Source organism: Hydra vulgaris, chromosome 05 (assembly GCF_038396675.1).
Source record: "Hydra vulgaris chromosome 05, alternate assembly HydraT2T_AEP".
In the NCBI taxonomy this organism is placed as follows: Eukaryota; Metazoa; Cnidaria; class Hydrozoa; order Anthoathecata; family Hydridae; genus Hydra; species Hydra vulgaris.
In genome coordinates, this window is record NC_088924.1 from 30336926 (window position 1) to 30409014 (window position 72089).

The 72089-nt window shown below is 25.9% G+C and overlaps 2 protein-coding genes across 2 annotated transcripts in view; one reads left to right on the plus strand and one right to left on the minus strand.

Annotated features, from left to right (window-relative positions):
- Positions 1 to 8764: 8764 nt before the first annotated feature.
- LOC136071950 (peptidyl-prolyl cis-trans isomerase FKBP14-like) lies at positions 8765 to 45661 on the minus strand. Its single transcript, XM_065797892.1, has 5 exons — positions 45483 to 45661; positions 30313 to 30515; positions 9993 to 10253; positions 9581 to 9678; positions 8765 to 9349 (listed from the first exon to the last, which is right to left on the minus strand). Exons 1-5 carry the CDS (start codon positions 45599 to 45601, stop codon positions 9194 to 9196), a joined length of 837 nt encoding a protein of 278 aa, XP_065653964.1. The 5' UTR covers positions 45602 to 45661; the 3' UTR covers positions 8765 to 9193.
- A 22681-nt stretch (positions 45662 to 68342) lies between these two features.
- The window catches only part of LOC136071951 (serine/threonine-protein kinase PLK1-like), a 49818-nt gene continuing 46071 nt past the window's right edge, over positions 68343 to 72089 (plus strand). The window contains exon 1 of the mRNA XM_065797893.1: positions 68343 to 68728. Coding sequence (XP_065653965.1) covers positions 68564 to 68728 — 165 coding nt within the window. The 5' untranslated portion in view covers positions 68343 to 68563. The remainder of the gene's footprint in view (positions 68729 to 72089) is intronic.

The window sequence follows — 72089 nt, forward strand, 5'->3', positions numbered from 1 at the left end:
AATCCTGAAAAAGATAAAGTAGGAAAAATTTCTACCAAAAATCATGATCTTAGAAAAAAGTAGTCCATCATTCAATGGCAAAACTCACAGAAAGTTATAGATATCTATAACATTCTAACCAATCTAGATTGGTTTCAAAGTATTAAAGAAAAACATTTTTACAAATTCTTGATTTTCGGTATAACTGATTTTTATCCTTCAATTTACTGAACAACGCCTCAGCCTTTGCTCAAAAATATTTATTTATAAACCTGAAATCATTAACAATGGTGAAGCCTGAATTCCAGTATTTATTTGTGAAAATTTAAGATTGATTTGATATCACCATGGGGGTCTTTGATGGCGCAGAAGTTTGTGAGTTTATTGGAATACTCATCTTGTTTCAATTATCGCAGTCTTACAACAAAAACGAATTAGGATTGTATAGAGATGATGGTCTTTTTATACAAAAAGCATAAATTGAACTTTAAGAACAGACATCCAAGCAACCAGTGGTGATGTTTGATTAAGAGCCTGCATGGGAATAGATTTACTCTGCAACAAACTAAGGGCGCAACCTCAGTACGGCATCAGTGCATCGATAAAGTAAATGCGTCAAAGTATTTAGTACCTTGAATGTCGACATGGTGTAAAATGGTTTGCATGGTAAACCAGCAACCATTTCACACACATCAAACTAGCTTCAGCCATGCAATTGCGCCTCATATAAGCTACTGAAAGATTATTATTGCTCTATAGCAACAAGATCTTATGAGTCAGTTTCTACAAGTTATTACTTGTTCAATTTTCGTAGGTATATTTGCTTCAGCATGGGAAAATATTTTTGTATTTTGTATTGTCTCTTAAAAAAAAAGAGTCCTCGGTTTTTAAGATATTTTAGGACCTTTAGATTCTGGTGGAGAGGGAGGGATGCTTACCCCCATTTTTCCTCCCTGGATCCGTCACTGAACAGCATGTTCGTAAATATATCTGAACATTAAAATCAAGCGTTGGTAAAGAAAACGGAAACTGCTGAAGTCAATTGTTCTACTGTTCTAATTTTTCTAGGTATTAGCCTATTGTGTTTCTGCTAATAATAAATTAAAAATTTTAACTTAAATTTTAAGTAACACTCATATAATTTATTTTTTGATATTAAATTCTGAATGAAGCATAAACATTACCAACTTGTATTTAAATAATTGTTTCTTACATTAATCTCTTTTTACTCTTTCTTTATTCATCAATTTTTCAAAAAATAAGCTGTTTAGAAATCGATATCAAATCAAAAGATGAAAGTTTCTTTGCATTTGATACAGACTTTAATGCTTCTCTGGATTCTGGAATGATTGCTAATCTTTTAGAACATTTACAAAAAAGCATTAAAAAAGATGGTGCAAATCACACTTTGTGACCTAGTAATACTTTTATTTTAGAAACAGAAATTATTGCTACAGATAATCAGTCTGCACCAATGGCCAAGGATTCAGTTGCAAAAGAAGATGACGATGTTGAGGTGAATAATTATACTAATTTTACTAAGCTAAAAGCAAATGAGATCGTAGATTGACTCATAACACCAAAATTGAATTCTATTGCAAATTCAAGTTTTTCGTTTGCAAACTATTCCTACCCTAACAGTGGCGTAGCCACTGTTAGGGTAGGAATAGTTTATTGAAATTTTCATGTTTATTGAAATTTTGGAAAAAAAAGTCAAAAGAAAAGTCATTGAACATGTATTAGAAATTATTTTTCAGTTGCGTTTGAAAGTACCCCTAATACTTCTCATAAGGATCAAATTAGCCAGGTTTTACGCTACGTTAGGATGAAAATGAAGTATATTAAGTGGTTCCTTATTTTATCTAATTGACACAAAAGAGAAAAATGTCAAGTTTATTTTAACCATGATATTGGAAAAATTAGAAAGTGTTGGAATATACATTCAAATTGTTGGTCCTTCGGGAAATAAATAATCTACCTCTAAACAAAAGGATTGAACATACAACAATGTGATGACAAACTAAAAGCTATACATTTTTTTTACAAAATAAAGATCAACTAGTTAATAAAGCAGTGGTTTATGCAAAAAAATTTTGTGATAATCTGGACATAATCATGAATCGTCAATGTAGAAAAAAGAAACAGATAGCAGGGGAAAAACCACATTATGCTGCATAGTGACATGTAAATGAGCTGAGAAAGGAAATGTTTCTTGACAAAAAAATCCAATAAATCTATTGAATGATAAATACAATTTCAATTTCATGACATCAATAGAGAAGAGTTTCTCATTGAAAAGAAAAGACGCACGAGTTTTACTTCTGTTGTCGCATCACAAGACAAAACAAAAACATGAATGAATGGTGGTTCACTTAAATTTTGCAGTTTATTGTAAATTACAGTCTTGAACTCAGTTCCTATTATAGTTATACTGGTAGGAGTTTTTCTTACAATTACTATTAGTGTGGCTAGTTGTGAGAGAAGTTTTTCAAGACTAAAATTGATAAAAAATTACCTTAGATCTACAACGAGGACCCGCGTTTAAAAAAACTTGCCATACTATCAAATGAACAAAAACTGAGTAATAAAAATGACTTTGAAATTAACTTTGAAAGCCTCGTTGATGACTTTGATAACAGAAAAACTAAACTATTAGATAAAAAAATTAAACTTTTAAAAAGTTATAACAAAGTTGATTTTTTGCGATTAAAAATCAAGTTATAAATATGTATCTGTATAATCCTTTTGATAAATACAATTGTTCTTTTAAGTTCTTTTATGGGGAGGGGGGGGGGGAGGGTTCTTTTATTTTTACTAGATTCTGATTCTTTCTAATTGTTTTGATTGTTTTGATTTGATTTGAATACTATTTAAATTATTAATACAATTTAAAAATTGTTCTTTAAGGGAAGAGGGGGGGGATGTAAATAATACCTTAAAAACATAAAACCTTGCTACGCCACAGCCTAGTAAGTTAACCATTTCATAAGGCCATCATTAACTTCATAATAACTATGTAATCTTTAGCAAATTAAGAAATAATATTTTGAACTGTTTTGATTATTTGTACATTTATTGTATGCATTTTTTATTAAAATGCTGTATAGGCGATGGAGATAATGATGTTTTGACATATCCTGAGGCCACTGGATAAAAAAATGGTAGCAAGCAGAGCAGGTCAACATAAATTCTTTATTTTAACTGCTCAAGAAGCATATTTAACATCACTAGGGTAAAGTTCTGCGGCTTACCAATGCAGATAAGCGGCTCAAAGAAAAAGAGTAAAAAGCTATATTGGCTGAGAAAAGAAAACTGATTGTTCCAAAAAGATTAAAATAACAACAAAAAAGAAGTCAATTTCAGTATCCTCTGCATCCCAACCAATACTTGGTAACATAATTTTATTGGCGAAATTAAATAATGTTGACGTTTCAAATGTAGAAAAAGCCTCATCAAGCATTATTGAACCAGAAATAAAAAACTCAGCTGACAATCTTGAAAATAAGAAAAAATCAAAAATTGAAGTAGTAAGCTATATAATAAGTATAAGAAAAAAGGGAAAGTTGACAAAAAAAACTGCAAAAAAGATAGAACTGCTTGTGAGTCGTGCGAAGTAATTTTTTTGTGAAGATAGTGAAAGAAACAGGATTGAATGCCAGGAATGCTATAAATGCTACCACAATGAATGATGATGGAGTGCTTGACTTTTTCGGGTGACACAGATAAGTTTTTTCGATTTAGTTTAAAGTTTATCTTCAACCCTTATATGGATTTGGTTAAAGCATGTTTAAATATATATATATTTTTATATGGCAAAAAATGGAGAGAAAAAAAAAAAAAAATGCATGTCAGTTTAGAAGAGCTTCCACCAAACTTTTTTGTTTATATTACTTGTCAGAACGATTCTGAATAATACGTACTCAATCTTTGAAAACTCTTTTGATATCAGTCGCTATTTACTTCTATAGTTGGTGTATGTATTATTATAATATTATATTTTTAATTGTATTACTAAATATTACTTTTTATATGACATTTTTATAGATTATAATTTATTAGATACTATAGGGTCACCTTTGTTGAATACTATATAATATTAGATGTTCAAAATTTTATTTTGCTACCTCATAATATGTCATACTTTGCTACCTCATAATACGTCATATTTTGCTACCTCATAATATGTCATATTTTGAAGTTCTTGAATAAAGTAGTTTCAAAGTAATTAAAATTAACACAATGAATTGGGTTTAATTTCAGCATTGAGCAAGGAAATATTTTTTGTATTTGGCATTTGTGTGCTCCAAATGGAGCTTTTGGAGTCTATAAACCAACTAACGAAATTTAATCTTGCACACCTGTATATAATATCGCCCAGTGGGCGAGATTGAGTTCAAGTGGGCAAGATTCAGTGCTTTTGATAAGAGTTTTATTTTAATGTCAAATACTTATAAAAGTTAAAAAAACACTCATAAATAGTTTGCACAGTTTTGTAGCTGAAAGACTAAGCAATCTAATGATGCATAACACATCGATCTAAATCTATAAATCAGCCTGTAAGAAGCAGTTTTAGTGCGGATGTGGGCGAGATTTGATTAAATTACCCTAACCGTTTTTAAAAAAAACTCATTCTTTCATTGACGTATATAAATACCTTTTTTTCATTGATTAACCTATTTAAATACTTTTTTTTCATTGATCAATGAAAAAAAAGTATTTAAATACGTTATTAACGTATTTAAATACTTTTTTGAAAAAAAATCAATGAAAAAAATCAATTATTACCGTATTTAAATACTTTTTTTTCATTGATTAACGTATATAAATACTTTTTTTTCATTGATCAATAAAGAAAAAAGTATTTAAATACGTTAATCAATGAAAAAAAGGTATTTATATACGTCAATGAAAGAATGAGTTTTTTTTAAAAACGGTTAGGGTAATTTAATCAAATCTCGCCCACATCCGCACTAAAACTGCTTATTACAGGCTGGTTTATTAATTTAGATCGATGTATAGATTTAGATCGACGTATTTAAATACTTTTTTTTCATTGATTAACGTATTTAAATACTTTTTTTTCATTGATTAACGTATATAAATTTATGCATATCCGTATGCTACATTTGGAGGTAAATCATCCTTTAGCAGAGGTTTGGCATTTTTGTCGGCAGAGGCGTAAACACACGTTTGATAATCTGGCTTCACACACAGCGACATCGTTGTATGGCTCTTTAATTTCTTCTGCACAGCCTTATGGACAATCAGAAGTGTATTTGGATGTACACAAGTACAAACATACTTTTATATTCGAAAAATAAGTGATCATATTCGGCAAATTAGATTTCAATGATTATATCCGACAAATAAAAGTGGGCGCGAGACGTGGATTATGGTCATGATTATTCGCATTTAATTTTTAGACTATTGACATTTTATATGTGATATGTGATGATTTAGACCTTTGAAAAGATATCAATATTATTGAGACCTTTTTTAAAACGATATCAATAACGAGAAAAAGGAATTTTTGTTACTTTCTAGTGAACTATATTTTATTATTGCTTATTGGTATATTCATCTCGGAGTAGTTTTTTTAAGCTAAGCAGAAAATATTTGTATTGTTTATTCGTCGTAATGGGAAGATTGTTTGATTTACTATCGCCACTTTTTTATATAACCTACATTTCCTAGACATTAAAATTTAATGAGTTGGTTTTTTTTATGAGTTGATACAATTTATTGATTTTTTTTTATTAGAAGTTATGCAAAAAAGTGTTCTTAACAGGCTCTTGTTTAGCACTGGAATATTGAATGTCTAAGCAGTACCAATAATGGCTAAGCAAGCTGTTGATAGAAAAGCGTATAGTTGTATGTTACTAGCAGGTGATTTCAACTTTCCGGATATCAAATGGCACGATGGTGACAGGATCGAATTACTATGTGGTCAAAATAGTGCGGTAAGTGTTTTTCTTGATACTTTGACTAATCATAACCTAGAACCATAAGTTGATTTCTCAACATTCGAAGCATCTAATGGTAAAGCAAAAAACATTTTGGATTTAATTATTACAGACTTATCAACAAGAGTAATCAACTTATCTAGCTCTCTGCCGTTAGGTAATTCGTCGCAAGGTCATCGCATATTAAGATGGGATTATGTTGTTCTTTCTAAAAATGAGATTACTTTCTCAAACAAAAAATATGACTTTAATAAAGGTGACTATATAAATTTCGGTAAAAAGATTATGGAAACTAACTGGAAGCAATTATTTGGAAATAAAAACACTAATGAGTGCTATGAACTTTTCTGCAATAAATATAATAAACTCAGCAAGCAATTTATTCCGTTAAAAAAAGTCCATACTGCTCGTAATGCACCGTGGATGAATAAGGAGGTACTGGCTATGATAAAGCAAAAAAAAAAAACAACTGGGCCAATACTTATCTACGATTGTAGTATATACGTCGTGTTCGAGTGTTTAAAGCACAACTAGCATCAGATAAAAGTAATCCTAAAAAGGTGTACGCTTATGCTAAGGCGCAACAGAATATTCATGTATCTATTAGTGCTATATCTGATGGAAAAGGTGAAACATTAACAGAGGGAATACATATCGCAAACAGACTTAACGAACACTTCAAATCAGTTTTTGTTGATGATAGTAAAAGTAGTCAGTTACCTATTTTTAAGAGAAGGCATTATCAAGAAGGCTTAGGCGATATAATTATTAATTTTGAAGCGACGTTAGCTTATTTGAAAGGTTTGAACCCGAATAAATCTATTGGTGCTGATAACATTAGTCCAAAGGCACTTAAAGAATGCGCAGCTCAAATGACTTACCCTCTTACTTTACTTTACAATAAAGCACTGTCCGAAGGCTCAACAACTACAGCTTGGAAACACGTCACACCGTTGTTTAAAAAAGGAAGTCGTCTTAATGCCGCTAATTACAGACCAGTGTCGATCACATCAGCTTCATGTAAAATAATGGAAAAGATTATCAGGGAACAGATAACGAAATATCTTGAAAAACGAGCTGCATCTCACATAATCAACATGGATTTATGTCCAAAAAAGGATGCACGTCTAACTTATTGGAGAGTGTCGACTACATCACGAAAGCGTTAAGTAAAAGATTTTGTCGATATTGTATTTTTGGACTTCGCGAAAACGTTTGATAAAGTTTCTCACCGTAGACTACTTCATAAATTGAAAGCATATGGGATTAATGGCAATGTTCTAAAATGGATTGAGTCATTTTTGATTAGTAGAAAACAGCGAACTGTTTTAGGTGAACACTCTAGCGACTGGACCGATGTTCTAAGCGGAGTTCCTCTACTTGGTCCAACATTATTTATCATTTATATAAACGACTTAACGGATAAGTTAAAATCAGTTCGGATAAGTTAAAATAAGTTAAAATCTATGCTGACAACACTAAACTGTTACAAGAATGAAGACCTGAGTTTGATCGCCTGATCCTGCAAAATGATTTAAACATTGTCACAGAATGGTTAAAGGAATGGCTGATGGAGTTAAATGTTCCAAAATGTAAAGTTATGCACCTTGGTTATGGAAATAATAATCATGAATATGTAATGAATGATGGAAATACATCACTTACTCTTGAGGCAACGGATATTGAGATGGACCTGGGTATCTTCATATCTAATGATCTAAAATGGAATCAACACACACAGGTTGCAACACGTAAAGCGTATATGATACTTGGCCTATAAAAAAACATTTAGATCAAGAGATATGAAAGTTTGGAGTAAATTATACACTATGTATGTTAGGCCGCACCTGGAATTCGCTATTCCGGTATGGTGTCCTTACTTAAAAGGTGACATCAAAGAAATCGAAAAAATTCAGCACAAAGCAACAAAAATACCTCATGATTTAATAGGATTACCTTACGCTGAAAGGTGTCGTCGGCTGAATTTTATTACTTTGGAAACTGGAGACGTGGCGACTTAATCCAACAGTTTAAGCTAGAAAACGGTTTTGAGAGTATCAATTGGCATAATCCACCAATTCGCAGATCTATTTCCAACGTCCTAATGCGTGAATTTACATATAATAATGCTCGTCACAAATTTTTTACAAATCGTATTGTCAATGATTGGAGTAACTTGCTGTCAGCATGCAAAAAGGTTCCGTCAGTTAACGCATTTAAGAATAGAATTGACAAGTATTTTTTTTCTACAGCTGCAAACAGTACATCTTTTACTTAAGATGGTCTGCACGTTTATTAATTAATTCGTGCTTTAGCAGCTACAAATATTGGCTTTTTAGATACTATTTGTCATAGATGTAAACTTTAATTAAATGAAAGCAATCTTTTTTCCCTTTTTCCCAATTTTGGTATCAACTTACTTGCTATGAAATAACAATTACTTTTTTTTACTTAAAGTTTATATTTCACAAGCCATAAATTTTTGTATAATTTATTGGTTTTGTTTGTTTGTTTTTTAATTATGTGTCATTTTATCTACGAGGACTTTATTAAATATATTATTATATTTCTTGTTTTTTAACATCTCTTACTAATAGATGTTAAAAAACAAGAAGTATATTTTATTCCTAAAAGACGTTTTTTTTTTTAATTTGCATACTAATTATTTGATACAAACCTAGTAACAAGGTTAAAAAATTTAGTTACAAGGTTATATACAACTATGATCAACACAAGCATTACCTCATAGCAAATATTTTTATACCTGAAAAAAAAAAGTCTTTTTTTAAAACAACTTAAAAAAAATAAAAAAATAAACCATATTGTAATTAATAATAATGGGATCTATTTTAAAATGCAGAATTGTTACAACAAGTAAAAGACCTTTTTTTTTCTGATTGTAAATCCAATAAATTTAAAATTTACAATTAAAACTTAATTTAACAAACTTTTAACTTGAAACAGAAATCAAGATGATACAACTACAAATTTATTAATAATAATAATTGTTTAATAATAATTTAGTGAAATTTAAACTACAATATATTCAAAGATTATAATTTCGTTTTTATGTCATTAATGGGTTCTTAGGTTTATAATAAAAATTTGATGAAACCCATTTTAAAATAAAGTATTACAAAATATCAAATAATATATTTTTTTAGTTATTGTTAAAAGACGCAAAAAAAAAAAAAAAGAGAAAACAATTTTTAAATAAAAAACAATTGAAATAAACTATTGGTTTTAGATTTTTATAGCTCTTCTTTAGTATGATCTTCATTATAATCTTCATTTAACGATGCATGCATATATTCATCTTTTGATATTATTCCATCTTTATTTTTATCATCTTCTTGAAATATTTCGCTAACGATTGTTTCAATAGACTCATCACTACTGGGTATTGTCTAAAACGAATTTGTTGTTTCACTCAAATAATAAAAAGAAACTTATTATTTCACTCATATAATAAAAACTCACTTATTATTTCATTCACATAATAAATAAAAACAAATTTGTTGTTTCACTCATAAACTTAAAAAAAATAAAAAAATCTCTGTTTTAAATTCAGAAAAATTGAAAATAATCACGCAGAAAAGTTACAGATATGTTATAGGAATTTATTTTTAGTAACATACCTCTATATCGTCAAGATTTGATGCAGCTTCTTGAAACTTTCGAATATAAGTACTCATTTCTTCACTTGTTAAGCCTCCATCATTATTTAGGTCTAGTTCTAAAAAATGAAATTGGGCATGTTAAATAAAAATGTACTTTGACAATACCAAATTGCAAAATAAATGTTTAAATGTAAACTACTTTGACTATGGCTACAACTAATACTAAACTAGCACTACTTCTTACAACTGAATTGAATTTTAGCTTTTAATAATACTTGTACTTTTAAATAAAAGACATCATATAGTAAATGAAAACACAAGTTATGTAATTAGACAACATAAAAAGTAAGAGCTAAGTCATTAGATAATTAAATATGAACTTATGAAATAAATATGAATTTATTTCACTCTATTAACGTTTAAATCATACCTTCAAATGAGTTATGGTGATCATGGTGGTCATGATGACTATGATCATGGTCATGATCATGATCATGGTCATGATCATGGTGGTCGTGAACTTGAGATTCATCAATATAATTATCGAACTCTTCTTTTGTTAAGCTTTCATCTTCATCAACATCTGAGACAATGTTTCCATCAATATTGTCATTAATAGCCATTAGCTCAATTTCAAAAACCAGAGTAGAACGAGGAGGGATAATATCACCAAATCCTTGATCACCATAAGCTGTAAAAATTTTAAAATTTTGTATAAGATGAAAAAAGTACTTCATGAAATTATAAACTTACTGTACTATTATGCTTTAAAATTATCGCTTATAATATAAAAAAAAACTTTAATTTTATTATTTTTTGTAAAAAATGATGAAAAAATCGATTAAAATCTATTATATATATATATATATATATCTATATGAATATATCTATTGAAATGTTGAGTTTTATAACCAACGCGTTTAGTGTAAAAAAACTTTTAATTTATTATATTCTAAAAAAATGATGAATATTAAAATCTAAAATAATTTTTTTATTTCAAATTATTATTTTAAAGAATTTTATACATTATTATTATTAAGTTTGTAAAAAGATATAAACCTAACAAATTAATTTTAACCTAAACTCATAACCTTAATCATAACTTTAAAAATAATAAATTATAATGGTTGATGAAAAATTTAATTTTTGAAAAGGTTTAAAAGCAAAAGTTTAGAAAAATTTTTTCAATACTATATTGTGTTTCAGTTAAACTCAGAAAAAAAAAATGCCCACACACAGACAGATAACCTCTGTGTTTAAATGTATCTCTGTGTATTAAGTTTTTCATTTTTTTTAAATCTGTTTATTGACATTTTCTAAAAACTGTAAAAAATTTAAATAAACATCAAAGATGACTATGACTATTATAACAAAGAGATTCAAATATCAAAAGAGATTCAAATATCAAAGGAGATTCAAATATCATAAGAGATTCAAATATCAAAAGAGATTCAAATATCAAAAGAGATTCAAATATCAAAAGAGATTCAAATATCAAAATCAAAAGAAATCAAATATCAAAAGAGATTCAAAAATCAAAAGAGATTCAAATATCAAAATCAAAAGAGATTCAAAAATCAAAAGAGATTCAAATATCGAAAGAGATTCAAAAATCAAAAGAGATTCAAATAACAATAGAGACTCACATATCAAAAGAGATTCAAATATCAAAAGAGATTTAAATATCAAAAGAGATTCAAAAATCAAAAGAGATTCAAATATCAAAATCAAAAAAAATCAAAAATCAAAAGAGATTCAAAAATCAAAAGAGATTCAAATATCAAAAGAGATTCAAAAATCAAAAGAGATTCAAATATCAAAAGAGATTCAAAAATCAAAAGAGATTCAAATATCAAAATCAAAAGAAATCAAAAATCAAAAGAGATTCAAATATCAAAAGAGATTCAAAAATCAAAAGAGATTCAAATATCAATAGAGATTCAAAATCAAAAGAGATTCAAATAACAATAGAGACTCGCATATCAAAAGAGATTCAAATATCAATAGAGATTTAAATATTAAAAGAGATTCAAATATCAAAATCAAAAGGAATCAAATATCAAAAGAGATTCAAAAATCAAAAGAGATTCAAATATCAATAGAGATTCAAATATCAAAAGAGATACAAATATCAAAATCAAAAGAAATTAAATATCAAAAGAGATTCAAAAATCAAAAGAGATTCAAATATCAAAATCAAAACAAATCAAAAATCAAAAGAGATTCAAATATCAAAAGAGATTCAAAAATCAAAAGAGATTCAAATAACAATAGAGACTCACATATCAAAAGAGATTCAAATATCAAAAGAGATTTAAATATCAAAAGAGATTCAAAAATCAAAAGAGATTCAAATATCAAAATCGAAAGAAATCAAAAATCAAAAGAGATTCAAAAATCAAAAGAGATTCAAATATCAAAAGAGATTCAAAAATAAAAAGAGATTCAAATATCAATAGAGATTCAAAAATCAAAAGAGATTCAAATAACAATAGAGACTCGCATATCAAAAGAGATTCAAATATCAAAAGAGATTTAAATATTAAAAGAGATTCAAATATCAAAATCAAAAGGAATCAAATATCAAAAGAGATTCAAAAATCAAAAGAGATTCAAATATCAATAGAGATTCAAATATCAAAAGAAATTCAAATATCAAAAGAGATTTAAATATCAAAAGAGATTCAAAAATCAAAAGAGATTCAAATATCAAAATCAAAAGAAATCAAAAATCAAAAGAGATTCAAAAATCAGAAGAGATTCAAATATCAAAAGAGATTCAAAAATCAAAAGAGATTCAAATAACAATAGAGACTCACATATCAAAAGAGATTCAAATATCAAAAGAGATTTAAATATCAAAAGAGATTCAAAAATCAAAAGAGATTCAAATATCAAAATCAAAAGAAATCAAAAATCAAAAGAGATTCAAAAATCAAAAGAGATTCAAATATCAAAAGAGATTCAAAAATCAAAAGAGATTCAAATAACAATAGAGACTCACATATCAAAAGAGATTCAAATATCAAAAGAGATTTAAATATCAAAAGAGATTCAAAAATCAAAAGAGATTCAAATATCAAAATCAAAAGAAATCAAAAATCAAAAGAGATTCAAAAATCAAAAGAGATTCAAATATCAAAAGAGATTCAAAAATCAAAAGAGATTCAAATATCAATAGAGATTCAAAAATCAAAAGAGATTCAAATAACAATAGAGACTCACATATCAAAAGAGATTCAAATATCAAAAGAGATTTAAATATTAAAAGAGATTCAAATATCAAAATCAAAAGGAATCAAATATCAAAATAGATTCAAAAATCTAAAGAGATTCAAATATCAATTAGAGATTCAAATATCAAAAGAGATTCAAATATCAAAATCAAAAGAAATCAAATATCAAAAGAGATTCAAAAATCAAAAGAGATTCAAATATCAAAATCAAAAGAAATCAAAAATCAAAAGAGATTCAAATATCAAAAGAGATTCAAAAATCAAAAGAGATTCAAATAACAATAGAGACTCACATATCAAAAGAGATTCAAATATCAAAAGAGATTTAAATATCAAAAGAGATTCAAAAATCAAAAGAGATTCAAATATCAAAATCAAAAGAAATCAAAAATCAAAAGAGATTCAAATATCAAAAGAGATTCAAAAATCAAAAGAGATTCAAATATCAAAATCAAAAGAAATCAAAAATCAAAAGAGATTCAAATATCAAAAGAGATTCAAAAATCAAAAGAGATTCAAATATCAATAGAGATTCAAAAATCAAAAGAGATTCAAATAACAATAGAGACTCACATATCAAAAGAGATTCAAATATCAAAAGAGATTTAAATATTAAAAGAGATTCAAATATCAAAATCAAAAGAAATCAAATATCAAAAGAGATTCAAAAATCAAAAGAGATTCAAATATCAATAGAGATTCAAATATCAAAAGAGATTCAAATATCAAAATCAAAAGAAATCAAATATCAAAAGAGATTCAAAAATCAAAAGAGATTCAAATATCAAATCAAAAGAAATCAAAAATCAAAAGAGATTCAAATATCAAAAGAGATTCAAAAATCAAAAGAGATTCAAATAACAATAGAGACTCACATATCAAAAGAGATTCAAATATCAAAAGAGAATCAAATATCAAAAGAGATTCAAAAATCAAAAGAGATTCAAATATCAAAATCAAAAGAAATCAAAAATCAAAAGAGATTCAAAAATCAAAAGAGATTCAAATATCAAAAGAGATTCAAAAATCAAAAGAGATTCAAATATCAATAGAGATTCAAAAATCAAAAGAGATTCAAATAACAATAGAGACTCACATATCAAAAGAGATTCAAATATCAAAAGAGATTTAAATATTAAAAGAGATTCAAATATCAAAATCAAAACAAATCAAAAATCAAAAGAGATTCAAATATCAAAAGAGATTCAAAAATCAAAAGGGATTCAAATAACAATAAAGACTCACATATCAAAAGAGATTCAAAAATCAAAAGATATTCAAATATCAAAATCAAAAGAAATCAAAAATCAAAAGAGATTCAAATATCAAAAGAGATTCAAAAATCAAAAGAGATTCAAATAACAATAGAGACTCACATATCAAAAGAGATTCAAATATCAAAAGAGAATCAAATATCAAAAGAGATTCAAAAATCAAAAGAGATTCAAATATCAAAATCAAAAGAAATCAAAAATCAAAAGAGATTCAAAAATCAAAAGAGATTCAAATATCAAAAGAGATTCAAAAATCAAAAGAGATTCAAATATCAATAGAGATTCAAAAATCAAAAGAGATTCAAATAACAATAGAGACTCACATATCAAAAGAGATTCAAATATCAAAAGAGATTTAAATATTAAAAGAGATTCAAATATCAAAATCAAAACAAATCAAAAATCAAAAGAGATTCAAATATCAAAAGAGATTCAAAAATCAAAAGGGATTCAAATAACAATAGAGACTCACATATCAAAAGAGATTCAAAAATCAAAAGAGATTCAAATATCAAAATCAAAAGAAATCAAAAATCAAAAGAGATTCAAATATCAAAAGAGATTCAAAAATCAAAAGAGATTCAAATAACAATAGAGACTCACATATCAAAAGAGATTCAAATATCAAAAGAGATTTAAATATCAAAAGAGATTCAAAAATCAAAAGAGATTCAAATATCAAAATCAAAAGAAATCAAAAATCAAAAGAGATTCAAATATCAAAAGAGATTCAAAAATCAAAAGAGATTCAAATATCAAAATCAAAAGAAATCAAAAATCAAAAGAGATTCAAATATCAAAAGAGATTCAAAAATCAAAAGAGATTCAAATAACAATAGAGACTCACATATCAAAAGAGATTCAAATATCAAAAGAGAATCAAATATCAAAAGAGATTCAAAAATCAAAAGAGATTCAAATATCAAAATCAAAAGAAATCAAAAATCAAAAGAGATTCAAAAATCAAAAGAGATTCAAATATCAAAAGAGATTCAAAAATCAAAAGAGATTCAAATATCAATAGAGATTCAAAAATCAAAAGAGATTCAAATAACAATAGAGACTCACATATCAAAAGAGATTCAAATATCAAAAGAGATTTAAATATTAAAAGAGATTCAAATATCAAAATCAAAACAAATCAAAAATCAAAAGAGATTCAAATATCAAAAGAGATTCAAAAATCAAAAGGGATTCAAATAACAATAGAGACTCACATATCAAAAGAGATTCAAAAATCAAAAGAGATTCAAATATCAAAATCAAAAGAGATTCAAAAATCAAAAGAGATTCAAATATCAAAAGAGATTCAAAAATCAAAAGAGATTCAAATAACAATAGAGACTCACATATCAAAAGAGATTCAAATATCAAAAGAGATTTAAATATCAAAAGAGATTCAAAAATCAAAAGAGATTCAAATATCAAAATCAAAAGAAATCAAAAATCAAAAGAGATTCAAAAATCAAAAGAGATTCAAATATCAAAAGAGATTCAAAAATCAAAAGAGATTCAAATATCAATAGAGATTCAAAAATCAAAAGAGATTCAAATAACAATAGAGACTCACATATCAAAAGAGATTCAAATATCAAAAGAGATTTAAATATTAAAAGAGATTCAAATATCAAAATCAAAAGGAATCAAATATCAAAATAGATTCAAAAATCTAAAGAGATTCAAATATCAATTAGAGATTCAAATATCAAAAGAGATTCAAATATCAAAATCAAAAGAAATCAAATATCAAAAGAGATTCAAAAATCAAAAGAGATTCAAATATCAAAATCAAAAGAAATCAAAAATCAAAAGAGATTCAAATATCAAAAGAGATTCAAAAATCAAAAGAGATTCAAATAACAATAGAGACTCACATATCAAAAGAGATTCAAATATCAAAAGAGATTTAAATATCAAAAGAGATTCAAAAATCAAAAGAGATTCAAATATCAAAATCAAAAGAAATCAAAAATCAAAAGAGATTCAAATATCAAAAGAGATTCAAAAATCAAAAGAGATTCAAATATCAAAATCAAAAGAAATCAAAAATCAAAAGAGATTCAAATATCAAAAGAGATTCAAAAATCAAAAGAGATTCAAATATCAATAGAGATTCAAAAATCAAAAGAGATTCAAATAACAATAGAGACTCACATATCAAAAGAGATTCAAATATCAAAAGAGATTTAAATATTAAAAGAGATTCAAATATCAAAATCAAAAGAAATCAAATATCAAAAGAGATTCAAAAATCAAAAGAGATTCAAATATCAATAGAGATTCAAATATCAAAAGAGATTCAAATATCAAAATCAAAAGAAATCAAATATCAAAAGAGATTCAAAAATCAAAAGAGATTCAAATATCAAATCAAAAGAAATCAAAAATCAAAAGAGATTCAAATATCAAAAGAGATTCAAAAATCAAAAGAGATTCAAATAACAATAGAGACTCACATATCAAAAGAGATTCAAATATCAAAAGAGAATCAAATATCAAAAGAGATTCAAAAATCAAAAGAGATTCAAATATCAAAATCAAAAGAAATCAAAAATCAAAAGAGATTCAAAAATCAAAAGAGATTCAAAGATCAAAAGAGATTCAAAAATCAAAAGAGATTCAAATATCAATAGAGATTCAAAAATCAAAAGAGATTCAAATAACAATAGAGACTCACATATCAAAAGAGATTCAAAAATCAAAAGAGATTCAAATATCAATAGAGATTCAAAAATCAAAAGAGATTCAAATAACAATAGAGACTCACATATCAAAAGAGATTCAAATATCAAAAGAGATTTAAATATTAAAAGAGATTCAAATATCAAAATCAAAAGAAATCAAATATCAAAAGAGATTTAAAAATCAAAAGAGATTCAAATATCAATAGAGATTCAAATATCAAAAGAGATTCAAATATCAAAATCAAAAAAAATCAAATATCAAAAGAGATTCAAAAATCAAAAGAGATTCAAATATCAAAATCAAAAGAAATCAAAAATCAAAAGAGATTCAAATATTAAAAGAGATTCAAAAATCAAAAGAGATTCAAATAACAATAGAGACTCACATATCAAAAGAGATTCAAATATCAAAAGAGATTTAAATATCAAAAGAGATTCAAAAATCAAAAGAGATTCAAATATCAAAATCAAAAGAAATCAAATATCAAAAGAGATTCAAAAATCAAAAGAGATTCAAATATCAAAATCAAAAGAAATCAAAAATCAAAAGAGATTCAAATATCAAAATCAAAAGAAATCAAAAATCAAAAGAGATTCAAATATCAAAAGAGATTCAAAAATCAAAAGAGATTCAAATAACAATAGAGACTCACATATCAAAAGAGATTCAAAAATCAAAAGAGATTCAAATATCAAAATCAAAACAAATCAAAAATCAAAAGAGATTCAAATATCAAAAGAGATTCAAAAATCAAAAGAGATTCAAATAACAATAGAGACTCACATATCAAAAGAGATTCAAATATCAAGAGAGATTTAAATATCAAAAGAGATTCAAAAATCAAAAGAGATTCAAATATCAAAATCAAAAGAAATCAAAAATCAAAAGAGATTCAAAAATCAAAAGAGATTCAAATATCAAAAGAGATTCAAAAATCAAAAGAGATTCAAATATCAATAGAGATTCAAAAATCAAAAGAGATTCAAATAACAATAGAGACTCACATATCAAAAGAGATTCAAATATCAAAAGAGATTTAAATATTAAAAGAGATTCAAATATCAAAATCAAAACAAATCAAAAATCAAAAGAGATTCAAATATCAAAAGAGATTCAAAAATCAAAAGGGATTCAAATAACAATAGAGACTCACATATCAAAAGAGATTCAAAAATCAAAAGAGATTCAAATATCAAAATCAAAAGAAATCAAAAATCAAAAGAGATTCAAATATCAAAAGAGATTCAAAAATCAAAAGAGATTCAAATAACAATAGAGACTCACATATCAAAAGAGATTCAAATATCAAAAGAGATTTAAATATCAAAAGAGATTCAAAAATCAAAAGAGATTCAAATATCAAAATCAAAAGAAATCAAAAATCAAAAGAGATTCAAATATCAAAAGAGATTCAAAAATCAAAAGAGATTCAAATATCAAAATCAAAAGAAATCAAAAATCAAAAGAGACTCAAATATCAAAAGAGATTCAAAAATCAAAAGAGATTCAAATATCAATAGAGACTCACATATCAAAAGAGATTCAAATATCAAAAGAGATTTAAATATTAAAAGAGATTCAAATATCAAAATCAAAAGAAATCAAATATCAAAAGAGATTTAAAAATCAAAAGAGATTCAAATATCAATAGAGATTCAAATATCAAAAGAGATTCAAATATCAAAAGAGATTCAAATATCAAAATCAAAAGAAATCAAAAATCAAAAGAGACTCAAATATCAAAAGAGATTCAAAAATCAAAAGAGATTCAAATATCAATAGAGATTCAAAAATCAAAAGAGATTCAAATAACAATAGAGACTCACATATCAAAAGAGATTCAAATATCAAAAGAGATTTAAATATTAAAAGAGATTCAAATATCAAAATCAAAAGAAATCAAATATCAAAAGAGATTTAAAAATCAAAAGAGATTCAAATATCAATAGAGATTCAAATATCAAAAGAGATTCAAATATCAAAATCAAAAAAAATCAAATATCAAAAGAGATTCAAAAATCAAAAGAGATTCAAATATCAAAATCAAAAGAAATCAAAAATCAAAAGAGATTCAAATATTAAAAGAGATTCAAAAATCAAAAGAGATTCAAATAACAATAGAGACTCACATATCAAAAGAGATTCAAATATCAAAAGAGATTTAAATATCAAAAGAGATTCAAAAATCAAAAGAGATTCAAATATCAAAATCAAAAGAAATCAAATATCAAAAGAGATTCAAAAATCAAAAGAGATTCAAATATCAAAATCAAAAGAAATCAAAAATCAAAAGAGATTCAAATATCAAAATCAAAAGAAATCAAAAATCAAAAGAGATTCAAATATCAAAAGAGATTCAAAAATCAAAAGAGATTCAAATAACAATAGAGACTCACATATCAAAAGAGATTCAAAAATCAAAAGAGATTCAAATATCAAAATCAAAACAAATCAAAAATCAAAAGAGATTCAAATATCAAAAGAGATTCAAAAATCAAAAGAGATTCAAATAACAATAGAGACTCACATATCAAAAGAGATTCAAACATCAAGAGAGATTTAAATATCAAAAGAGATTCAAAAATCAAAAGAGATTCAAATATCAAAATCAAAAGAAATCAAAAATCAAAAGAGATTCAAAAATCAAAAGAGATTCAAATATCAAAAGAGATTCAAAAATCAAAAGAGATTCAAATATCAATAGAGATTCAAAAATCAAAAGAGATTCAAATAACAATAGAGACTCACATATCAAAAGAGATTCAAATATCAAAAGAGATTTAAATATTAAAAGAGATTCAAATATCAAAATCAAAAGAAATCAAATATCAAAAGAGATTCAAAAATCAAAAGAGATTCAAATATCAATAGAGATTCAAATATCAAAAGAGATTCAAATATCAAAATCAAAAGAAATCAAATATCAAAAGAGATTCAAAAATCAAAAGAGATTCAAATATCAAAATCAAAAGAAATCAAAAATCAAAAGAGATTCAAATATCAAAAGAGATTCAAAAATCAAAAGAGATTCAAATAACAATAGAGACTCACATATCAAAAGAGATTCAAATATCAAAAGAGATTTAAATATCAAAAGAGATTCAAAAATCAAAAGAGATTCAAATATCAAAATCTAAAGAAATCAAAAATCAAAAGAGATTCAAATATCAAAAGAGATTCAAATATCAATAGAGATTCAAATATCAAAAGAGATTCAAATATCAAAATCAAAAGAAATCAAAAATCGAAAGAGATTCAAATATCAAAAGAGATTCAAAAATCAAAAGAGATTCAAATATCAATAGAGATTCAAAAATCAAAAGAGATTCAAATAACAATAGAGACTCACATATCAAAAGAGATTCAAATATCAAAAGAGATTTAAATATAAAAAGAGATTCAAATATCAAAATCAAAAGAAATCAAATATCAAAAGAGATTCAAAAATCAAAAGAGATTCAAATATCAATAGAGATTCAAATATCAAAAGAGATTCAAATATCAAAATCAAAAGAAATCAAATATCAAAAGAGATTCAAAAATCAAAAGAGATTCAAATATCAAAATCAAAAGAAATCAAAAATCAAAAGAGATTCAAATATCAAAAGAGATTCAAAAATCAAAAGAGATTCAAATAACAATAGAGACTCACATATCAAAAGAGATTCAAATATCTAAAGAGATTTAAATATCAAAAGAGATTCAAAAATCAAAAGAGATTCAAATATCAAAATCAAAAGAAATCAAAAATCAAAAGAGATTCAAATATCAAAAGAGATTCAAATATCAATAGAGATTCAAATATCAAAAGAGATTCAAATATCAAAATCAAAAGAAATCAAAAATCAAAAGAGATTCAAATATCAAAAGAGATTCAAAAATCAAAAGAGATTCAAATATCAATAGAGATTCAAAAATCAAAAGAGATTCAAATAACAATAGAGACTCACATATCAAAAGAGATTCAAATATCAAAAGAGATTTAAATATTAAAAGAGATTCAAATATCAAAATTAAAAGGAATCAAATATCAAAAGAGATTCAAAAATCAAAAGAGATTCAAATATCAATAGAGATTCAAATATCAAAAGAGATTCAAAAATCAAAAGAGATTCAAATATCAATAGAGATTCAAAAATCAAAAGAGATTCAAACAACAATAGAGACTCACATATCAAAAGAGATTCAAATATCAAAAGAGATTTAAATATTAAAAGAGATTCAAATATCAAAATCAAAAGGAATCAAATATCAAAAGAGATTCAAAAATCAAAAGAGATTCAAATATCAATAGAGATTCAAATATCAAAAGAGATTCAAATATCAAAATCAAAAGAAATCAAATATCAAAAGAGATTCAAAAATCAAAAGAGATTCAAATATCAAAATCAAAAGAAATCAAAAATCAAAAGAGATTCAAATATCAAAAGAGATTCAAAAATCAAAAGAGATTCAAATAACAATAGAGACTCACATATCAAAAGAGATTCAAATATAAAAAGAGATTTAAATATCAAAAGAGATTCAAAAATCAAAAGAGATTCAAATATCAAAATCAAAAGAAATCAAAAATCAAAAGAGATTCAAATATCAAAAGAGATTCAAAAATCAAAAGAGATTCAAATATCAATAGAGATTCAAATATCAAAAGAGATTCAAATATCAAAATCAAAAGAAATCAAATATCAAAAGAGATTCAAAAATCAAAAGAGATTCAAATATCAAAATCAAAAGAAATCAAAAATCAAAAGAGATTCAAATATCAAAAGAGATTCAAAAATCAAAAGAGATTCAAATAACAATAGAGACTCACATATCAAAAGAGATTCAAATATCAAAAGAGATTTAAATATCAAAAGAGATTCAAAAATCAAAAGAGATTCAAATATCAAAATCAAAAGAAATCAAAAATCAAAAGAGATTCAAAAATCAAAAGAGATTCAAATATCAAAAGAGATTCAAAAAACAAAAGAGATTCAAATATCAATAGAGATTCAAAAATCAAAAGAGATTCAAATAACAATAGAGACTCACATATCAAAAGAGATTCAAATATCAAAAGAGATTTAAATATTAAAAGAGATTCAAATATTAAAATCAAAAGAAATCAAATATCAAAAGAGATTCAAAAATCAAAAGAGATTCAAATATCAATAGAGATTCAAATATCAAAAGAGATTCAAATATCAAAATCAAAAGAAATCAAATATCAAAAGAGATTCAAAAATCAAAAGAGATTCAAATATCAAAATCAAAAGAAATCAAAAATCAAAAGAGATTCAAATATCAAAAGAGATTCAAAAATCAAAAGAGATTCAAATAACAATAGAGACTCACATATCAAAAGAGATTCAAATATCAAAAGAGATTTAAATATCAAAAGAGATTCAAAAATCAAAAGAGATTCAAATATCAAAATCAAAAGAAATCAAAAATCAAAAGAGATTCAAATATCAAAAGAGATTCAAAAATCAAAAGAGATTCAAATATCAAAAGAGATTCAAATATCAAAATCAAAAGAAATCAAAAATCAAAAGAGATTCAAATATCAAAATCAAAAGAAATCAAAAATCAAAAGAGATTTAAATATCAAAAGAGATTCAAAAATCAAAAGAGATTCAAATAACAATAGAGACTCACATATCAAAAGAGATTCAAAAATCAAAAGAGATTCAAATATCAAAATCAAAAGAAATCAAAAATCAAAAGAGATTCAAATATCAAAAGAGATTCAAAAATCAAAAGAGATTCAAATAACAATAGAGACTCACATATCAAAAGAGATTCAAATATCAAAAGAGATTTAAATATCAAAAGAGATTCAAAAATCAAAAGAGATTCAAATATCAAAATCAAAAGAAATCAAAAATCAAAAGAGATTCAAAAATCAAAAGAGATTCAAATATCAAAAGAGATTCAAAAATCAAAAGAGATTCAAATATCAATAGAGATTCAAAAATCAAAAGAGATTCAAATAACAATAGAGACTCACATATCAAAAGAGATTCAAATATCAAAAGAGATTTAAATATTAAAAGAGATTCAAATATTAAAATCAAAAGAAATCAAATATCAAAAGAGATTCAAAAATCAAAAGAGATTCAAATATCAATAGAGATTCAAATATCAAAAGAGATTCAAATATCAAAATCAAAAGAAATCAAATATCAAAAGAGATTCAAAAATCAAAAGAGATTCAAATATCAAAATCAAAAGAAATCAAAAATCAAAAGAGATTCAAATATCAAAAGAGATTCAAAAATCAAAAGAGATTCAAATAACAATAGAGACTCACATATCAAAAGAGATTCAAATATCAAAAGAGATTTAAATATCAAAAGAGATTCAAAAATCAAAAGAGATTCAAATATCAAAATCAAAAGAAATCAAAAATCAAAAGAGATTCAAATATCAAAAGAGATTCAAAAATCAAAAGAGATTCAAATATCAAAAGAGATTCAAATATCAAAATCAAAAGAAATCAAAAATCAAAAGAGATTCAAATATCAAAATCAAAAGAAATCAAAAATCAAAAGAGATTTAAATATCAAAAGAGATTCAAAAATCAAAAGAGATTCAAATAACAATAGAGACTCACATATCAAAAGAGATTCAAAAATCAAAAGAGATTCAAATATCAAAATCAAAACAAATCAAAAATCAAAAGAGATTCAAAAATCAAAAGAGATTCAAATATCAAAATCAAAAGAAATCAAAAATCAAAAGAGATTCAAATATCAAAAGAGATTTAAAAATCAAAAGAGATTCAAATAACAATAGAGACTTACATATCAAAAGAGATTCAAATATCAAAAGAGATTTAAATATCAAAAGAGATTCAAAAATCAAAAGAGATTCAAATATCAAAATCAAAAGAAATCAAAAATCAAAAGAGATTCAAATATCAAAAGAGATTCAAAAATCAAAAGAGATTCAAATATCAAAATCAAAAGAAATCAAAAATCAAAAGAGATTCAAATATCAAAAGAGATTCAAAAATCAAAAGAGATTCCAATATCAATAGAGATTCAAAAATCAAAAGAGATTCAAATAACAATAGAGACTCACATATCAAAAGAGATTCAAATATCAAAAGAGATTTAAATATTAAAAGAGATTCAAATATCAAAATCAAAAGGAATCAAATATCAAAAGAGATTCAAAAATCAAAAGAGATTCAAATATCAATAGAGATTCAAATATCAAAAGAGATTCAAATATCAAAATCAAAAGAAATCAAATATCAAAAGAGATTCAAAAATCAAAAGAGATTCAAATATCAAAATCAAAAGAAATCAAAAATCAAAAGAGATTCAAATATCAAAAGAGATTCAAAAATCAAAAGAGATTCAAATAACAATAGAGACTCACATATCAAAAGAGATTCAAATATCAAAAGAGATTTAAATATCAAAAGAGATTCAAAAATCAAAAGAGATTCAAATATCAAAATCAAAAGAAATCAAATATCAAAAGAGATTCAAAAATCAAAAGAGATTCAAATATCAAAATCAAAAGAAATCAAAAATCAAAAGAGATTCAAATATCAAAATCAAAAGAAATCAAAAATCAAAAGAGATTCAAATATCAAAAGAGATTCAAAAATCAAAAGAGATTCAAATAACAATAGAGACTCACATATCAAAAGAGATTTAAAAATCAAAAGAGATTCAAATATCAAAATCAAAACAAATCAAAAATCAAAAGAGATTCAAATATCAAAAGAGATTCAAAAATCAAAAGAGATTCAAATAACAATAGAGACTCACATATCAAAAGAGATTCAAATATCAAAAGAGATTTAAATATCAAAAGAGATTCAAAAATCAAAAGAGATTCAAATATCAAAATCAAAAGAAATCAAAAATCAAAAGAGATTCAAAAATCAAAAGAGATTCAAATATCAAAAGAGATTCAAAAATCAAAAGAGATTCAAATATCAATAGAGATTCAAAAATCAAAAGAGATTCAAATAACAATAGAGACTCACATATCAAAAGAGATTCAAATATCAAAAGAGATTTAAATATTAAAAGAGATTCAAATATCAAAATCAAAAGAAATCAAATATCAAAAGAGATTCAAAAATCAAAAGAGATTCAAATATCAATAGAGATTCAAATATCAAAAGAGATTCAAATATCAAAATCAAAAGAAATCAAATATCAAAAGAGATTCAAAAATCAAAAGAGATTCAAATATCAAAATCAAAAGAAATCAAAAATCAAAAGAGATTCAAATATCAAAAGAGATTCAAAAATCAAAAGAGATTCAAATAACAATAGAGACTCACATATCAAAAGAGATTCAAATATCAAAAGAGATTTAAATATCAAAAGAGATTCAAAAATCAAAAGAGATTCAAATATCAAAATCAAAAGAAATCAAAAATCAAAAGAGATTCAAATATCAAAAGAGATTCAAAAATCAAAAGAGATTCAAATATCAAAAGAGATTCAAATATCAAAATCAAAAGAAATCAAAAATCAAAAGAGATTCAAATATCAAAAGAGATTCAAAAATCAAAAGAGATTCAAATATCAATAGAGATTCAAAAATCAAAAGAGATTCAAATAACAATAGAGACTCACATATCAAAAGAGATTCAAATATCAAAAGAGATTTAAATATTAAAAGAGATTCAAATATCAAAATCAAAAGGAATCAAATATCAAAAGAGATTCAAAAATCAAAAGAGATTCAAATATCAATAGAGATTCAAATATCAAAAGAGATTCAAATATCAAAATCAAAAGAAATCAAATATCAAAAGAGATTCAAAAATCAAAAGAGATTCAAATATCAAAATCAAAAGAAATCAAAAATCAAAAGAGATTCAAATATCAAAAGAGATTCAAAAATCAAAAGAGATTCAAATAACAATAGAGACTTACATATCAAAAGAGATTCAAATATCAAAAGAGATTTAAATATCAAAAGAGATTCAAAAATCAAAAGAGATTCAAATATCAAAATCAAAAGAAATCAAAAATCAAAAGAGATTCAAATATCAAAAGAGATTCAAAAATCAAAAGAGATTCAAATATCAAAATCAAAAGAAATCAAAAATCAAAAGAGATTCAAATATCAAAAGAGATTCAAAAATCAAAAGAGATTCAAATATCAATAGAGATTTAAAAATCAAAAGAGATTCAAACAACAATAGAGACTCACATATCAAAAGAGATTCAAATATCAAAAGAGATTTAAATATTAAAAGAGATTCAAATATCAAAATCAAAAGGAATCAAATATCAAAAGAGATTCAAAAATCAAAAGAGATTCAAATATCAATAGAGATTCAAATATCAAAAGAGATTCAAATATCAAAATCAAAAGAAATCAAATATCAAAAGAGATTCAAAAATCAAAAGAGATTCAAATATCAAAATCAAAAGAAATCAAAAATCAAAAGAGATTCAAATATCAAAAGAGATTCAAAAATCAAAAGAGATTCAAATAACAATAGAGACTCACATATCAAAAGAGATTCAAATATCAAAAGAGATTTAAATATCAAAAGAGATTCAAAAATCAAAAGAGATTCAAATATCAAAATCAAAAGAAATCAAAAATCAAAAGAGATTCAAATATCAAAAGAGATTCAAAAATCAAAAGAGATTCAAATAACAATAGAGACTTACATATCAAAAGAGATTCAAATATCAAAAGAGATTTAAATATCAAAAGAGATTCAAAAATCAAAAGAGATTCAAATATCAAAATCAAAAGAAATCAAAAATCAAAAGAGATTCAAATATCAAAAGAGATTCAAAAATCAAAAGAGATTTAAATATCAAAATCAAAAGAAATCAAAAATCAAAAGAGATTCAAATATCAAAAGAGATTCAAAAATCAAAAGAGATTCAAATATCAATAGAGATTCAAAAATCAAAAGAGATTCAAACAACAATAGAGACTCACATATCAAAAGAGATTCAAATATCAAAAGAGATTTAAATATTAAAAGAGATTCAAATATCAAAATCAAAAGGAATCAAATATCAAAAGAGATTCAAAAATCAAAAGAGATTCAAATATCAATAGAGATTCAAATATCAAAAGAGATTCAAATATCAAAATCAAAAGAAATCAAATATCAAAAGAGATTCAAAAATCAAAAGAGATTCAAATATCAAAATCAAAAGAAATCAAAAATCAAAAGAGATTCAAATATCAAAAGAGATTCAAAAATCAAAAGAGATTCAAATAACAATAGAGACTCACATATCAAAAGAGATTCAAATATCAAAAGAGATTTAAATATCAAAAGAGATTCAAAAATCAAAAGAGATTCAAATATCAAAATCAAAAGAAATCAAATATCAAAAGAGATTCAAAAATTAAAAGAGATTCAAATATCAAAATCAAAAGAAATCAAAAATCAAAAGAGATTCAAATATCAAAATCAAAAGAAATCAAAAATCAAAAGAGATTCAAATATCAAAAGAGATTCAAAAATCAAAAGAGATTCAAATAACAATAGAGACTCACATATCAAAAGAGATTCAAAAATCAAAAGAGATTCAAATATCAAAAGAGATTCAAAAATCAAAAGAGATTTAAATATCAAAATCAAAAGAAATCAAAAATCAAAAGAGATTCAAATATCAAAAGAGATTCAAAAATCAAAAGAGATTCAAATATCAATAGAGACTCACATATCAAAAGAGATTCAAATATCAAAAGAGATTTAAATATTAAAAGAGATTCAAATATCAAAATCAAAAGAAATCAAATATCAAAAGAGATTCAAAAATCAAAAGAGATTCAAATATCAAAATCAAAAGAAATCAAAAATCAAAAGAGATTCAAATATCAAAAGAGATTCAAAAATCAAAAGAGATTCAAATATCAATAGAGATTCAAATATCAAAAGAGATTTAAATATCAAAAGAGATTCAAATATCAAAAGAGATTCAAATATCAAAAGAGATTCAAATATCAAAAGAGACTCAAATATCAAAAGAAATTTAAAAATCAAAAGAGATTCAATTACCAAAAGAGATTCAATATTAAAAATTCTATTATGAAGATTTTTGTATGTAATAGTGCATAATTTTACCACATGGTTATTGTTTTAAAAATAAAAATGCATGTTATATTGATAAAAAAAATATTATTGACATTAAAATTGCTTTTAGTATTTTTTGAAAACTTTGCAAGAATAAATTAAAAAGTTATTCAGCAAATAAGATAGTGATTAATTTAAATCAGTTATTTTATATTCCCATGTACGTTGTAAAACAACAGCTTCTCTATAAAAAAATTATTTGTGAAATTGGTAATGGTAAATGACCTACAGAGAAATTGATAAGCAAACTGGAATCCCTTTTCAAACAGTTATTAACATTATGAAAAAGCAAAGTTTGATTACTACAACTGATATTGCTAGATGAAGCCATAAAAAAACAACATCTAATACCATTGATTGAAACATCATTTTACAAATCAAGCAAAAAAGATTTGAAACTGTTCATTAGATAGCTAACAAAGTTTAAAAGGTTTTAACAGGAAAATGACCCCAAACATATTACCAATCCAACATAGGAATATTTTTGAATAAATAATATTTATGTAAAGGAATGATCTGCCCAGTTTTACAACCTTAATCTCAGTCAGCACTTGTGGCACATTCTAGATGGAATATTGGAGATCAAAATTACATAGGACAAAATGATCTTAAAGCAGCAATGATCAAATCATAGGAGAAAATAACTCCAGAAGAAAGTAAAACTCTGGTAGAACTGATGCCTCATCATCTGCAAGATGCAGAAGCATTAATTCCATTCAAATAAAATAATGGCCCGGCTAAATATTAAAATTTAATTTTTTGCTTAAATTCTCAAATTTTTTTGTTTAAACTTATTTGTCCTATTAATTATTTGTGAGAAAGATTTTGATGAATCTTAGCACAACTGATTTTTCGATATCATATGAACTTATATTTAACAATTTTTGAATAAAATGATTCAATATTATGCTATTTTTAATTTCAAAATAATTCAATATTATGCTTTTTTCAAAAAATTGATAGTTTTTTCGTTTGTGCTAATAGTTCTACATTATCTTTGAGAAAGGTAAAAGATCACATCCATATAAAAGAAAATGTTAAATGAATAGAATATTATAAATAGTATGAATGAATGTATAATAAAAATAGTATAAACGGAATGTTAGACAAAATATATGGTATGACACTTTTTTTTAAACAACTTAAGTTATAGTTACTTATAGTTAATAAGAGAACCAGGAATGATAAATGGAAAATTGAATTTTATTGCTACTAAAAGAAACAATAACAACTTTTTTTATAAAGCTGCAAAAATAATTTAACAATTTTCAAAACTATTATTCTGTTGTCAACAGAATAATCCAAAACGAACTAAATGCATTTTGAGTCACAATATTTGTTTTGAATTGAGTTAAAGGATCAAAACATTTTTTTATTATAGCTGTTTTGAAGCAAGAAATAGTCTTTCATATAATAATTTTATACAAAATATTTTTTAGAACAAATAAAAATTTTTTTTATGTCAGTATAATCAAATTAAATATATTTCTGAATAAAAGTTCAAGGATATTTACAAATAGTAATGAGTACTAATATTAAGTAAACATCTGTCAAATTCAATAATAATAAAAATATTATATTATTATAATTATATTATTATAAAAAATTATACTATAAAAATATAACAATAATAAAATAACAACAACAATAATGACAGTAATAAAAATAATTATAACAGCAATACACTATAATAATAATAATAATTAGTATAATAATAATAATAATAATAACAATATTAATATTAATAATAATAGTTAAAAGTAGTTATTAATAGCAGGGCTCAATTTAATAGTCGGACATTGCCACCCCTTGGATCATTCTTGAGACCTGCTAGGGGAGGGCAACAAACCATTGTTGATTTTTTCAGTAAAAATGGTTGGTTGCCTCCATAAATCAGATATCAAAAACAGTCTGAGGGGAGCAATGTCTGACCGTTAAATTGAGCCCTGTAATAGTAATGTAAATATTAACATAATTAACATATAAATATTAATGTAAACATATTAACATGTAAATATTAATGTAAAAATAACAAAAAGCAATAGTAATGACAACAAAAACTATTATAAAAATTAGAAATATCAAACATGTTTTATTAATAACAGTAATAATAAACAATACTAAAGACAACAAAAATCAATTATAGAAATTATAAATATTAACTGTATTTTTTTAATAAAAAGTACAACAAACTGGTTTTAAAGGTTGAGAAGGAATTGAGAGCTTTTAGTTTGTAAGAAAAGTTGTTCCAATGTCAGTAATAATATATAAAATATAACTGAAAATGATATGAAAAATAAATACGCTGTTATTTGTTGCTAAATAAATCAAAAATAAATTTAGTAAAAACAATAATTTAATAAATTTTTATTTTTAACTATTATCCAAACTATATAAATTTTAATTTTTGAAACTTTAAGATTGAAAATTTCTTTTAAATTGGTTTTAATTTAAAATTCATGTGAATAAAAGACTACTAACCTAATGATGGTGGAAGAGTTAACCTTCTCTTTTCCCCCACACACATTCCTGGAATACCTTTCTCCCAACCAGGGATAACTTGGGCAGCTCCCAATACAAAAGTAAATGGTTCATTACGATCATAGCTTGCATCAAATTTTTTGCCATTTTTCTCTAATGTGCCAATATAGTGCATTGAAATTTGATCACCATTCGCAGCTTTTCTTTAAAAAAATTAGTTAAAAACATTAGTGTCTAATATACTCCAACTGTAAACACACACAAACACATACACAAAGACTTGATTTGGACTTGAGTGCAAAAACTGACAGTAACTTGTGACTCATAAAACAAAGACTATATAATTTAGGTACATGCGTATCTGGCTTTTACGGCACCAATTTATAATAAAAATCTGTGAACTAATTTTTCACAGCGTGCTTGGCATAGATATTTTAAGGATGTGTTTTGCTACCTTATTTTTAAAATCTTATATCAACTTAGATTTTATTTTAAAAGTTGAAGGTTTAAAGTTTGTTATATGGCTGTTGTTTTTTTTTGCAGTTACTAACATTTTCAATAATTTTATTAGAATTAAAGAAAGTGTATTGATATTGAAGGATGTTGATTTATTTTTGTAATATGTTCATTTAATTTTCTACATCTATTTTCTTCGTACCTGCCAAATTTCAAATAAAAATAATTGCACTCTCATACTCTATTATGGCACTCCCTAGAGGTACCCAATATTATGTTTTTTATTTATATTTTAAATGATAATTTGGTAAAAAAATTGAATTTTTTTACTAGAATTTATACCAATTTCCATCTATTTATAAAGTTACCTTATGATAAGTTAACTTTAAAATTAAGTGGAAATTGGTATAAACCATTTAATAATAATATGTATATTTATATCTATACTACAAGTAGAAAAGGCTTATAAACCAGTTAAGTGAAGATTATTAATAATAGACTTTTAATGTACATAAATTTAAAATATAATATTAAAATGTCCCCTTAATTGGTACATCTTTTTTTTATGAACCTATTACCACCTAAATTACTTTATGAATTTATCAAGTAGAAATTATTAATAACATACTTTTAATGCTGGGTGCGGATTCACAACACTTTCGTAAGTCCAAAATTTGCGTAAAGTTTGCGTAAGTTCAAAGTTACGCTAAGTGGTATTCACAAACCTTGCGTAAACAAAAACTTACGAAATTCCCAAGTTTTTACGTAAGTTATTACTTACGCAAAAAGTCTAAAAAACGGTATTCACAACATTTTCCTAAAAAGTGCTGAGCAAACTTTACGCAAGAAAAGTTACGTCTGCTATTTTCTGACTTAAGTTTGGCGTAACTTTAAATCATCTAATAATATTTAAAAATGGCGTTTTTATTATTATGAAAGATTTCAGATTTTGTTTATTGCCAATAAAATATAATTTTATCTTAATTTTATACTGCTATACGTTAAGTTATTTATTTAAATAATACAACAATAGTTTTTTTTTTAACAACAACAACAATAGCAGTATATTTACCAAAAGTTTAGATGTATTACATAAACTTGTTTTATAAAACTTGTTTCACCTTAAATTTAAAGTTAAAAAAATATACACTCAATCAAGATGGATAGTTCACTCTCTCATAGCCTAGCTAAAACAAGGAGAGCGACCATAGTACGGATATATCATATAGTTTTGCAGTATGCCAATAACTTATTAAATAAATTAACTTAATAACTAGTTATTGTCATACATCAATCATTGATGTATCATTATGATAAAGGATACATCATAATGATGTACCCATACTATATTAACTTATGGTTGTATCTATACTATACTATCTATACTATATTATACAAAAATATATACAATAATATTATTGAAGTATATACTTTAACTTGCATAACTAGCATAAAGAGAGAGAGAGAGAGACTCACTCTCTCTGTGTGAGAGAAAAATTATTTGTCCTAATATAGATACAATATTCACAAAAATATGTAATCAATTTATTAGTTTTTCAAATCTTTTTTTTTTCTTAAATTTATAAACGAGAACAAGACTATTTCAAAATACAATAATGCAAAAATTAACTCTGAGTAATCAGGCTATTAAAGTAAAAAAGGATTATAAACTAAATATTAAACTTACTTTGAATAATGATGGTATGTTTTTTCGATAATTTTAATTATTCAAAGGTATTAAAGGTATAACAATATTAAGATTATTTTGAATAATAATAATCTGTTTTTAATTATTTTAATTAACAGGAGATATTAATATCTATGGATAATTTAAATTATTAAAAACATTAGGCTTTAAAATTGTTTTTTAAAGCCTAATTTTTTTGATAAATAATATTTTTATTTGCAAATAATAAACATATTCTGTTATAGTTTGAATTGTTTTGGTAGATCTTTTTTTTTTTGTATATCTATATGAAATCTCATTGGTGTAGTTTGTTATTGTAAAGAGCAGAAATTCCATAAAAAGTTCCTTGATCCACCAGTTAGTCCGAATGGAGTGATAGTGCTTTTCACAATTCAGTAAAATTATTATCTATTGCTGTTGAAAATAGTATTACAACTCTTGAGATGAAAGCATATTGTTCACACTGGCTGTAGCTATTAGATTATACTGTATTTGGTGTCTTGAAAACCTACGACAATACTTGTTGTTATGATTTAATCAATACTTGCTCTGTTAAAGAGTCAAACTTTTTTATACTGCATGTACCTGATTCACAGAGTTAACTTTATGCTATCCATCAAATATAAAAATCATGTTTTTATTGCAAGTATGGTACCATAAATTCTCAATCTGAAATAACACTGAAAAAAAAATTACAAAAAACAAGTGGGTTTTAATTCAAACTCAACTTTTATTAATTAATACAATTGAAACATTTTCCATAACATGAAAAATACAATGTATTTTTCATAGTATGTTATGGAAAAGTTGTTGAACTTTTGCTTATGTTTTCAAAATGTTTCTTGTATTTCTGACAATAGAAATTTTGTTTATAAATAGTTTCAAATATACTAGAATGCAATCAAATGTATTTCTTGAATTTATTGAAGCAATTTCTTTATTTGATGAAACTGTCATTCCCTATTGCAAGTAAAAGTGTTTTGATTCAAGTCAATTATATGATAAAACAAGACCTCTGAAAAGAAAATTTAACAATTATCATGATGTTTTCTTATACCTTAGGGTATGGAGAAGTAAGAATGAAAACAAGAAGTTAAAAAAAACACTTTAGTCTAGCACTTCCATTATTTTATGAACGTGAAAGTTTATGCTTAACTAAAGTACTTTATTTTAACTTCCTGAAGCAATGCAAGATAAGTTGCATGATCTGATCAGGGGTGAACCCAGACCTTTTTTGGTACTATAGGACCGGTATGAGCGCCAAAAAAATGACTCAAAATATAAATTTCATGTTGTTTTTCTTTTTCTTTTTATATTAAAAATAGAAAAGATAGTTCTTTCAACTGGTACTTTTCTGCATATTTTAGCTAGTTTATTTAGCCAGTAATGTTTACAAATAAGGTTCGCTGCAAGTTTAGAGTTAGGGTTGAATAAAACTAATGGGCATTCACTGATGGCATCATACAGGAAGCCGAATAATTATCTTATATAAGCCAAGGATAATACAATTTATATTTCCCATTTGGATTTGAATAAATATGCCCGAATTATTTCTTAATGAGTGCTTGTAATATTTATATTTAAAATAATAGATGTGTAGCATTTTGTTAATAATCGATATCTCATTTAAAAAACCAACCGACTCCTATTTGTTCCATTTTTAATCCAATTATTAATTATTTTGATTATTTTGCTAATAGATATTTAAAACAGATTGAAAGAATGTTTAAGCTATGTATGCTATTACTTTTAAAAGTAATTGCATGTATATGCGTTATGGGGCATTTCAAATACAAAGAAACACTTTTTTGCTGTTTTTTGACTCCCTTCTTTGTATATGTAACATTTTAAACAATCTCTCCCCGCCCTATTTGAAACGTGACATTATTTTTCAACAAATATATCTTTGAGTTTGTACTTTTATGCTAAAGGCTTACTATTCCGCTGTGATTAGAATATAAATTTTAAATATTTTGTCATGTCACACTGTGGCTAACCATCCCATCTCCCATGTGATATTTGGTGACACTTTCAAACACCTCCACCCCATATAAGAATACGTATTATTTGAATAGCCCCTATATAGTTTTGCTACATTTTTAAATATAGCAACAACAAAAACAAAAAAAATTGTAAGTAAAATTAAGCCCTGTCATTAAAAAAGAAACATTCACTGTTTGGTCACATTGCCCTATGTGTCTTAATAAAAAAAAAATTATTTATACTAACTACTTTCTTTATACAAATAGTTATAAAAATTTGCCTTAAATTTTGGGTAAGTTTTTGCGTAAGTTTTTGCCTAAGTTTTGCGTAACTCATACGCAACCTTAACTTTACGCAAATGCTGTGAAAAAGTTGTGAATACCAAATAGCTACGCAAAAAATATTTTGCGTAAGTTTTTCGTAACTTTAGCTCAGCTGCGCAAGAGTTACGCAAAAGTTGTGAATCCGCACCCAGAGCCGTAACCGCCGGGGGGCAAGGGGAGGCAGGGGGCCATTTTAAAAAAAAATAATTTTTTAAAAAATATTTTTTTTAAGGCCATGCCTTAAAAAAAAAATTTTTTTCAATGGAAGAAACCCCAGCTCCCCCAATATCAAAATTGTGGTTACGGCTCTGTAATGTATGATATTAAATATTTCAAGTAGTTATTTTTCTTATGTGCATCAAGCAATTTTTTTTACATAGTGGTTGTGATTAGCAGCTAACCTAAGTGAATGATTATGGCTTTTATGATTTTATTTAGTGAATCATGGGCTCCAAAAAAAGTAGACGTTTATTTTATGGTGAAGCCAAAAGTTATTTAGTTTGTAACTTTGCATTGCTTAAGCCTACTATATTTCTATATTTCTATTTTTTATTAATTTTTATTTCAATTCACATCCCCAAGGCCATTAAAGCCACTGCAATCGAGGAGGCTACTTTAGTTATGGTTACAACCCTCTCTCAACTTTACAAATTGAGCGTGGTACTATCAGGGACGTGGTGGGGATTGAACATCACAAAATAAAATTATTCTAAAAACAACTTAATTATCTAAAAATAATTTAGATACCTAAAGAACATATGATTGTTGTTTAAGATATCAAAATTACTATTAAATTAATAAAGAATTCTAAGTAAACTGCTTATGATAGTACCATTTTCTTTTTAAAATTTAATTAAAAAGCATTTCTCTAAAATTGTATTTATTTTTTTGAAAATTTTCTTTTCATAGTAAAAAAAACTAAAAGATGAATATTTTTTGACTGTGTTTTTCTAATATCTTTTAAAATAATATAATAATAAATTTTAAAGTTTGGCTCTGATTTGAGTCCAAGTATTGGTTTACCATGAAAAAGATTACACGATTTAAAGTTGTATGGTTTTATATTTTCAAAATTTTAATAATTAGTTAATTCATCTGTATTGGCATTGGTATCGGCCTTTTCCCATCCATCGGTATCAGAATTGGCCAAAAAAGTGCTATTGGTACATCACTAATATATACTATGGCAGACTTCTTAGTGTTAAAAAGAAGAACAGTGCTATATATATAGTTTCTTATTGGAAACCAAATGAGATTGAGGATGATGATGTTGTAGAGTATGAGATAAGCAAATATAAACTATCTGCAGACATCATAAGTGGTAATATGATCATATCATAAAGAAAGTGTGTGAATTCATTTTAATAAGGAATAAGTTATTTTAAATAATAATGTAGTTTATTTAGTTTTATTAATAGATTTCATTTACAGTAAGAATTTATGGTAAGTTTCTTGTTTTTTTTGTGTGAGATGATAAAAAGATTTATAATTCTTTTACTCATTATTTGTTTATATCAGATCTTATTTCAGGTAGTCGAGTTTGTTACCGACAACCAGAGTTGACTTGGTTGCAACGTGCTATAGGAAACCAAAGCTCATTTACTATTTGACTTAAATTAATTACCATTATACTGTTTCTACTCAGAATAATAGACTTTTGCCTGCATGGATGCTGAGATGTTAGTGTTAAGTAATTTAAATCAATCAGTATACCCTGAAATATGTATTTATTTTTTCATTATTGTTTTTATATCACATCTATTCTATTTCAGATAACAAACATTGAATGATTCTTTTGGTTCGATTGGTGTTTCTGTTTTAAGGGCACAATCTGTTTCAGTAATTTTAAAAATCTAATACATTTATTTATCATTGCAAGGTTTTAACTCAGCATGAAAGCTGAAAGATAGACTTATGCTTCCATGAATGCTAATTTTTAACAAGTAAACATTAAAGCGGTAAGATTATACTTATAGATTAGATTATGCAGTAATAACAATTACATATTTATTTTCCAAGACATATGACTTCCCTATTTAAAATAATTATGCTATGATAATATGTATTTATTCATAGATCCATTTTTTTTTCAGATATTATGGCACTGTGCTAACTCTAACTTTGGATGTGTTTCAAAACAAGGCTGTTTTTATAGCCACTAATATGTTAAAAACATTACTAAGCAAATGGGAATACAATTCACTTAGTTTTAATTTTTTATTTACGAAGTATATTTTAAAAGAAGTTACTTTTCTTTTTTGACAGGGTGCGAGTCTTAATCGATTTAAATTAAGGCGGTATACAAAAGATGCACTAAAACACTTTTCTAATACATGTCTATATATCTTTCTGAATACTAAAATTAAATGGTACCACTTAATGTATGGTAAAATAATGAAAAACTTTTTATTAAAGTTCTTTTATTATTGGCTCTGAATAAAGAAGTTGTGTGACTTGCGTAATAATAGCACTTTGATGGAAAACAAACCTTGTTTTCCAAAAACTATTGCTATTACTTAAGTCACACGGTTTTCCGACTTGATCCATAAGTAATTAACAATGCAAATAATAAGTATAGATATAGAGACTAAAATTTTTAATAGTCTTTATATTTAAGTTCACTTTTTAGTTTATCGAAAGCTATATACTTATATAACACAGCAAATTAGAATACGCCTTTTAACATAAAAGCCTATATTTATAAAATAATGTTTATAATAAATACTGCATAAATATGCGCTAATTTTGTAAAATATATATAATTTATAAATTTTTGTTATAAAAATTTTTATTCGTCATTAAAAATAATTTTTTAATTTAAATAAACAATATTTATTTTTTGTTAAAGTCGAGTTGAATTAAAATTTAAACAAAACAAAATAATGTGCAGTTTAACAATTGAAGCTATTATTACAAAAGTACCGTTAGCCAGACGGAAATTTCTCATGTTGGTTGCAGTTTTTTAAGCAATCTTCTGATGAAATTTTGTTACTTAAATGAGCATAACTTTTTGTAGAATAATGTTTAAAAACGAAATAACAAATTTTTATTTTATTTTTAACAAATAAAACGTTTTTCATGAAATTTTCACTATTGGAATACTAATTTAAAGCTCTTTCTATATAATATTTATATATAAAAATAATTTGAAATTTTTACACACATACCTATATATATATATATATATATATATATATATATATATATATATATATATATATATATATATATATATATATATATATATATATATATATATATATATATATATATATATATATATATACATACACACACATATATACACATATATATATATACACACACACATGTATATACACACACATATATATATATATATATATATATATATATACACACACACATGTATATATAAAATACTGTTAATAAAAGTAAATTTTTTAGACATTATTGAATAAAAATTTAAGGAGAGAGCCAAAAATAGATCTTTGGGAGAATTTTAAGTTGATAGGTTAGGTTAATGGAATACTTTTATTAGAGTTACAAATTGGAACCTATTGCTATAAGCCAGTTAGGAGATCTCTATTATTATAATATTCTATTGATAGTATATGCAAGCAATCTGAGGAAAGGTATGCAATCAGACACCTTATCTGACAATGCATATAATATTTTATTTAGACATCTTGACCATGACACTTTGCAAGTTTTGATAGCTTGTGTGTTTTAAAAATGCTCTGAAAAAATTCACCTCTGAAAAAAGTCAACTGGAGAGAAAATAATAAAAATCAGCAAACCATAAACTTAAAAGAGAAACAAAATCTTAAGGAATGATAAAACAAACTGATAAATCAAGAAAATGTAAAAACCATTAAAATAATTGAGGAAACTAATAAGTTTTTTTTTTTTTTTTTCAAATTAATAAAAATGCAACTTAATAGATTAGAATGGTTTTTTTTTTAAATAATAGTAACACCACTGACCCTACTAGCACTAGAGCCCATAACTTCTGCATTTCTCAATTTTTAACTAAGATAGATAATCTTGATTTATGTCTTGTCTCTGACCCTAGCTTTTTTGTGATTTTTTTCATGACGGTTCTTGGGCTGATGTCCTTTCTCTCTGCTAATAAATGTACCATAACCTCCTAGATCAAGACAGGTATGGAAGATTTTATTCCTTCTTGTTGGCTCCAAGCAAAGCTTCATTATACTCCATGGTTTTTACCTTCTTGCACAGCTGCTATGTCTAATTATAATCATTTTTTTCAAAAGAACAACTCTCTTGAGAAAAAACACCTTTTAACTATTACAAGAAATCAATGTAAAAAAGATGTTTCTGGTGCTCCATTATTCCCTGTTTACTTACTCTCGATCTTATCTCAGAAGTTCTTAAGAAACTTTTGAAAAATCAGTGTCATAAATAAAGGTATGTCCAACTTTTCATCTCTCATTTATGGGACTGACCTTATTACCTCTTTTAAGGATATGGCTGAACTATTTGCATAAAATTCAAGAGTCAAATTAACTATAATTTGACTCTTGAATTTTATGAACATATTCTTCTTTCCACTCCAGTTAAACAGATTAACCCATTGTTCGGCATTCAAATTACTGCAGCTTCCATTGCTAAAGTCATATCTCAATTAAACTCCTTTATGGCTGGTGTTCCAGACAACATTCGTCATAGTTTTACAAAAGTGTTCTCCAGAAATCTCTTCACTTCTTTCTAAAAGATTTAATAACTGCTTGACTCCTGACCCCCGGATTAGCAAAGTCTTCAAGTCTTTGATCAACAAATTTCTAACATATTATCTTGAGTCAAATAACTTACTTTCAAACAATCAATACAGTCTTCTTCTTCCCCTACGGCTGACATACTAACTACTGTGACCAAAGCTTTTGATAAAGTTTGGCATGCTTCTCCATAAACTTTCTTCATATGGTATATCTGGGAAAGTTTTTGGTGCTAAAACATGCATCAAGTTTTGCAGTTTAACTTTTACTTGAAAATTCCATTGCAGCAATATTTTCTTAATTTTGATTTATATCATTTATTTGCTGCTTTATAAAGTTGTCATTCATAAAAATAATATGCATGTATATAAACATAGCAACAGTAATTTTTGTATATAAACATAGCAACAGTAATTTTTGCTATTATTATATAACTACATACTTTTTTTCAGACTATTATTTAATAATAATCTTGACTAATATTTCAAGTAGTGATAATAGAGCTTTTTATTTATTTATATCTAAAAAATTAAAACAAACAGCATTAACTCATAAATATACAATTTAGTTGTTGGTAAGTATGATGTCCTAAGGTTTTAAAGCAAAGTACAATAGTGAAGCTATTGTATTAAAACAATAACTTACTTTAAAAAAAGGATTGCTAAGACAGACGTCAAGGTGGTAGTAGAGCTATCTTCATTACTGATGTATTTATCTCTCATAAAGTTAATTAGTTCTATAAAACTTTTCTTAAACAAGTTTTGGTATTTGTAAAAGTTAACAATAAACACATACTTATCAAGGTTAAACATAGACCAAATGATGCTAATTGAATATAATATATCGCTGAATCCTTCAAATTTGCTCATAGCTTAATTAGGAAGCCCTATGGTGGCTGTTTCATTGTTGGTAATTTTAAAATATCACATTTCCTACGTCCAGACACACTATGGTTGCTCAAACAATATGTTGGACTTGTTATTTACCTACAGCAGTAATTTTATTTAAAAAATTTTTTCCTAACGCTATATTAAGTAATAATACTATAGGCCGCTTTAATATCAATTGAGGAACTTCAAAACTTTTTCCTGAAAGTGAATCCCAGTTGTTTAGTTACAGCAAAGGTGATTACGATTCAATATCAAACTTTATAGCATCAATCAACTGGAATACTTTATTTCTGCATAAAACCGCGAATCAAATGTTTAACTAATTAATTTATAACGATTGTACTATTTGCAAATATTTTATCCCCAAGGTTTATAAAACAAAGATAAAGTATGATCCTTGGGTTACTCCACATATTAAAAACCTAATCAGAGCAAAAAAATCCGCTTGGTTTATTAAATGCTCAACTAAATGAAAGAATTATAAACTTAAAATAAACTGATATCTTCTTAATTGTTCTGTAAAAGCTGAAATATTTAAAGCAAAAAAAAAAAAAAAACACATAAAATGAAATAATATTAACATCCTTCTAAATAATTTCCATCATTTAAAAAGTGATATTAACCTGAATGAACTTAAAATCACAACTTGGGTTTTTCTATTGCAGACATTATTAACTTACCAATCTAAACCCTTGTAAATATTTTTTCCATTTACAAAAATCTTTCATAAATTCTTCAATTCTGGTACACTACTCACTCCATAAAAGTTAGTCAATTTTAGTTCAGTCTATAAAAAACGGAAGGTAAATTACTTACTAAAAACTATTGACCTATTTCACTAAACTCTGTTGCCTGCAAAATAGTCAAAATACTTGTTAAGAACAAAATCTTTAAGGGCATTAAAAATAATAAACGACCACCGCAAATCAACATAGCTTTCTTTATTATAAATTATGCGTGAATAATTTAAACGAGACTTTTGATATTCTTTTATTTTCTATAAAATTTCACCAGTTTATTGATGTAATCTCGATTTCACGAAAGTGTTGATTCTCTACCTTCAAACAGACTATTATGTTAAAATTAATATATTTCGGAATAAATGGGAAACAAAATAAAAAGTTACAATAAATCAATCCCTAAAAAGTTCTATTAAAATGAATAATTTAGGGGTCATTATTTCATGTAACGCCAAGTGGAGCACACATTTTTGAACAGTTGTCTTAAAATCTTTCTAAATTCTGGGTATGCAAAAAGACATTCACTTTCATTGATGAAAATATGGCTCTCAAGTTATGTAAAGTGTTTATAAGACCATACCATAATATACAATAACCATTAATATACAGTGTCTTTTTGGGTTTCTTATTTAAAAATTGATAAAACCTTGGTTGAATCTATTCAACGCAAACCAACAAAATAGGCTTCCAGCATAGAACATCTTTAATACTGCAAAAGACTAAGAAGATTGAATCTACAATCATTGACTAAGGGTTTTGGTTGGGGCAGCAATAAGCTTAGGGTTAAGAGAAATTTTTAGCACTTTTTTCCTGCATTTTACTCATTGAAAATTTCTGCATTTTACCTGTGTCCACAATAAAAGATCATAATATAAGTTGCTTATTTAAAAATATAATAGCAACGCTTATGTATATTTGACATAACCCATTAACGCAGCAACTGCAAAAATATCCTTAAGCACATTAAAACACATTTAAGGACAACAATTGTACAAATCATTTTGTCTGCAATCTAATAGCTACTAAAGCAGAAATAGCAGTTCAATTAAATTTAAAGGGTGTTACATATAGACCAATTTACAGCTATAAAGATAAGAAAAAAACTTTTATTAGATTTTCTACTAACTAGACTTGCATAGTGTAACATACTAGTTTCTATTTAATTAAATCAAAATTGTATTTAAAAATAAGATTTTTGTTTTTAGTGTATAATTTTTGTCAAGAAAAGGGATGGTAGGGGAGGGAAGGGGGAGTAGCAGAGAAGTAATTTAGGGGCTCGGATTAAAGTTTGGCGGGTAGGCTTATTTTTTATCATTATGCTACTGATAATAGTGCCCTTTTGAGCGTGTTTGACACAGAACTCTTAGCAGCCATAGCAATTGAGGTAATGGTGAGAAAGAATCACAGCACTTTTTTTACAAGAAAATGTGACAAAAGTGTATGCAAGTAGTTAACTTATGTAAATTTCAAATTATGTAATATTAAAACATCAAGTTTTACAGTTTTACTTTCACTTTAAAATTGCATTGCAGCAACATCTTCTTAATTTAGATATACAACATTCATTTCCATTTTATATAGTCTTTTGTTTGTCGAATAGTTTTAAACTTATTCTCAGACAACTGTGTGGCTGAGTGGTTAACTGGCAGAGTTTCAGTAGCAAAGCGCCGTGGTTCGAATCCAACAAACATAAAATTTCTAAAAACATCAAAACACTGGTAGAAGTTTGTTGCGCATATGCCAAGATGTGATATTTATGTGCTCAGGTAATTAGTCCTAATAAGCTGCGGAAGGTATAAAAAAAAGTTATAGTCTGAAATTTAATAAAGAAAAAAAAAATTGGCCCATCCTTTTTTTTTTGAAATAGACAAAGGGGGTAAAAGATCTAATGAGCTCTAAACATACAAATAAAGTGCGCATATTTTTTTTTGCTCTAAGAGCAATGTTTAAATAAATTATTTTTCTACCATTTATTCAAAAAACATTAAAGCAAAGAAATAGAGGATAGATAAACGCTGAATAAGTATAAAAATAGAGGTAGGTATGAAATAAACTCCCCTAGGCCCGTATTTTATGGTTCATGACAGCTAGTTAAATATTAATTAAACATTTGTTGTGCAATACAATTTAATGGCCAGCATGGTTAGCTCGCAGCGTTTCTGAAGTTCATTTTTTTTAAAAAAATAGCCAGTATGTACTGCTGTGGAGGCAAAAAAAAAAATAATAGCCCGTAGCTAGCAAAAACTTTCAAACATTAAAAATTTTAAACTTTTAAACAATTAAAAGTGTTTTTTGCTATTTTTATTTTTTGCTATAAATATATACAGAATACATTACATAACACAATACATTTTCGAAAGAATCAAAAATGTAATGTGTTAAGGGACAGATTTGAACTTTCACAAAATGACACTGGTGACAGCACATTAAACCACTGAGCTATCAAAGTTATGCATTTAGAGTAAAATAAACTATTTTACAAATCTCTTATAAGCTCTACGTATGCAAAAAAAGTGCAGATGTTAATTTTTTTTTTACTCTCAAAGCAACTTTTTTAATGAATTGTTTTTCTACGGTTGACTAAAAAATATTAAATTAAATAAGGAATAAGTATAGAAATAATCGGTTTGTTAAAGACTCGCATTTTACGGGTCTGGACAGCTAGAATATATATATATATATATATATATATATATATATATATATATATATATATATATATATATATATATATATATATATATATATATATATATATATATATATATATATATATATATATATATATATACCACACCGATATTACAAAGACTTGTATTTTTAAAGGTCCAGTCAGCTAGCCTGCATTAATGATCTTCCTGGTAACCTTACATGGAAAGTGGCTCTGATAACTGATGACTCAACTTTATACTCTTGGTATAGTTTTAATGGCTTATAAATTTCAACTCCAACAAAACTCAATTAATTACTGCAAACAACTATTGCAATACTGCCAACATTTCTATACTGATGAATGACAACCCTCATACTGAGTCCTCTTCTTTATATCTTCTTGGGTCATCGTTGAATTGACCTCTCATGGGAACCATATATACAATCCATTGCAAAGTTAGCCTCTGCTAAGGTTGCTTCTCTTTATCCCCCTTGCCATTATCTTACTCCTGATTCCATTCCCTAGATTCAGCAAACTCTCTACATGCTTATACCCAATTATCTGCATCTTTACACACAACATGCCGCCTTAAAACTACCTCGATTTTTCCAAAGTTACACAACCATCTGATTATTGTCTTGTTCATTCTTGATACTGGACATCATCAACCTTTTTTTTTTTTCTTGCTATGTAGCAAGAAAAAAGATTTTAGCAGAAGCCTGAATATATTAGAAAAAAGTCCCAGCATTCCTTTAATACATATGTGATGCACAAACAACAAAGAAGTTTTAAACAACAATAAATTCATTATAAACAAATTTTTTCAAAAATGAATTCCATGCAGAATTAAAGTTAAACTATTGTAATATTCAAAAATAATCAATGTTAATACAAATTTCTAAAAAAATAACACAGCAAAACATGTTCATACTATTTTACTCTTAAAAAAAAAGCGTGACACAAAATTTGGAAAAAAAAGTTCTGTTAAGGTTAAATTAAGGCATACCTAGTTTTATTGGTATTTAACACGAGCCCTTTTTTTCCATTCCATTAGTTTCAAAGTAAAAGTTGTTTTCAATATAATTGTTGTTGTAACAATTTTATGTGCGAAAAACTGTTTGCAGCTATTTCTCAACACTTGAATATAAAACCAATCACAAAACATTAAAATGCCCCTTTTGAAACACAACAAATGCCATTCATATTGATTAATTTTTATTATTTGAAAAAACCTTCTTTCAATAAATATTGCATCAGCAGTTTTTACATCTCTTTATGTACTCTATACTTTTATGTGATTTCATGTATTTAAATGTAAGCATTTATTGTGGGAACAAATGTTTATTTGTTACGTTAAAAAACTATGTATATGTTTTAAATACTTGCTTGATTTTTTTTTTTTTTTTTTCAAGCTAGGTTTAAAATTTAAATAAGTTAGTTTATATCTTAAACAAATATGTTAGTTTCTATGTATGTAAAAAATTAAATTAAAAAATGATTGTCACTTTTTAAGCGTGAATGCAAAACAATTTACGAAAAAAAATCTTTATCAAAACTTGTAATTTTAGATTGAGACTCAATCTAAAATTACAAGTTTTGAATAAGCTTAAAATATGACAATTATTTTTTAATTAAATTTACACCAAATTTTAGCATAAATTTTATTCTAAAATTTGGCGTAACAAAATAGAATTTTTTTAAGCATGTATGAATAACATACCTAACGCATACGTCTGATGGGATAGATAATACCTCAACTTTAAAACTGTCTTCATTATTTTCACAAATAACATGTAACAAAATAGAAAAAATAATAACAACAAAAGAATTCAAAGCCATATTTGTTGTGAAAACTGACAACGTGGAAGTCGCGTGAAAAATGGATGCGTGGCAGGGGAGATTTCGGGTTGCATATTTTGAAACCCTATGCAGGCTCAGAATAGGCAGAGATATGCGCAATCTGATTCCCTGATTTTGAAAGAGAGGCTTTTGCGCGTAAGATTAAATCAAAAGAAATGTCAAAAAACGTTTTGATTAAAGAAAGTGAAACTGAGTAATTGCGAAATAATAATAACAAAAAAAACTTATAAAAAATAATAATCACAACTCAAAACATCCGTGGTTTTCATAATATTTTCTTAAAAATAAAGATTTAAAAAATTTAGTTTGTTTTCCTAATGGTTTTTATAACTCTACGATATAAAAATGACAACCATTGTAACAAACTATAAACCAGATGGTAAAACTTGACTATGCTGTGATTTTTTAGAATGAAACAGTTTTAAAATTTACGTAGTAATATCAATATTTATAACAAGAAAACTATTTTTAAAAATAATCTAATTTCTTTTCACATTTTTACCCTTATTATTCCCATATATAAATTGTATACATCATTAAAACATTTTAAGTTTGAGAATATTGATTATTTAACTACCTCAGATAATTTACAACACTCTCAAAATAAAAGCAATTGTGAGCAAGAGCTGATTTAGATTGCCTTTGGTTATGTAAAGTAATAAAAGATTACAAAGCATTGTAGCATAATAAGCTATAAGAAAAAATTTATAACCTGATGTCCACAAGTGTGTTATGATATAGTAAACTGATTACAAAAAGGAATAACTCTTAATTTACCACACCTTTATGAAAAACTAAGTGTAAAAAAATATATATTCGTATATTGGTTATTGTATTCTATAATTGGTAACAAAAATGTTTACCTTTGATAGCAACTGATGGTATATAATATCAAATAAAGCAACAAAGTTTGATAAATTTTACATTTATTATGCTATCAATTTATTTAACACTATATACTCCTGAAGGAAAAAAAAAAAGTAAAAAACTATTTATCTTTCATATTTCAAAATTTTATGAATAGTTTTATTATGTAATCTTTGGTATAACCAATATAATCAAGTGTGCTTTTTTTGATTTTCTGTGAATACCTCTTGTATAATAATATAAAAATAGAGATGTGTCATATTTTATCTTGAAGTACTATTAAAAATTTTCTTTTGAAAACTTACTTCTTCAAATGTTAAAGCTTGTTTTGATGAAGTTTATTTCATTACAATAATTGCCATAATTCAGCTTCATTTGGTTAAGTTTTTTAACTTCAATACTCTTTGCTAGCTTGTAATATCAACACTTATATGTAACTGTACAAAAGAACTGTTCAGTAGAAAAACAAATAAATATCACTTTTTTTGTTAAATTTTCCAATAGATTATTAATATACAATTTTTATCCTATTTATATTTAAGTTAAAATACCCGACCAAACTTATTTTAATTTTTCACAAAGTGTTTGAAGGTTTAAGAATGATGTTTAATTAAGGTTAAGTAAATAAAAATATTGACATACGCCTTATCAGCCTTTTCAAAATTTAGGTTAAACAGTAACTTCTTCAGAGTTTGTAGATTTACATGGAACATGTAAGCTAGTTTGATAAAACATCTGTAAAAATTTTCTTTTTTAAAAAATTTAAATGTTTAAATATTTATAATTAACAAGTCGGTACAAAGATGCAGTAAAGAGCTTAGAACAACCTCCATCTCAGCTTAAAATTTAAACTTTGCATACTTTAAGTACTTTACCAGTAGTCTAGACTGCATATGCATATAAACTTTGTATTGATCATGTTTTATAGAACATGGACATTACATTTGACGAGAAACACATTTAGAAATCTTGCAAAACTGTACACATGCAAATTCAAGTTAAATATTTCAAGAGTTTATATATACTAAACACATTTGAAAATAAAAAAATATTCATAGCATGACAACTAATTTTGTTTTTTTTTATATTTTTTTATTACTCTTCTTTCATAATAAAGTTTGATTTTAACAACTTAGTTTGGTTTTTTTAAATCTTTTTTTTTTTCAATTATTACAATACAAAAAATGCCACAATCATTTGTCATAATCCACTTTTATTTGGTTAACTTATTTTTCTTCAATAATTCTTGCTTTAAAGTCAGTGTTTATATGTAACTGTACAAAAAATTATAATTCAGTAGAAAAACACATAAATTTCACTTTTGTTAAATTTTCAAATAATATTTTAAATCAAAGTTAATGTCAAAAAAAATTTTAAATTTTCAAAAAGTGTTAAATGGTTTAAGACGATGTTTTATTAGAGTTATGTAATAAAAAAATATATCTGTCTCCTCAAAACTATAGTTAAAACAAAACACGAAAACAAAATCTCCTCAGAGCTCATATATTGACATGGAACATGTAAGCTAGTTTTGAAGCCAGTAAAAAATTTCTTTATATAAAAACTCTAATGTTCAACTCTTTATAATTAACATATAAATCAATTTATAAATAAAGTTCTTCACCAGTAGTCTGGTAAAACTGCATATAACCTTTATATGCAAAAGTACTTCACAAGTAGTCTCGTACAACTGTATATAAACTTTGTATTTAAGCATGCTTTAAGGCTAAGAACATATTTTACGAGAAATACATTTATAAACCTTTTCGAATTTACTTCAACACATACAATTTTTTTCCATTTCTTTATATTAACAACAGATAAAACCTCCATCATCAAGGTAAACTTTATTGAAATTTTGAGATTTTTACGAGTAAAAATTCTCTTGTACAATTAGATTTTGATACTTTTTAAATACTCTGAAGAGTACTAAAATAAAATAAATTTCCTAATACAAAACTTGTATTGATAAACTTAGTTGATCATTACTATGAAGTTTACATCAATAATCTGCTTAAATATATTTTTCAACGAATACGCACTTGCCTCTCTTTCAAAATCAGCGAATCAGATTGCTCATATTTCTGTCTATTCTGAGCCTGTATAGGGTTTCAAAATATGCTTTCGGGTTAATGTAGACGGGGGGAGTAGAAACCATATTCGGGGCTTGGGGACGAAACAAGAAAAATTTATTTAAGGAAAACATACAAATTTTTAGACGTTTTATTCTTCTGCTACAAGTTTTTCACGTTTTTTAATTTAATTTTTTTTTGGAATCAGAAGGAGCCATTGGAGAATTAATGAGTTACTTTCGTAAAACATGGTCCAATGAGCCCATTACGCCAAAAATGCATTTATTAGAAAACCATTGTGTTGATTTCATTAGAAATTGGGGTTTAGGTCTTGATATTTATGGAGAGCAAGGCTTAGAAAGCATGCATGCTGAATTCAACAATATGAACAGCACCTTCTGCCATATAAAAGGAAAACAAAGACTACAAAGTATTCTGTCCAATCATTACATCAAAAACTCCCCAGAAGCTTTGGAAATTCGTCCAACTACTCAAGAAAGAAAAACTTATAAAAGAAAAGCCTTGTGATGTTTCATAGATAATTGTATATACGATAGTAATTGCATAACGACTTAATTTTAATGTTTATTGTTAAAAATATGTGTGTATATATATATATATATATATATATATATATATATATATATATATATATATATATATATATATATATATATATATATATATATATATATATATATATATATATATATATTTCCGAATATAATAAATATTTAATATAATAAATAGTTAATATTTTGTATACTAGACAACAAAGACTATTTCATTTTATATTTATTAGATTGTTATTCCTTAAGTTTTCGCGGACATCTTAGAAAGTTTCTATAGTTACTTTCGGAAGTTTTAGGGGGAAAACGTATATTTTTATTTTACGAAAAAAGTATATAAAAAAAAATAATCGGTTCTTCAAAATTTGACAGAATCTCCAAATACCTTAACTCCTTCTCTTAAACATTTCAGCTTTTCTCAAAAAATTCATTTAAGTACTTATTTATCAATAATTACTGACTTCCCTAAAAATTTTTAACTAAAAAAACTGAAAAGTTCTAGATCCTATAAAATAGGGATAAATGTTTTATATATATATATTTTTTTATAGAAAACTAGTATAACCTAATATTTAATAAAATAGAAAAATTTAATAAACTATTTTTATCAATAAGTATTTAAAATTTAGTTGTTAAAAAAAAGTGATTTTTATGTTTTTTTTTGCGTTCCGCATCTTTATTGAATAATTAACCAAATAAATATTTGTCAATGCGCATGCCCAGAATAAAGTTCCATTACGAAACTGCCGTAAATCATAAAGATTTATCACACTGCATCAAAATCAAAGCTTATTGTGCTAAAAATCAAAATATTTTAATGTTCAAAAAATATCTTTTAACCTTTGCTTGAGTTATTTCTAGGGAATTTCGGGTCTGGGTACCCGGACACGGCGAGTCTGTGGCCCGGTCTAAGACTCGGCGAGTCTTGTGATTTGAATGCCTGGACTTGTTTCAAACGCATAAGGGTGTTTTTTGAATCCCTGACCTCTCTAGTCATCTGTATGTGATGCATAATAGCATGCTTAGATAATGCTGTAGTTATATTATTGCTAGGGCAACCCACGGTAAAAAAAGTTTATAAAATTAACGGTTGGATCAAAACTGTCAATTACAAAATAGTTGGGTCAATCTAATCCAGAAAGAGGCAAAATATAAATTATAATATTTTCTAATGTATTTTAAAACAATTTTGTATCATTTAAGAAACTCTTCAAGGTATTGGAAGTGTGCACTTTAAGAAAATATTAATATGGAACATGAGTTGACAATACGCTAAAGCCTATTACATTAAATGTTGAAGCTTTTAGTAGAAACGCTGCTAATCTTGCAACAGCCCGATTAGCAATTGATTTTATGTTAAGAAAATTAAAAGAATCTAATGGTACTTTAAGTAGAGAGCTATTAATGACAATAAAAACTAGAATATATAGCCATTAAATTCAAGATTTAGAAGAGCTATTTTAATCTCTTGAAAATGGTACTACGCCAAGGAAAAGAAAAAAAATTTACAACAGATTTATTGAAGAGATTATCTTATTATCTATAAAATACTGCGGATAAATGCATGTTATTGGCAATTTAAAATACTAGAGAAGTTGAGGCAACTGACTATGGGCACCAACCAAAAAGGGGCGCTTGTTTTTTTGTTATATATGTATTTTTTTAAATTTTATTACGAATTTTTAGGCGACGATTATTCCAACGATTATTATATATATATATATATATATATATATATATATATATATATATATATATATATATATATATATATATATATATATATATATATATATATATATATATATATATATATATATATATATATATATATATATATATATATATATATATAGATAGATAGATAGATAGATAGATAGATAGATAGATAGATAGATAGATAGATAGATAGATACGTATATACATAAAAATAATTTTTACTTTATTTACGACACCTTTAATCTGGAATGAATTGAAGTTTTTATAGTCAAAACTATACAAAGCTTACAATAATTCAGCTTAAAAACTTCAATTAATTCAGTTAAAAACTTTGGTACTCCAGATAAAAAATTGAAAAGTTTCTGTAAATTTTTATTTTTGTTCCTTTATGTAGTTGGTAAGTCCCTTAAGTCTTAAGGACCTTATTATATCTAAAGTTAAAAGTTTTAGAGTCTAAAAAAAGTTACGAGAAGCCATCTTCCCTCTAATTTTTTCTTTGACTTTCAAACCTGCATTTCTTTGTGGGACACAGCAGTGTCCCATGCACGCATGCTTAGTTTTTGACAACATTTGAACTTGCATCAGTTAATTGTTTGCATATAATATACTCAAGAATTATATTCAAATAACTATTATATTATCCTAATAATATGTCTATTTGCCCAAATTATAATCTTATTTCTATAAAGAAAGATAAACATTATTCGTGGTACTTACATACTCGCTTGCTATTCTCTAAAATAATATAAAATATATTTACACAATCTAAATATTGCCTCGCCGCAATGAAATGTCGATTTTTAAATTTAAAGTTTCCAGCCTTCAAATAAATTCCCATGTAAATCCCACGTGGGATTTCCCATGTTAGTAAATACCATATAGTTCCCACATCTAACCCATGTGGGATTACCCACATGGGTTTAAAGTGACAAATTTCCAAATGGATACCACATGGGAAAATCCGTCCCACATAAATCCTATCAATCCCACACGGAACCCACGTGGAACCCATGTGGGACGCGGTTTTATTTTTCACTGGGAAACCTCCCAAAATATACCTATTTTATTTTATCAAAATTACTTGTCATTAGTAATACAAACAACACAAAAATAGAGACACTAGTAACTAGTGTCTCTATTTTTGTTTTATTTCTATAAATACATGTTCGAAAACATTTTTTTTATATACAATCGTACTTGCTACCTAAGTTGTTAAAAATAGTTCAAATATTGATTTTTATTTTATTTTTATAAAATATTCCATATATTTTACTAGATGAAAATACTTTAAAAAGTACATATTTTAGTAAATTTAAAATCAATGTAAAACGCAAAGTCCGCTATTAAAAAAATATATTTATAGTATATTTTGAACATCTATTATCGCTTAATAATTCCTAAAAAAATCAGCTGCAGATATTTAAATAAAATAATATTCATTGCAAACTATACCGCATTGACACTATATTTGTGTTGTTTTTATGCCACATTTTTAATCATATCTTTGTTATTCAGTATTGTACGCATACTTTTTGTATTATGGTTTTTAATTTCATGTATTGGCTTATATATCTTTAGATTGATTATTTAAAATTAAAATAGTAGCTTTTCATGAAAAAATAAATACCCAATTTATGACTAATTTTAGGAAAAAATTGGGTATTTATTTTCGCTTGTGATTTTTATTTATTATTCAAAAATATTGATGAAAAACTTGTGAAAAATAAACGGAAATCATCACCTACAATTTAACTTTACCCAATTTAACCCATCAAATTTAACTAAAATATTTAGTTTTGGCTTGATATGAAATTTTTTTTGTTGGGAAGCAGGGGGGGAAGAGGACGTTGCTTTTGATCCCCCCTCTCTAGCTGCACCCCATTTAAATATATATATATATATATATATATATATATATATATATATATATATATATATATATATATATATATATATATTTACATATATATATATATTTACATATAAATGCGATATATTATGAAACCACAAGCAAAAAAATGAAAACTTTTTTTGAAATTCTTGACTGGGTCGTATATGTGATATCTAAACAACAAAACCTTTAAATCAAAAACCGTTTTCAGATTTGGGTTCAGAATTATCGATTTAGTATAAAAACATCAAAATTTTGATTTTGGCTAACAATGAAGTTTTTCAGGCGACTGTGAAATGGTATGAAAGTTAAGAAAATGAAATATTACTTCATTTTCTCTAACGAAAAATCGAGGTGAAGATAACTCCATTTTATAACCTTTTAGGAGTTTTCTTCACTTTAATTTTTGGGATTCAAACTTTTTTCTACTTTGGATAAATTATTTTGTGATTGTGAAGCAAAGATAATTATGCAAAATAAATATTGCACTTTTCGTATATTTAAATTTGTTTCTGATACTAGGACAGTTTTGGTCACACGAAATGATACAGAATTTGATAACAGTACACTCAGTAAAGCATTTGGTGTCAGAACATTTTAGAAATTTGCAACTTTTGGTTCTAAAAGTTGGGGGTCCTTTCTTCTTTCAAATGGATTGAATGCACTTCTGTGTAATGCAATTTTTGCAATTATCGAAAATTCAAAAAAAAAAGCGAGTTTTAATTTCAGTTGTTTTTGATACCTGGGGTTTTGGTCCATTGTCAGTAAGCATTATAACAACTTGCTTCGGGTTTTTCGAATCCTACACAGGGATATCTTTCAACAAGTTAAGTACTAGGGTTCATTTTCAATAAAATTTTCGAAAACACAATTTTCGAAAATTTTCGATTTAATCGTTATCGAAAAATTTTTTTTTTCAGATTTTGTAAAAACTTTCGAAAACCATCGAATAGCCAAAATAATGTCGAAAACTTAAATTTAATTTTGAAAATCCATTTTAATTTCAAAAAAAAATTTAGTTTTGAGCGCGGACGCCTACAAAGTCAAAAGTACATGTAATGTCCGACTGTTAGGGAGTACATTCAGGAAATTGTCTCAACTCCAACTAATTTTTAGGATTCTGTGTTTTTCTTTACCTTCAAAATTTATTTTAATCCTAAAAATAGTTTTAAACCTACAAATGCTAATACACTTGGTTTAACAAAATTATGGGCTCAAATTAAATTAGGGATAGAACTTTACTTCCTTTATGTAAAAAAGTAAATCATTTTTAAATGTAATATATTAAATATAATTACAAATAAAATTAAATTATTGAAAAATAATAATTAAATCGCATTTAAGATTTAATTATAAAGTTAATTATGGTTATATATTTAATTATAAAGTTAATTTTAAAAGTGAGTAGTAAAAGTAATTAATTTTTACGAATAAAAGTAATTAACTAAGTTAATTACTTTTTAACATGATTAATTATAATTAACATAAAAAAGTTACTTATATTATAAGTTATAAATTTTCATCAAATAATTTATAAGTTATAAATGAAAATTATTTGCCAAAGTAAATCGTAAAAAAGTTATTTAAATGTTACTGATGTAAATAATTTATTTTTTTTAACTTTAATGCATCTTATTATCGTTGCTTTTATCATATGATTTTGTTACTGCTGGAGTAATCCTGCGATTGTTAAGTGATTTAGTTTTTAAAACATTTTTTATCACCGGAAAAACTTTATCATCGCGACCAGTGATGGATCCAGGATTTTTTGGTGTTTGAGATAGCTAACTTCCAGATATGGAGCTAACTCCAAACAGTTGTATGTTTGTACTAAAATCATCGCAATTTTTTGTAAAGTATTATTATATAATAATAATGTATTGCAAAAAATTGGGATGATTGGAAGCTGGGAACAAATAAGCCCATTAACTTTATCTCCCCTCCCCCACCCCAAACGTGAGAGGCAACAAGTTGATAAAATATTTTTTACTTGTTACCCCTCACCTCCTGCCCTCCAATCATTGCAATTTTTTCATTCCCAACCTCCAATCATCGCAATTTTATGCAAAGCATCATTATTTGACATAAGTATAAGCGTAAATATGTTTAGAGTTTGCTCTATGTCTGGAATCTCAAACACCAAAAAACCTGGATCCGTCACTGATTGGGATTTCGGTATATCTTAAGAAATCCATTACAAGCCACGTTTTGAATTTGTAAATATTTTTCACAGTTTGTAGAATTATTAAAAAACAAGAAAAATTGTTGCTAGAATTGTAGAGAGAATTATAGAAATATCGTTTTATATATTTCTTTTGCATATTAAAATCTGCAAAACGAATATATAACGTTGTTCTTAAGGGCTGTTCATATGTATGAAAAACATTCTGCCTGGGAGACAACAATAATTTAGCGCAATACTGTTTGTTTCCCAGATGTATTCGACTTAGATACGATAATCTTAGGGGCGATTTTTATATCTAGAAAAGGTGACAGAACACAAAAAGATTTCTCACCTTGCATGTGCCGGATGCATGTTAATAGAGAAATTATATAATTAATTATATAATTATATAATAAATTATATAATTATATAATTATTGTGTTAATAGTAAAACTATATAATAAATATGTAATTAATTACTTATTGTTGTACTGTTTTTTTCTGTAACGTGTGGGAAGTAGGACGAGAAATATTTAATTTTTCCACTAATGCATTTTTCTATCTACCGGACCAAAATGTTGCAATGGCCTTTCTTTGATCTAAAACACAGACATATTAAAATATTGCATAATTTTTGCTAGTTTTATTTATAGTTTAGTTGTTCTTAAAAATTTTAGTTTTAGAATTAATTCAAGTTTTTACAGTATGATAAAAATAAGATATTTATAGAGTATGAAATTAATTTAACTTCTTTGTGTTTATTGTGTTAATTTATGTTTCTTTGTTTTATTTATATTGAATTTTTTCAAAATTATTATAGTATTACTTTTATTTAAAAGTTTTAAATTTTTTTCTGCATTATATTTTAAACTATGTTTTTTTGGTAAGCTTTTTGGCAAAGTGATGCAATTACAGTGTAAATACTAGCAAACTCTACAGATATTGTGTGGTTAAAAGCTGTCAAGACAGTAAGCGACTAAAAATAAATATATAAAAATATAATTTTTATTGCTTATTTTTAAATCTTATTCAGTGGAAATGTCACGATCACGGCTATATGGTAACACCGATTGTCATATATATGGTAACACCGATTGTCATATAAATGGTAACACCGATTGTCATATATATGGTAACACCGATTGTCATATATATGGTAACACCGATTGTCATATATATGGTAACACCGATTGTCATATATATGGTAACACCGATTGTCATATATATGGTAACACCGATTGTCATATATATGGTAACACCGATTGTCATATATATGGTAACACCGATTGTCATATATATGGTAACACCGATTGTCATATATATGGTAACACCGATTGTCATATATATGGTAACACCGATTGTCATATATATGGTAACACCGATTGTCATATATATGGTAACACCGATTGTCATATATATGGTAACACCGATTGTCATATATATGGTAACACCGATTGTCATATATATGGTAACACCGATTGTCATATATATGGTAACACCGATTGTCATATATATGGTAACACCGATTGTCATATATATGGTAACACCGATTGTCATATATATGGTAACACCGATTGTCATATATATGGTAACACCGATTGTCATATATATGGTAACACCGATTGTCATATATATGGTAACACCGATTGTCATATATATGGTAACACCGATTGTCATATATATGGTAACACCGATTGTCATATATATGGTAACACCGATTGTCATATATATGGTAACACCGATTGTCATATATATGGTAACACCGATTGTCATATATATGGTAACACCGATTGTCATATATATGGTAACACCGATTGTCATATATATGGTAACACCGATTGTCATATATATGGTAACACCGATTGTCATATATAGTTAAATAAAAGCAAAAATAAATGCAGCATGCTTTTTTTTACTGATATCGCCGTGCGCCAGATTTCTATTTGATAAAAATTTGTTTATTACAAATTGAGTTATATAATTGAAAGAAAATAGAGAAATTAAAATGAACTAACAAGTTTTCAACAAAGCTGCTAATGTAAACGTACGGCGCGTTTGGAAAGTTAGATATGTATAGAAAATAAAATAGGCAGTTTTTGGCAATATTTTTACAGCAAGCGCAGTAAAAATGAACTTTTAAAGAAAAATAAATTTTTTGCAGAAATGAAATGTAGAAATTTACCTTCAATCTTGCAAATGAAATTGAGAAATTTTCTTACTACTTATTATGCAAAACAATGCGCAACACCATTATCGTAATGCGCACCATTATCGTAATGCGCACCATTATCGTAATGCGCACCATTATCGTAATGCGCACCATTATCGTAATGCGCACCATTATCGTAATGCGCACCATTATCGTAATGCGCACCATTATCGTAATGCGCACCATTATCGTAATGCGCACCATTATCGTAATGCGCACCATTATCGTAATGCGCACCATTATCGTAATGCGCACCATTATCGTAATGCGCACCATTATCGTAATGCGCACCATTATCGTAATGCGCACCATTATCGTAATGCGCACCATTATCGTAATGCGCACCATTATCGTAATAATAATAAAAGACGTATAAAGCAGAGTAAAAACGCTTATAAAATTTTTGCGATATAATTAAAATTTTTTACTAAAAATTGTTGTTGCGTATTAATTAAAAATTAATTCTCGAATTGGTTATTAATTAATACGTAACTGCTGTCATTAGGTTAACCTAATTTCAGCATGTTTTCCATCTCTATGCTATCTTTCTAACACCACTACTTCTATCTTTCGCTCTAAGATAACTTTGTTCTTCCAAAACTCACTTTACTCTTGACCGTAAAGCGGTTATGACGCTCCTTTTTGGGGGGCTGAACATGTCTTTGCGTGTCTTGGTATGGTGGTCTTTGTATGGCAACTAGCCGGAGGAGAATAAACCACAATACTTTTTACTAAAAATTGTTACAAAATAAAACTGAAACCCATATGAAACTTATACGAGACAAATAGAAGTAGAACTTCTAGTAGAAATAACTTTGTATACATAATATTGAGCAATGATTTTTTTTTGGCTTAAACGGAAGACTTTATTCAGTAGTAACAATCATAGATTATAAAATAATTAAGAATGCGACTGTATGTAAAAAAATAGAAAAATATTTGTTTCACCTTATAAAGAATGGCAAATATAAATATTGGCAACCTAAATCTTGACTAAAGAATTCAAGAGATGTAAGATGCACGCATAAAGTGATTCAAAGATTTCAAGTTCTAAACTTCAAGAATCAGGTTGTTTTTTTAAACTTAGCTCATGTATGCAAACTTCTTAATAACTTTTCACAATTGGTTTTATATCTAATATTCTTAACTAAATACTTCAATGTACGTCTATATAAAAGATTGGAGTGTGCAATCTTTTGTATTTGGTTTTTAATATCAATATTAGAGCAAAAAGTGCAATGTATTACAATTGTTCGCACATTAGAGAAGTTAGTTCTGATATTACAGTGCAAAAAGTTGCCAAATGTAAGTTTATCTGTTTTTATTTAACATTTTATGCTAAATAACAGAGCACCGTGGATGAGCATTTAATTGGAAGTTCAGGCCTCCTCCCGAACTTTATGCACAACTTCTAAGAGCAAAAACTGACATAGTTAAAAATATTTTAATTAAAAAAGAATAGATCTATACTTTATTAAAGTTTTTTAATTCCTTTGTTGTTCTATTAAACAATAATTAGGAAAGCGAAACACGCAGGGTTAAATGTAGAAGCTGACGTTTTAATTTAAGAATAGAACGTCAAAAAATGTTTTAAAAGTTATACAATTTTTGGAATAGCTTTAATGAGTTTAAATAAGCATAAAACTTGCCCAGACGTAGGGTTTGAACCATGGATCCTTAGTTTCTGAGGCAAGTGCTCTACACCTGTGCCACGGCTGCTAAAAAAGACTTCCAGAGAAGCATTGCTGCACTTTATTGTTATGATGAGCTGACATTAAGTTTAAAGCCTATGAGTTGAACAGGTATGTTAATAAATGTTAACTTTTCATTTTTCAAAAGATGCTATGGTATTTAATTCAATTTTACAGCAGTTACAGCAGTTTTTTATTAATATTTTACAGTTTCTACAGCAGTTTTTTTATTAATATTTTACTCTGTTCTAATTTTATTTATTCTTTTATAATAGGTTTTCAATATGCAGTATTTATGGATACCATGATACCAGACATACCATGTCCAATGTCTGGAATCAAAAAGTCTTTATCTGCAGTGAATACCCTGGAAGAAAAGACTGAGTTTGAAGATTTATTATTGTTTTATGATAAAATAAATGATATAACAAGGTTTGATGAAAGTGAAATAAATTTAAATAATAAAATTAAGTTTTATTTGCTGTTATATTCCTGTCTACATTTATGTATAAAGTTTTCCTAAATAAAGTAAAATGTGATCAAACTAAACATTCTATGATTTTTTGCGTTCTTTTTCAGCTTCTTCTAATAATTGGATGAAATTATGTTAAAATGTGTTATAGCATTGTTTAATAATGCTGGAACTTATGGAAATAGATCATTTAAAAAAACACTTTATTGTATAGAGTAATTATAGGTAATTTTTTAATAAATGTGGTGTGTATGTTGTTTATATTGTTCCTTATATTTAAAATTTCACACAGTATATAAATACTGTGTGAAATTTTACATTACTTATGTCTTCTTATTATTATTTACATTTTATTTTTTTACATGCTAGTGAAATACATGAAAGATTTCTATGGTTTTTTTCTTTTTAGGAACATTAGTGTTACATACTGCAAAATTCAATTTAGTTGATAAGTTGATAGGCGATCGTTTGAAGAGAGCTCTTAATAGAATAGCGTAAAAATTACTTTATTATGTTTTTGTATGCTTAAATTTTAAATAAACACAAAATGTTTAAACTTTTAGTTATTTATCTGAATCTAGGTTGTTAGACCTAAGTTTTCATTTGTGAAAAGGTTTTTTTCTGTATAACATAAGTTATTTCCTTAAATAACTTATACTTAAAAAAAAAAGGTTTTTAAAAAAACGTTAAAAACAATATGGACGTTCAAAAAACCAATAAAAAACGTTTTTGTAGGCCCCTTAAAAAACGCTCATAAAAAGTTTTTTAAAAAGCTTCGGGTCACCCTTTTAATATGAACGTTTAAAAGACCGTTAAAAAACGTTTTTACGGGACCATTAAAAAACGTTCGCAAAACGTTCATATGCCCACTGGGCATTTTTAAATATTCGATCGCATAAAAATATTTCGATACAAATTATAGAAATTCGAAAGTGATAAAATGTTTCGGTGCCATTTTTAGAATTTCGATAATATAAAATTTTTTTGATACAAATTAGAGAGATTAGAAAGTGAAAAATTGTTTCGGTAAATTTTCGATAATGTAAATAAATTTCGTTACAGGTTTCAGAATTTCGAAAGCGAAAAATAATCGGAGCTATTTTTAGGATTTCGACAATTAAAAAAAGTATCGATAGAATATCGTGAATTTCGAAAAGTGAAATTAATTTCGGTTCGAAATTAAATAATTAGAAATCGTTTGAAACTTACCGAAACAAAAATAGAATTTGCAAAAGTGAACGACCCTATTAAATACCATAGGTTTTGGTTTTAAAGTAAATTTAATTAATTTATATGCTGAGTTTGATGAGAAAGCGTAAACGCACCAAAGTTTTTTAACTTGGTTTTAAACAACTTTCTAAGTTCTTCAACAGCGATTCTTTGTGACAAGACCTGATGGTTATATAGTTTTAAACAATTTATTTCTTAAGAAATTTATTAAAAAAATAAATTATTTGAAACTAGGGTAAACTGCGGTAAAGTGAACTGTTTTTGATTTTAAAGAAAAATTATTCAGAAAAAAAGCCTAACATCTTGCAGCTTTTAAAATTTATACCATTTAAAGTATTAGGTACAACATGGAAAAAAATACTAAGATTAAAAATTATTATTACAATACTTAATATGTATTCATATAGCCTTCATTTTCTTTATCTTTTAATCTTTTAAACGCATTTCCTGATGTAAAACACTCACCTCCATAGAGACTTTTTATTTTTTTCGTTGGTTGCTTGTTGTATGAACAAACATCACACTTTGTGGACATTAACTGTTCTTTCACTGTTTCTCTTATGGCTTTATTTCCATTAAAATAATCTGCATCTGATATTAATAGTTGATTTATTTTTTTTATTGTTCAAGTCTTTGTCTACTGATATTATAGTTTTGTGAGAATTTTATTTGTTTTTTGACTTCTCAATAAAAACATTTTCATAAGTATTGTTCTGATCAATGCCATTGGTGTTCAAAGTGATGTTTTGAGAGATGTTATTGTCACAGTTATTTTTTTTCTGAGAAAAAGGGTGTTTATAGGTTTGTGAAGTAGTTAACTTGCCAGATGGTATAGCAGATGGATCAAGGAAAAATATTTCAGTTTTGGCAAATGATTTTACTAAATGAACTGGCTTAAAAGAGATATCATAAAGTTTTTTTAGTAAAATGGAATAACAGATTTCCCAACCACTCTCAGACTTGACTCGGTATAACAATTAGCCAGAATTTTATGTCATGCGTATTTAACTTAGCGAAAGACTCCGACGTTAAGTGGCTAGAGCAGATGCAAACAGTGTGCTGGAAAACACAAAATAGTTACATAATTTTCAATTGCTTTTTTAACAGTTTCTAAAGACATTTGACTCATATGAGCATCCAAGATAAACAATTACCCAAATTAGGTGCATATGTTTGTAGATTTATCTACTGAGAATTAGATATGAGATACCAAATGAGGTGCATATGTTTTCCTTTGAGATTCTTTTTTTTTAATGCAGTTTTTTTGGCATTATTTCAATATATTATACTTCTGAAATAAGTTTCAAGAAAATTTCTACATCAAATATTTATTTTAAGAGTAAACAATTTAGTTAAGTAATTACAATGTATATATACAGTTCTGCTAAAAGTATTTGATGAAAAAACATAACAAAAAGACTAGTTCACTTTACCCCAATTAGACAAAAAAATAATGGGTAAAGTGAACTAAATTGATTTACAAACTAAAAACTGTTATATATCATGATAAAAACTACAGTTTTTGTAAAGCAGCATTATATTATCTTTAAAATGTATATAAATAATATAACTGATATTCGCATTAACAACAACAAAACTTAAATTTAGTAAAACCTATCGCAAAAAGATTGATAACGTAGTTTTAAAACTTCCGTATGACTCGTTTTTTAAAATGGTTTTTACATCAAAACAAAAGCTTAATTTAATTTTTTATGAAAAATATTAAAATGTTGTATTAATCAAAAATAATTCAAAAATTCTAAACATAAAGTTTTTTGAAGGCGATGATTTTTAAATATAAAAAAATAGTTCACTTTACCCCTAGTTCACTTTACTCCAGTTTACTCTATAATTCTTTGGTAATATAAACAAAGCAAGTTGTTTGCTATGCATATAAAGCATAGCAAGTTGTTTGCTATGATTTTTTTAAACCATTTTGTTTCCTTTTAATAAGATGGTCAATGTTTTTGATCAGTTTTTCCCATCTAGATGTAGAACTTAAAAAGTTAAAAATGGAACTTTTCCGAAAAATACAATCATGAGTACGGAAACCCCAGGAGCATGGAAACCAACAAAATTTAAAGTGTGAACTCCATATGGAAAAAATCTTGCTGACTCACAGAGAGAATAGACGACGCCACGTATTTTTTAAACATATTAGCTCTATTGTAGTTACCTTGGCGGCGCAATCAGAAATTTTCGACCATCTTTCTTTTATTTTTCAGTGATCTCTATTACTACCTTCTCCGGTTTTTAGATGAGATTTAATAAAATAAACAAAGCTTTCGGTAACTGTACGGTGATCATCATTGGTGTGGACATACCTGATTATTCGGGTCTTCTGCTCCTTGTGAGAGGCATTTGTAGAGCAGTCAGACAGAACAGAGTAGTATTTATCTTTTATGATATTTGACAATATTTCATTTCTAACTTTCTTCCCGATTAACTCAATCAGCTCATTTTGAGTTAGAGGAGAATAGTAGGACGTTGTGGTTTTCTTTTCTTTACCAGATGCAATTCGTTCAATCGAAGAATAATATCAAAGAATAATAGCGGCTTATCAACTATACCAAGCTCAGAAAGTTTCTTTTATTACCGATGACTTCTGTAAGTGCCCCGAAAGATTATCTTATCTTTTAAAGTCGGTGGAATATCTAGTATTTCTAAATTAAGTTCATTGTTCTAAGTTTTGGAAACCAATAAATAAATTTCAAAATATATATCAACTATGTTAGTGTTAAAAGGCACACTTCTGTTTACTAAATGAGCATTTATAAGTTGGAGTTTATGTAAGGAGACGCAATGTTAACTAATTTTCTTATCAACATCAAAGAGCTCTTCATAACTATTTTTTTTCAAGTGATAATTTTGCGCCCTCCCAAGTTTGGCACCTCGAGCCGCGACCCTGCTGGCCCCGCTCTTAGTACAGTTCTGCTGGTGCCCCTAATATTTTGGCGCCCGGGACACGTTTGTCCCTTTTGCCTCTACCCGTCGGGGGCCCTGTGCATGATTTCTTAATTAATTAAAGAAAGTTTAAAATTGTGCACTATATATACACTATATATACACTAAACAAATTTAAGAAAAATTAAAAAAACTTTTTTTTAGTTGTTATAGTTTTTTATTATAAGTTAATATATGCTTGTTCTTACATGAATAAGTATATCAATTTTTAAATAATTATTCTTATAAATTTATATATTTTTATATTCTCAAGAAAAAGGAAAAAAAAATATATATATATATATATGTATGTGAATATATATATATATATATTATATATATATATATATATGAAATTCTTAATCTTGGCCTTGACCTTGCTACTTTTGACCTTGTTAACAACTCTAATACATATATATATATACATATATATAAATACATATATATATATATATATATACATATATATGTATATATATATATACATATATATATATATATATATATACATATATATATATATATATATATATATATATATATATATATATATATATATATATACATATATATATATATATATATACATATATATATATATATATACACATATATATATATATATATATATATATATATATATATATATATATATATATATATATATATATATATATATATATATATATATATATATATATATATATATATATATGTATATATATATCAGAGTTGTTAACAAGGTCAAAAGTAGCAAGGTCAAGGCCAAGAGTTTACGGTCAAAGCCAAGATTAAGAGTTTTAAGGCCAAGGCCTACGCAAACATTTTCAAGACCAAAAACTTCATATTTTGCCTTACGTTAGGGCCAAATTTTAACTAAACTGTAAGTAGCAAGTGCTGTGACAATAAAACAACATTTTGTAAAAATAAGTTGAATACTGCGCATAACCAAGGTTATGCGCAGTATTCAATGAAATCAATAAGAAAAAAAATATATTTTTTTTTAAGGTCAAGGCCAAAACAATCAAGGCCAAGGCCAAGACCAAGGACTAACAACTCAAATATATATATATATATATATATATATATATATATATATATATATATATATATATATATATATATATATATATATATATATATATATATATATATATATATATATATATATATATATATATATATATATATATATATATATATAAACTGTATATTAGGGGGTTGATTTTTCAACTTTTTTTTTTAAAAATCAATGGGTATATTTTTAAAAGCTGACATTTTTATATTTATTTATAAAAATGTAAACCTTAAGACATTTGATTGCAAAAATGTCACCCGTAAATATGAAATTGTAATATGAAAATAAAAAATTGTAAATGTTTTTTAACAATTTTTAATGTGTAGCACAAAGATATTGTAATTATAATAATTACAATATCATTGGTGTAGCGTGATACAAATAAACAAACATTTAAATATATAAGTTTGAGTATACATTGTTTGAATGCATCCGATGTTATCAATTTCTGCAAGCACAAGATTGAGTTATTGTCATTAGCAGTCAAGATAAACGTGTTCCAATCAAGGTGATTTTTTGTGTTTACTAGATTTCATTTTAGTTTTGCATGTAACTTAAAATTATTTCAATTTACTTTATATTTCAGAATGTCCAGAATAAGCTCCCAAGCTGAAAAACCTGAAAATATCAAAGCCTGGACAAAAAATCTAGTCCACTTTGAGAAATCAAAATCAACAAGATCTCACATACACAGAGTTTTGCAGCCACTTGGCATTATGAATAAAATGCCAAAAGCTTATTCTGTTATTGGTCGGTATAATTACTTATCAAATTTAGAGAAGTCAGTGTATTCCAGATGTAAAATGGTTTAACTGAGTTTACCAAAAATTAATGAAAGGTCTATAACAAAAAAAGTAGAAACTCTTATTAAGAAATATCATTCTGTTCAAAAATCCAAACAATGTTTTGAAGAAAAGTGGGATTATTTATTTGATATAACCAAAGTGAATGGTAACTGGCTTAGCAATGAAGATAAAGAATTTTATATATTACAGGTGGAAACTGATGGTCAATCTGGCTATTGCACATCAAAAATTGTTAAAGTACATCCATCTAAAGCTGGCAAGAAGAGAACTATCATAGCTGAAACAGGTACAGTAGAGGTCAGTGATGACAATAAAGGAGACAATGAACAAGATGATGAGCAAGATTCTGATTATAATCCGCCAGGCCAAAAAACAAAGAGAAAATATGAGAACACCACTGTTGCTGTTAACTTAGTTAAGAAGTCAAAACTAAGTATTAAGAGATCAACAGAAGTTTGAAAAAATTTATCTGAATGTGGTGTTAATGTGCAAGCACCATCCAAATCTGGGGTTTTTAGAGCTACAATGTCAGAAGCTCAAAAAATGGAAAAGCATATGATTAATCATTTAAAAAATGATGATTGGGTGTTGCATTTTGATGGTAAAAGAATTTCCGAGATTGAGTATCAAGTCTTGATTTTAAAAAAGGCAGAAAAGGAGGTCAAGTTAGCCATTTTGAAACTGGGTGATGGTAAAGCTAATAGTATTTACAGTGGAATAGCTGAAGTGCTAGATAAATTTCAACTATGGAGTAGTATTAAAGTTATAATATCTGATACCACAAGTGTTAATACTGGAAGTAAAAATAGAGTTGTAAGCCAACTTCAAAGAGAATTTGAAAGAAAAAATCTTGAACCAGTTCAATTTATTGGTTGTCAGCATCATGTGTTAGACACAATTTTGAAGCATTCCATGAATGAAATTTTAGATGAAGGAAAAAGCTCATCACCGGAAATACATTACAAATTTATTGTAAACCTGGAAAAAAACTATGAAAGTTTAAAATCAAACTTTAAGCAAGGTGAAAAAATTTGTAAAGTAAAGACTAATAAATGGAGAGATGGTATGGACTTTTTGTTTGAGTTGGTAAAGTTACCGATACATGAAGTTACCGATACATGAAGGTGAATGGTAGCTATCCGGCTATAAAATTCAAAAGTCTGCCATCATTGAACAATGCCAGATGGAATTCAAAAGCAATCTATGCTCTTCTGGCATATATTTTAAATGAGTCGAATAATAATCAACTTCGCATGGTTTGTGACTTCATTACATCAGCCTGGTCTGATATATGGTTTTCTGACATGCAATACTTAGAACATAATTTTAACAATTTAGATCAAGCAATAACTTTAACTACAGCCATGAAAACCTTGAAAACATTTTGGTCCCAGGAGCCCAGTTGCATACAAGGAAATCAGAGATCTAATATCTGTGCGGAAAGAGCCATAAAAATTATGCAAGAAATTTATGCAAAAGATATTGACAAGATGAACTTCAGATTTATTCTGCACAACAACTTTTAAATTGCACAAACAATTGATCTTTGTATATTAATGAACAGAAAGTTTTGTAAAAATAAATTGCTATTTTTCTGTTAATTTGTCGATTTTTACGTTATATTTTTTTACTTACGGGGGACATTTTTGAAACTTTAGTCAGTAAAACTTTTGCAATTGGTAATCTGATGTAGAATGTCAGATTTTGGCACTATACCCATGTATAGTTGTAAAAAAATCAACCCCCTACTGTATATATATATATATATATATATATATATATATATATATATATATATATATATATATATATATATATATATATATATCTATATATATATATATATATATATATATATATATATATATATATATATATATATATATATATATATATATATATATATATATATATATATATATATATATATATATATATCTATATATATATATATATATATATATATATATATATATATATATATATACAGTTTATAAACCTAATTTATAAACTCAAGGTCAGCAAAATAAGTTGAAAAAGCTTTTTTTCAATGCTAGATTCATTTTTTATTCATTGTCTAAATTGTTTAAATAAAAAAAACAAACTGTTTGTATCCTTATTTTAGTTTGTATCCATTATTTCTATGGCTCAGGTTTAACACAACTGGTTTAACACATTCAATGCCTAATGTCGAGTCTAGTACGTTTTTTGATCGTATTGGGAGAAAACAAGTTTTATTATTTCCAAAATGAGAAAATTGATCATAAATTGTAAACGCCACAAAATTTTTAATGAAATTAGAAATCTATTGATAAATGTATTTAAAAATTTTAAATCTTTTTTTCCTCACGTGTAATGGAGGGATTTATTTTGAGGCCATTTTTGTTTCGAAACAAGAGAGTATTTTTTGTAAAACGTCCAGTTTGCAACAAATATGAAAATACAAAAAAAAAATTGCATTATAGCTTGATTATCATCAGCTATCTTGAACATAAAAAACTGCACATAAAACGCTTTAATAAAACGTGTAAAAACCCGGGAAATATTAAATTTAAGGTATGAGCAGAATTAACTCAGCCCATAGTTTAAATTCGATAGAGTTCAAAAAAATTAAAATATAGACAGCAAACTATAGTGTTGATTTTTTCTTGTTAACCCATTAGATGATGAGTTTTTTTAATAAACTTTTCTTGAACTTTTAAAGTAAACTTTAAACAAAAGTTATAAATTTTATTTTAAAATGTTACTTATTTTGAAATCCAAAAAACCCTGAAACCATCACTACAACAACTACATAAAAATTAGAAGAAAATTATTTTTAAAATAATTAAACAACGCCTCCTACCATAATTTTAAATATTTTTAACTTTTTTTTATTATTTATTTATTTAGTACTTATTACTATTTGTAAGTAACCTCGATGTAACCATTTAGAATATATATTAAATTTAATTTTTTTTACATTAATTACTTTTTTCAAATAGATATAAATAAAGTCACGTGATTTACAAAGATAACAAAACATCGGTTATTAAAAGTTGTCCAATCATCCTCGTTGGCGTACTTTTTGAATTAGTTGATTCGTTTTAAATCATAAGGCTAACGTCCTTCTTTTCTTCTATCAGGGATTTACAACATTTAATCAAGTAAAATTATTCAATAAAATAATAATTCGGGACATTAATTAGTATCAAGTTCTCAAAGAAATTCTAAGTAAATTTATTCTCGTGATGAACAAAATTTCTAATACAGAAAAATATCGGCAGAAAATGGCTGAAAAACCCAAAATAACGACACTTCCTTTAGATAAAATTACTCCTGCACCTGAATTAGCCGAAGAAATTATTAACCCTGATACTGGTGTAGTGTATATACGTGGGAAATTTCTTGGAAAAGTAAGAATATTATACTTATTTGTTATGTACAATTTTGCTGCTATATATTGTTTTACCTTTAAATTCTTTGAATACTGAATACGATGCAGTATTTTTCTTGTTGAAAATTAAAGATTTACTTGGTATAATTTTTTTTTATTTAATTGTGTTAAAATTTTAAGTTTAAATACTAACTTGAATCATTTATAAATTCTCTTGAAATATAGCTCCAAAAAAAGTTCTACTTTTATGTTAAACTTATAAAATTATGTCAAATTTAGCAATAATATTTGTTTTAAAGGCTATTTAAGTTGTGATTTAATGTAGAAGTATTTTTGTGCTTAATAGAACTAGCTGTGTAAAGAGTTTTCCTATACCTAAATCTTATCATTGATTATACATAAGTATAATCAATGATAAGTATGTGTATTGAAATTTTTAAAATGATCAATTATTAGATAATGATATATCATTGAAAGATATTTAATACAGTATCTTGAGGTTATAAAATTATAAATGTTTAACAATTAAATTTTTTTTTATGTTTTTAAGTAACAAATTTTAGATACAGGGATTTGTTGAAGAAACTTGTCAAAATATAGTTTTTTTAACCTAAATTGTTGTTACTTAGTCAATTCATAACTCGATGCTTTTATATTAGCATCAAAAGATCGCTGTAACAAGGGTATACAAATTTATATTGGGATTTACCCACTGGGTGTATCCAGGGAACTAGAGGGGGTGTCAAACCATCACCTTTATAAGAAAGGTGCACACATCCTACAATATGATAAATGAAGTTTTATAACAATCATTTTAAACAATTGACATCATGTTAAGATAAGCTAGAGCTGCCTATAATTTTTTTTGGAAGTTTCATTACTTAAGGTATTTATTTTGGAAGTTTTATCACTTGAGGTATCTATTTTGGAAGTTTCATCACTTGTGATACCTTTTTGCAAGTTTCATCATTTTTGGTATCTATTTTATAAGTTTCATCATTTGCGATAGTATGTGATAAAACTTATTATCAAAATTAACAGTAAAGTGAGAGATACCAGATACCAAATTTACCATTAAAACGAGATACAATAAAAAAATACCTTTTTTCATTGTATTTCATTTTCATGTTAACAAAATATATCTTATGACAAGATATGTTTAGAAAACATTACTTGCAGCATTCCCCCATTATCTATTGTATGCCTTTTATTGTTTATTATTTGTATAAACAATATTTACTTACTGTCTTGCATACTAAATTTAATATTTTATAATCACTGTAACATGAATAGAGAACTTATATACTTGGGAACTTAAGAACTTCAATGAATGGTTAAAATCTATTAAAATCTCTTTGAATATAACTAAAAGCAAATATATTATCTTTTCAAAATCTTCTAAATCTGACACCACATTCTTAATGTCTCTTGATGTTTCAGTAGGTAGTCTGTATTATATTCTTAGGCATACTACTTGATATTTGACTAAATATAATAGTTTAATAGAAAATAAAATTTCAAAAAGCATTGGAATTATGTACAAAAAAAGATATATATGTTCAACCCTCGGAATTAGGTTTGGCATTCGGCAATGCCGACCTAACTGTCGACCTGAAAGTGTTTTAGGTTGGCAAAAAATTGCCGACCTCGTTTCTATGTTTTATGGTAAGACCTTTGTATCAAATAATTTTTGTTGACCTGACGCCGACCTCTAAAAGATTTACATTTACTGAAATACATTTTTCCTAATTCCGAGGGTTGTATGTTGGGTATAAACTGTTAAAAATCTGTTTAGTTATCAAATTCTCTTTGGCTATATTAGTTACTGTAACATTTTCTTAACAAGCACTTGTTTGTTTAAACGAACACATACTTATAAAAAACAAAAACAACCAAGCCATCTTATATTAAATGCAAATAGATACACTAGACAACACAGTCATAAAATATTAAATAGTGCATACACTTGACAACCTAGTGAATTCGCACTAGTGCTAATAACCACTGCTCAGAGAGTTTAGAGTGTTTACGAGTTTAAGTTTAGAGTGTTTACGAGTTAAATATTTATATTAAAGTTATCCCAGATAGAGTATCCAGGCAGATATCCGGATCGGATTTGTATATTATCTGATATCTAGTATCTGGCCGGATAAAATAATCTGGTTGGCTATGCCAGATATTTCATGTTAATAAGTAATAAAAAAAAACTTCTTTTAACTATTGCTGCAGTCATAGAGATGCACAATTTAGACCTAATTAAACCATTTAAATCAAAAAAAAAATTTTTTAAGTTATATAGTTCAGATAAATAAAAATTAACTGAGCATAAGAAATCTATAAACAATAAAATTTCTCTGTGTTAAGGTAACAAGGCCTTTATCGCTTTTTCTTATAAATATTTCCATTTTCAAAAAACAATTTCCTTGAAAAATGCAGAAGATACTGGTGGTTCTAATAATTTATGGACTAGTTCTTTTAGCAAAATATGATAACCAACCATTTATCATTACTAATACTAGTGAGTTCTAAAGGAATCATTGTAGCTATTTTTTTATGTTTTTGCTTCAGCTTTTCATTATTAATATCCCATATTAATTTGATGAATAATTTAATTGAAATTAACTTTAAATGTGAAATGAAAAATCTAATGTCTAACTTTGATAGACATTTGCTATTTCATTTCATACATTTTCTTTACAATTAACATGCTGGTCGCATAATTTTTGGATAATTATCCAGGTATCTGGCTGAATTTTTAAAAATGCTGGTCATTTCTAATTTATAGTATACTTTTATTCATGTTTAGATTAAAAAGTTATATGCTTTTAAATATTTTTGAATACCATTTAAAGATCATAAATATCAAACAAAGCATTTATTGCATAAATATCAGGTATCAAAATCTTTGTTAAAAAAATCTTAGTTCCTAGGGTGTTTTCATTTAATTTACTTTACCCACTACAATCATAAATCTGGGATTCTTTTCATGATTTTCTTGGTGACAGTTCTTAGGCTGATGTCTTTTCTCTCTCTGATGATAATTGGACCTCCTACTTAATCTTCTGGATCCAGGCAATTATGTAAGCTTTCTTCTTGGCTTAAACCTTGTGCAGCTTCTATTTCTAATTGTAATCATTTTTTTCATCTGTTTGAACAGATTTACTTAGTGCTGGCTTTTTAGATGAGCTGCATGCAAGTCCACTAGTTGAACCTCCATCATCTTTTAATATTTTTTGCAATTGCTGCATTTGGTCTGACATTTCCCATTCTTGGTTTTGTAGTTCTATATTGCTTTCTTTATTATTTCAGTTTCCATGTCTCGAAATTTATATGAATGTACATTACTCTAAATAGTTTTTCACCTAAAATATAATAAATAC

What these genes read in the sequence shown, in the direction of transcription:
- LOC136071950 (XM_065797892.1), bottom strand. Translation starts at nt 45,601, where the DNA reads ATGGCTTTGAATTCTTTTGTTGTTATTATTTTTTCTATTTTGTTACAT. An exon ending in CCATCAGACGTATGCGTTAG is followed by an intron (nt 30,516 to 45,482) that starts GTATGTTATTCA and finishes ATTTTTTTAAAG; the next exon opens with AAAAGCTGCGAATGGTGATC. An exon ending in TCACCATAACTCATTTGAAG is followed by an intron (nt 9,679 to 9,992) that starts GTATGATTTAAA and finishes TTCATTTTTTAG; the next exon opens with AACTAGACCTAAATAATGAT.